At 45.9% G+C, this 71,372-nt stretch overlaps 2 protein-coding genes across 4 annotated transcripts; one reads left to right on the plus strand and one right to left on the minus strand.

Annotated features, from left to right (window-relative positions):
* Positions 1-3,279: 3,279 nt before the first annotated feature.
* TUBB (tubulin beta class I) lies at positions 3,280-32,026 on the plus strand. Its single transcript, XM_081319571.1, has 4 exons — positions 3,280-3,517; positions 27,313-27,421; positions 29,655-29,765; positions 30,894-32,026. The coding sequence occupies exons 1-4, from the start codon at positions 3,461-3,463 to the stop codon at positions 31,949-31,951; spliced, it is 1,335 nt and encodes a 444-aa protein (XP_081175697.1). The 5' UTR covers positions 3,280-3,460; the 3' UTR covers positions 31,952-32,026.
* A 12,142-nt stretch (positions 32,027-44,168) lies between these two features.
* FLOT1 (flotillin 1) lies at positions 44,169-69,337 on the minus strand. 3 transcript variants are annotated; one of them, XM_081320487.1, is made up of 13 exons: positions 69,316-69,337; positions 63,325-63,384; positions 58,233-58,308; positions 57,790-57,880; positions 56,457-56,600; positions 54,916-55,035; positions 53,542-53,637; positions 52,590-52,742; positions 51,465-51,646; positions 48,746-48,791; positions 48,513-48,650; positions 46,616-46,780; positions 44,169-46,083 (listed from the first exon to the last, which is right to left on the minus strand). In XM_081320487.1, exons 2-13 carry the CDS (start codon positions 63,365-63,367, stop codon positions 46,048-46,050), a joined length of 1,290 nt encoding a protein of 429 aa, XP_081176613.1. In that variant the 5' UTR covers positions 63,368-63,384; positions 69,316-69,337; the 3' UTR covers positions 44,169-46,047. The 3 variants fall into 3 exon arrangements, with proteins under 3 accessions (XP_081176613.1, XP_081176614.1, XP_081176612.1); XM_081320488.1 differs by lacking the exon at positions 69,316-69,337 and adding an exon at positions 69,202-69,280 and having other exon boundaries at positions 44,169-46,080; XM_081320486.1 differs by lacking the exon at positions 69,316-69,337 and adding an exon at positions 69,202-69,280.
* Positions 69,338-71,372: the final 2,035 nt, after the last annotated feature.

Here is a 71,372-nt window from a genome sequence, read left to right on the forward strand (position 1 = left end):
CTAACTACAGCTGCAACATCAGCCACTTTAAACCCCTCCAAACCACACAATAAGCAAACTGACACCCACTATAAAAACATGGCACCACCACAAACACGAAGCCGAACAAAAGCAGCACAACTCACCAGCTCAGGTCTAAGGCTGGCAGCTGAGACCAGCCCATCCACTCAAAACACACACCCACCCAATCAGAACACACCCACCATTCAAAACACACTCCCACCCAATCAGAACACACTTACTCCCCCACCCAATCAGAGCACACCTCCACCCACAGAACACACCCCCTCTGGCAGTTTAAAAAAGAGGAACAAACAGCCACATGCTTCTCCCAGAAGAAGGAAGCAGAAGCCACCAGCCTGATGATGACGGATGGGATTCCGTCGAAACGTCGCCCCTACACCTTTAGTTCTACGCGGGGAAAAACCCGAACAACCAAAGATCCACATACGAACACCCGCGAAAACCTCAGAAAACAAATATATATATATATATATATATATATATATATATATATTTATTTATTTATTGATGGGATTTATATCCCGCCCTATCTCCTGAAGGACTCAGGGCGGCTCACAATAAAACATATAATAAGTGCATAAATCAAGATAAATGAAATTGAGAACATCAGTGCAATAAAAAATTAGAGAATTTAAAAATGAATTAAAAATACTAAATATAAATATACTAAATATATATATACTGTGAAAAATAACAGAAAAATCCCTTCACCCAAGAGTGGATAGATGCAATGTAAAAACTTCACATATGGTCACCTGACGCAATGTAACATTTGTATCTAAAAGCTTAAGAGGAATTTTTTAAAAAAAAAAACAACCCAGTAATTTACCAATTAGATAGGTTTGTTGTTGTAGACATGGCTAGTTTCTATTATTATATAAAAGTAAAAAAATGGAGGCTTGATGCTATTATCTTATTCTACTGCACCAAAGGGAGTCGGAAGTCAACGTGCCTTTTCTTTCTTTTTCCCCTGCCCTTTTCCCTCCCTCATTTTGTACTTTTGTTATTTTATATTATAAACTAAGAACCCAGAAATTATACAAAGCCAAGAATAAACAAGCTGTAGAAAATATTAATTCCTAATTTTCTAAGGTAAACCTTAGTGTGTACCCTAGGAAAGTGTACCATTTTAATTTTGCTTACTTCTGAAATGTCTTTTTATTGCCCCCCCCCAGTAGATTTTACTAAAAGGAATAAAGTTTCAGGAGCTACCGTTCACTCCAACACCTTTTAACAAGATTTGTGGGTCTAAAAAGTCATTACCAGTTGTCTCCAGATTTTTGGCTAAGATAGACTAATGTGGCTCTCCTCCTCCAGTTTTCCAACTGTATTTTTTAATCATTTTTGGGAAGAATCATAAATAGGCTTCAATCTGTACATATTGGAATACACTTAACATTAAGGCTGTGAAATATTTTGCCACTCACTCTCAGTGGCACCTAGCTATTATCACACTACCCCAAAACTAATCTCTTAAAACATTTTCTCTGAGGGATCCTTTTCACTTTTAAAGATTATGGATGAGAGCTTTCACTTATAAGGGTTATATTTATAAATATCTACTGTATAAAATTCAAGAAATTAAAAGACGCTTGCTCCTTGGGAGGAAAGCCATGGCAAATCGAGACAGCACACTAAAAAGCAGAGACATCACCCTGTCAACAAAAGTGCGTATAGTCAAGGCTATGGTCTTCCCAGTTGCAATGTATGGCAGTGAAAGTCGGACCATAAGAAAGGCTGAGCGCCAAAGAATTGAGGCCTTTGAACTCTGGTGCTGGAGAAGACTCCTGCGAGTCCCTTGGACTGCAAGGCGATCAAACCGGTCTGTCCTAGAGGAGATCAACCCTGACTGCTCTTTAGAAGGCCAGATCCTGAAGTTGAAACTCAAATACTTTGGCCACCTAATGAGAAGGAAGGACTCACTGGAGAAGAGCCTAATGCTGGGAAAGATTGAGGGCAAGAGAAGAAGGGGACGACAGAGAATGAGGTGGCTGGATGAAGTCACTGAAACAGGAGGCGTGAGCTTAAATGGACTCCAGAAGATGGTAGAGGACAGGAAGGCCTGGAGGAACATTGTCCATAGGGTCGCGATGGGTCGGACACGACTTCGCAACTAACAACAACAACTGTATAAAATTAACATTGACACATCCACAGCCACTATTTGCATCTCAGGATTGTTCAATGGGACTTGAATATATTATTTTTTTCAACATAGCCTGGCAAATAATTTTGATTTTGAGAACCCCTGAGAGGATTTTTTTTTGGGGGGGAGAGGGGGGGGTGTTCCTAGGATCACACTTTAGAAACCACTACTCTACGCTACTTGTATTAAGCCTAATTTTACAGCAGTATTACAAGAGAGCAAATTGCATAAAAAACAAAATTAGGTAAAGCCAGGAACACACAAGATCCTTTGTACAAGACGTTTAACTCCTAATTTCCCATGGAAATCCTTAGCGTTTAACCCAAGGAAAAATGGCATTTTTCCAGGCTAAATAAATTGCCTGGGCGGCGGGAGGTGGGGAGAAGACACCAAACTATATTCTGCCCCCCCCTCCCGGTTTTCAAATGCTGTAAGACCCCCTCCCTATTCCTGATATAATATAATAATAATAATAATAATAATAATAATAATAATAATAATAATAATAATAATAATAATAATAATAATAATAATAATAATTTTATTTATATAAGAAACACGCCACAAAGGAGGGCGTTTTGCCAGCTAGGCATTTTGCTCAGAGACCCTCGGAGCCTTTTAAAAATGAAGTCATTTATAGCAAGCGCGTTTTGCACCCATATACATGCCTGAACTCTTTAAAACAGAGGGCGGCGAGCAGAGCAGGGAAAAAGATTGAAACGTAACACAAAAAGCAGACGAGATCTCCTGGCGTACTGCTTTAAATGCGGAGTAGGCACGACGCCGTTTTTATCTTTTCTCGTCCATTAGACAGCTTCCCAACGCCCCTTCTTCTCATTTTATCCCCGCCGCAAAAGAAAGAAAGAAAGAAAGAAAGAAAGAAAGAAAGAAAGAAAGAAAAAATCGCATTTTTCGCTCCGGCTCCCCCTCTTCTATCCCCTACCACGCCCCAACTCTGCCTTCCCCCCCCTTTTTTAATTTTATTTTTAGCCACGTGATTTTTCCTGCCGCCCCCCCCACCCCTCCGCCCTATCAGCGTGCGCCCCTGATCCCTTTCGACCAATCGGAGCTCGAGCCGACCGCCGGCTTATAAAAGCTTTGTCTCTTGGTTCTCTGCAGGCTGGCTACCTCCTCAGAACGTTTCGGTGTTGGCGCCGCGTTCGGAGAAGAGAATCTTGAGCTCCGCAACGTTCTGTACTTTTTAAAGGAACAGCGGCGTCCGGCTTAAAAGCGCAATCCATCTTCTTGCAAGCAGAAGTGCGGGGCGAGCCATTAAAGGCAAGACAAAAAATGAGGGAAATCGTACACATTCAAGCCGGGCAATGTGGTAACCAGATCGGAGCAAAGGTGAGGCTGGTCAATTTTTTTCCCTCCTCTTTCCACCCCCCCCGCCCGCCCGTCCCCCCCCCGCCGCCCGCCAAGCGCGCCGAGAGTTAAACTTCAAATATAGTCAAGATGAAAAATTAGCGGGAGGCGGGATCGGCTCAAACACTTTGCCCGCTTGCTTTTTCTCCCATTTGCCACGGTGGCGAAACGGAAGCGCTCCAGGGGCGGAGAAGCACGTGGCTGCGTTTAATTTTATTTTATTTTTTGGGAACTATTAAGGGCTGCAGGGAAACTCTTTGTTTAATCGCCGTTGCAAAACCCGGTGCGATCGCTATCAAACCCGGTTACAACGGTGGTTTTGTATATATATATGTATGTGTGTGTGTGTGTGTGTGTATATATATATGTATATATGTATATATATATATATATGTGTATATATATATATATATATATATATATATATATGTATATATATATGTATATGTATATATATATGTATGTATATGTATATATATATGTATATATATATATATGTATGTATATGTATATATATATGTATATATATATATATATGTATATATATATATATGTATATATATATATATATGTGTATATATATATATATGTATATATATATATATGTATATATATATATATATATATATATAGTGTGTGTGTGTGTGTGTGTGTGTGTGTGTGTATATATATAATTTCCATTTATATCCCGCCCTTCTCCGAAGACTCAGGGCGGCTTACAAGCTTAGCAGTAGCCTTCATTCTATGTATATGCCTGCTTATTAGGGCTTTCACACACACCCCAAGCGGCATTATTACAAAGTCAACTTATATGTTAAATCTATATATGTACTTATTATTTATTTATTTAATTTATGGGACTTAGATGCCGCCCTATCTCCCGAAGGACTCAGGGCGGCTCACAACAATAAAACAGCTATAAAAAAACAGTAATGCAAATATTAAAAAAAAAGAATTAAATTACAAAGCCCCATCATTCATTACTAAATGAATTACGGGGCTATAAATCACTATTAATATGAAAGCTATTAATCGGGGGAAAACATTGGGGCTGGGCGGCTAAGCCCTCCTCCCCGCTAAAAAAACCGTCTTAACTGAGGGGAGGGGCCCTTTGCCTTTCTGTCTTGGCACTATTGTTCGTCCTTCTTTTCCTTTTTAATCCCGCGATTTAGAAATGAATGGGATTATTAGACCCTAATGGCAGAGGTCTATCCGTGAACGTCACCCTTTCCTCCCTTAAAGTGATGGGGGGGAGGGGAGGGGTGGTCAAATGCCCGCCAGCTAATCCGGCGTGGCGGGTAAATTCTAGCGCCGCCAAAGCGGCTGCGGAAAGGAAGTGCAATTTCGAAAATGTAGGTGTGAGGAGAACAAAAGCCGCGCTGGTCTTTTTAAGCGCCCGGGATGAGAAAAGGGCGGCTCTGGGGGGTGGGGGTGTAGGTAGCCCGACCTATATGTAGCGAAATGGGTCAGCAGGCTTGAAATGGAACTCAACGCAGCCGGAGAAAAAGACGGGAGGATTCGCACCCAGGGTGTTGACTTTCCTCCTCCCCCACCTCTCCCCGCGCCTAAATCCAACGGCGCCGTATGGGTCGTCTTTTGCGACGAGCGAATCCCGTGGTTTCCTCCGAGCCTGGGATCGTCTCCTTCCACGCGGTCGATCCTTGATATATATATATAGATATTTTCTTTCTTTCTTTCCTTCCTTCCTTCCTTCCTTCCTTCCTTCCTTCCTTCCTTCCTTTCTTTCTTTCTTTCTTTCTTTCTTTCTTTCTTTCTTTCTTTCTTTCTTTTCTTTCTTTCTTTCTTTCATCTCTATCTAATCTATTTTTCATCTTAAATTGTATTTTATTTTAATTCCATTTTAAATTGTATTTTATCAAATTCCATTTTGGATTGCTTTTATCAAGCTTTGGTGACGGTTTGTTGCTGGAACTTTGCACTTTGATATGGCCCAAGGGCTAATCAATAAAGTGGTGTTATCTTATCTATCTATCAATCTAATCTAATCTATCGATATATATTCGAGCCCCACCCCGATTTCCTGATCCGTCTGAGATCGGATCGAGAAAAATGAGAGGATCCGAGGGGGTTTTCCGCCACAGGCGCGGCTCCCTGAGACTTAATTGAACCCCTTTCCTAATCAAGCGCGACGGGGGGGGGGGTGTTTGCAGGCGTGTAATCAGATCCTGGGTAGGCTTACTCTGGAGTAAGTCCCACGAGGCACGCTCCCTTTTTAAAACTTAGCGCCCCCCCCCCGTATGTTTTTAAAGAGGCGCCTTGCACCGGCCTTCTGAAAAGCAATAATTTACCTGGATAAATAAAACTTGCCTTTCAAGATTTCCATAAACGTACAAAAAAGAAGGGGCCCGGAATACTTGGAATATTTTTACAATTATTATTTTTTTTAGAGTTAATAAAACAGCATTCAAGTTCGAGGAAATCTTCTCTTCCCCCCCTTTATTTATTTATTTAGGGGGGGGTCGAGTATCGAGGGGCTCCGTGGCTTCTACGTTCCTATCTGACATTGGATCCCCAGCTTGAAATAAAACCCTCCTTTATTACCTCTAGAGTAATAAACCTCTGATTAGCCCCCCCCCAAAAAAAAAGAGAGAGAAGAAACGCGGCCTCCTGTAATTTTGTTGCAACCCGAGGCTTGAAATGTGGCAGGGAGAGGGAAGGTTCCTTTGGAAAGGGAAATCCTAGCGAAAATCTCCTGTAACCATTTTTCAAACGTCTTGGGCTTCCGCTCTTCTTGAGGGGTGGGGTGGATGATGGGAGCTGGAGTCGAGAGTATTGGTGGGGGGGGCACCAAGTTGGGGAAAGGTGGCTTGCAAAGCTGGATTAATGCAATTTTTTTTAAAAAAATTGACTTCCTCTACTGCAGAACAGATGCCATAATACTGGCGCCAAATGTTCCCCCCCCACCCCACCCCTTTTTTTTTAACCCGCCCACCATTTCCAGCCGCCTTTGTCTGTAGTTGGAGAAGCACATGGCCGCTGGGTGCGCTCCGTGTGTGTGTGTGTGTGTGTCTCTCTCTCTCTCTCTCTCTTACACACACACATTCATTCATTCATTCTTTCCTCCGTTCCCTCCCTCTATCCCATTCCTTGTCTGGCCGAGCCCTCCTGCCTCCTTCCTGCCTGGTGGTTGCCCTTCTGCTCTGCTGCAGCAGCTACGGTAGACAAGGGTTTGTGGGTTTGTGTAATGGCTGCTGCCTGGGTGGGACTCTTAAGGAGAAAGAAAGAAAAACCGCTGGAGAGGGGCGGTGACGCGTTTTCTAGCAGCAGCAACGCAGCAGCAACGTGGTTGAAATGGAGATTATTTCTCAGGAGAGCTGTATTTTACATACCAGATCATATATGATCTGGTATGTAAAATGCAGCTCTCCTGAGAAATAATCTCCACTTCAACCACTTCTGGTATATATATATATATTAATTCAACATACATTCTCCTTTTGGCTGCCTTAAAGCCCCAGAATTGCTTTCCAAGCCGCTGAGCTTGGCCCTGCCACTCTGTTGTGTGTATGCAATCAACTGGCTTGAAATCTTGATTATAGGAAAGCCACCCACCCAGCTGTTGAAAAATCATCCAGTTGCTTGCTCACCTGGATTAGCCTGTAGAAAGGAATAGGTCTGCTTTAAAAGTCAGTGACCCTGCCGGGATGAAACCTTAACTTGCATTGCATTTCAGCTTAAGGGTCTAGAAGATCAGAGCTAGAGACAATGGCAGAATTGTTGGTGCCCGCCCACTCTATTCTCCAACTCCCAGCATAGATGCCCTGCATCTTTGTCTGTGGGACACTCGCAGGATGAACCATCAAAGGGCTTCTGAAGCAGCATAAACACTAAACCCCACCCCATCTTTAAAAAAAAATCCTTGCTTTTTAAAATCAAATCTCTGGACTTGTGAGAAATTCTGATTGTCTGCCTCAGCAGTGGGTTGGACTACAAGACCTCCAAGGTCCCTTTTCAAGTCTATTGTTCTGCTCTACATCCATGTTGAAAGTCAGGAAGAATGCCCAGCCAGGCCTTCAGAGAAAAAGCCTTTGAGAAGTTAAACTTAACTGTTGCAAGGTGCCACAATTCAAAATCCTCTTGGTTACGCACTACCCCGTATCCTTAAGTGAAGCTGGGTTTCTGCAACATGCTGTAAGCCCTCCTTAAAGTTAGGACATTGTATCAAGCAGACGACTGCGGTATCCATTGTGATGGGTCAGTTTCCTCTCCATTGTGCTACTTACATCAAAAGATTGGAGATAATTATTCGCCTGAATCCTCAGAATAGGAGCTAAAATTGGCTTCCTTATCTTGGAGATTATTCTGTCTTGCTCCTATAGACATAACCCACCTTTCTTCCCCCCCCCATCTCCCTTTTTTTTATCCTGACCTCAATCATTCTATAATTTTAGACGTTATGGAATTGACGTGAGCAGTAAAGATAATTTAACACCTGTATAGTGTCTGTGATAAATGATAGGCATACATCGGGAAAGCCGAATCCTGCAGTTTGTAGAATTGGCTGATGCATCTGTATGCTTTGTTCTCTTTCTGGTAAACTCTTCTGTGTTTTGGGGGGGGGGGGAAAGAAAGGAAAGAAAAATCGATACCAACAGGGATCATTGTTCGTTTTCCAAAATGCTGCATTGTTCCTGGAAGGCTGTAGCCTTTAAGATGTATTCCAGGATCCGTGGATGCTAATCCAGTGTCTGCTCCTTCCCAGCTGCCCCACCCTGATCACCTCTACGTGACCTACTTTGCGGTATACGCATCCACTTCGGTATGCGTGAGGGTGTGTCTGCAGGTTTTTGCTGGCATCCGATGAATTAAACAGTATAAAGAAAGCTGCAGGCTTTCTTTATTAGATAATGGGGAGCATCATTAAAAAAGGGGTCCCCACTCACGATCCTTTAGAACAATAACTTCCCACTGGACTTCTATGAAATTCCTAGCTTAGCTTTGGAATCTATGCACATTCCAATAGTGTGCAATGGGGGATTTTTTTGGTCCTGTGTCCTGGCTGCATGCATTTTTTCCCCCTGATTAGATCTGCAGTCAGGGTGGGGCTAGATCCAACTCCCCACCTACCTCCCCACTAGTGTATTTAAAAATTTATGTATCTGCAGTGTCTTGGGTGTGTTTGGCCAGCAAATAGGAGAATCAAGATATTAGGGTGGGTTTTCGGGGTTTTTTGCAAATAGTGCCTGCCTGTAAAAAGATCTGAAACTGAAGTCAAAGTGATTTGCATAGGGGTCCATTGGAAGCAGTAATCTCCTAGGAAGAGAGTTCAACAGTTTTGTGCTGCAGTTTTTCAGGTGTCTTTGCCCACACAATATAAAGAAATCTTAATACTATAGGGAGAATCTTAATATTTGAAGGTTTTATCTATTACTTTTCTTATAAAAATGATGCCATTATTATCTGCCTTGGGGGGAAAAAATGTATCCCTGTGAATGCAAGATTGTACTTTAAAACTACAGCACGCATATTCCTTCCTAACTGAAACCCTTAGGGCTGAATGAGGATTTTTAAAATTGGCATACAACAAATAGAAACCTTTTTAAGAAATTTTATTAATTGAATATAAACAAAGGCTTATAGAAAGTGGGGAAAAACTTAACAAAAGTTAAAAAAAATGCCTACAAGGCATATATTCATAGGTAAATATACGTAATTAAAATGCTAACATAAATATTACAGTGAACAATAGCCATATTTCATTATCCTTAATATGTATGTGTATGTGTGTATATATATAAATGCAGCCGGTAGGCCACGCCCCCTCATTTGTTGCTTGGGTTAGTCACAAGGTTATTATGCTAGAAGCTGGACAACTATAAACGGGCTATTGATTCTGAGATCCACAAGGAAGACATCTGAAGCCAAGTCTGCTTCTTAGGAGTATCTGCTCTGTTCTTCCCACATTGCTATGAAAAGAGCACATTCCTTTTTCGATGGGTTGGAGAACATTGTTCATCATAGTTCAGTCTGCTTTCTTTTTCCACTGCTTTGGAAGTTACTAGACCAGGGGTCTTCAAACTCGGCCCTTTTATGACTCATGGACTTCAACTCCCAGAATTCCTCAGCCAGCATGCCTGGCTGAGAAATTCTGGGAGTTGAAGTCCATGAGTCATAAAAGGGCCGAGTTTGAAGACCCATGAACTAGACCAAAGAAAATCTGAGAAGAACATGGGCAAAGAGTCATGATACCTTTGGCTTCCCCCAACTTTATTATGTACTAAATTTTCCTAGCTCTGGGGGCTACTGGGTGAGATTAGGTTATTGAGTTTGCCTAGCCCAGGGGTAGGTGACCTTGGCTTTTTTTTATGACTCGTGGACTACAACTCCCAGAATTCCTGAGCCAGCCATGCTGAGGGGAAAGGGAGAGGTTTCCAAGCTGAGCCATGCTGCCTCAGAAATTCTGGGAGTTGAAGTCCACGAGTCATGAAAGAGCCAAGGTTGCCTACCCCCGGCCTAGCCCATTGCAACAGAAGGCAAGACAAGAAGCAATGGATGGAAACTAATCGAGGAGAGAAGCAACCTAGAACTAACAATGAGAACAATTAACCAGTGGAGCGGCTTTGCCTTCAGAAGTTGTGGTTGCTCCCATCACTCGAGGCTTTTAAGAAGAGACTGGACAGCCACTTACTTGTCTGGAGTGGTATAGGGCAGGGGTAGGCAACCTCGGCTCTTTTATGACTCATGGACTTCAACTCCCAGAATTCCTGAGTCAGCTGACTCAGGAATTCTGGGAGTTGAAGTCCATGAGTCATAAAAGAGCCGAGGTTGCCTACCCCTGGTATAGGGTCTCCTGCTTGAGCAGGGGGCTGGACTAGAAGACCTCCAAGGTCTCTTCCAACTCTGTCATTCGGTTAACTGATCTGACTTGTCAAACTCCAAATAGGATTTTGAACCTGGAGGACTGTTCACCTAAGTCAGGGGGTGTCAAACTCAATTTCATTGAGGGCCGCATCAGCATTGCGGTTGCCCTCAGGGGGCTGGGTGGGCGTGGCCTACTGGGTGGGCGTGGCTAGAGTGCGTATGGCCTACTGGGTGGGCGTGGCCAGCTCTACATCGTTCGCATCAAGGGTGCCTATGGGGGCCTGGGCAGGAGTGGGACAGATCTGAGGGTCTCTGGCAGAAGGAGGGTCTCTGGGCCAGGGCCAAGGCAGTGGGGGCCGTTCCCTCACTGCTTCTAGGATGGCTTCGTGGGCCACATGAAACCACTTTGCGGGCCGGATCCGGCCCCCGGGCCTTGTGTTTGACATGTCTGACCTAAGTGCTCCCTTTAGTCAGAGTTAGTAGGAACGGAATTTAGATCGGTGTTTCACTTCCTCACAAAGAACTGGAAGCTTTAGGTAAGTGAGGTTTCTGGGCATCTTGAACAAACTTTTGAAAAATTGGTGGCAGTTTTGAGAGTATGAAGTTGAAATAATTTGTTAAATGCTGGGCTAGAAACACAGAGATTCAGGTTCCGATCTCATATAAGCATGGAAGATGGTCCAACTGTTCACTCTTGGCACTCTTTAGTTTTTCAAGGAATTTAAAAACATTTAGATACTAACCTGGATTGGTGGATTTCAATCCCTAATCAATGGAAGACTTCATCTGCAGTGAATTGATTTTGGCCTGATAGCAGTAGACATTGATTTCTCAGCCTTGGCACCTTTGAGACGTGTGGACTTCAACCCCCAGAATCCCTCAGTTCTGGGAATTGGAAGTCCACACATCTTAAAAGGTGGCAAGGCTGAGAATACTAGTAGTGATGATGATTATGACAATAATGGTCACAATGAACATTTTACTCATTTCAGAATTTTCACAATGGATCCCGTCAATACCTCTTTAAAAGAGTAGTGGAGATATTGTGGGTATCTTCCTAATGCTTCAACTGGTACAGGATTGGAAATCTAAAAATGTTCGGTTTTAGTCTGTGTACAGTAATGTAAACTGGAGTGGGAAGATGTAGGATTTGTGGTAAAAGGAAACTTTAGCAGAGGAAGCCCGTAACCTAAAATCCTGATTATTAGAGATGCAAAATTTATTGATCCAAGAAAGGAACGTTCTGGACCTGCAGTTTTTCCCAGACTTCTTCCTGAACTGTACCATTTTGGGAACAGATAAGCAGTTTCCTACAGTAAATTGCTCCTGGTTGGGAACACTTCCTTCTGAAAACCATCAAAATGCACCTGTAACAGAGTGTTCTGGAGGTAAAAAATATTTCTGATTTCTCTGGTTACATTCTTTATTTGGATCCATGAATTTTTCACATCCATACTGAATACTGTCTTGAATTTTGTATCAACTGTCCATGTAGTAGCCACAGTCAACTACATCACTAGCCTTATCCTTCACTGCATGGTAACTGTCTCCAATTGTCTGCTCCCATAGCAACATTATCAATGAAAGAAAGTTATTGTGTCAGAATGAATGGGTTCCCTGGCACAGCTGTAGAATGCTTTAGATTGGATTCCAAAATGGTCCTTTGGAATAAGGGGTGAACTATGAATCCAGCTTCTTTGTGCAGCTCTTTAAAGCAGCTGCATCATTTCCCAGAATCAATCACATAGTCCCAGAAAAACGTGCGGCTATTTTAAAGAATTACTAATGGATGCAACAAACATTTTCCAAATTTATTTCCAAAGTGTGACAGAGGAGCTTTTCACATTACCAAGCTCTCTGTTTTGAGATATAAAGTCTGCTTGAAGGATACATTGTAATTACTTTTTGCAGTTAGAAATTCCTCCGAAAAAGGGCTTTATGGCCTGTAATGCACTTCCAATCATCAGAAAATGTCACACACACAGCATCTTGGCAACCGATTCACATTTACAATGGATTGCAGCATCCCTGTCCCATGACAATTTGTGATGTGTTTTTTTTTGTCAAAAACGCCAATTCAGGAGAATGGGTTCAGACTTACGACTACCTGAATCACTTAACAACTGTTACAAAAAGGGTTGTAATATTGGGGTCTGGTCATTGGTGCCTCAACTTGTCACAAACCTCATGTGGGCACCTCAGCTTAACGATTGTTCTGATTCTCATGAATTTCAAATCAAGTCAAGGACTACCTGCAAACAGCTAGTCATAAACTGAGGACTGTAAAAAATAATAAATTCCATAATTCTAGCCAGAGTTGGTCAACCAGAAGCTCTCCAAATATTGCTAGTAGACATCTCCAACACTTTTGCCTTCCCTACCGAACAGTCAGTGTGATTTTATAGGTAGTCCTCAACTTACGTAGTTTTTTTTTAGTGACTGAAGTTAAACGGTCCTGAGAAAAAGTGACCACCATTTTTTACATTTGCAACCATTGCAGCACCCGTGGTCATATGGACACTTGGAAATTGCCATGTATTTATGATGTTAGCAGTGTCCCAGGGTCATGTGATGACCTTTTGCGACCTCCTATCAAGCAAAGACAGTGGAGAAGCCAGATTCGCTTAACAACTGTGTTACTAACAACAAGTATTGTCATTCACTTAACTGTAGCTAGAAATGTTATAAAATGGGGCAAAAGTCCTTTAACAAGTGTCTTGCTTAGCAGTGGAAATTTTGGGCTCAATTTTTATAAGACTACTTGTGCTCTTCTCATTCCTCCTAAAACTACAATTTTAGTCTAGATTCCCAAATTTTAACATTCTTACTTGTGGGGGAAAAAAGACCATTTTCTGATAATTGTCTCTCCTCTCCCTTGCTCCTCCTTTGGATCAGAGAATTTATGAACCGCTGGGATGAAGTTTTCCAGTTCCAAATAGTTATTGGAAGAATGGATGAAAATTAATTTATAACTCACAGGATAATTGAATTCTCCTGGGAATAAATGTCTACACGCATTGGTAATTTATGTTAACTATTAACCAACATGACATTACTCTAGAGATGATGTGAGTTTCAAGAATTTGGAAGATCCGTGCAATGAAAAAAATAGTTGATTGGATTGTCCCTTGCCTATATTATCTCAAGAATCTAACCTTGCTTGTGTTGGAATATAATCAGTGCTAGAATTGGCGAGAATCCACGGAGTTACTGGTCTGTTGACTAAATTAGAAAGTTGCAAAAAAAACTCAGATGAAGACAATGCAGGTAGTCCTCAACATGTGACCACCTTTGGGACCAGAACTTGTGGTTGTTAAGTGAGTGGCACCTAATTTTATGGACTTCTGCTACAGTCATTAAGCAGATCACATGGTTGTTAAGCAAATTTGGCTTCCACCACTGACTTTGCTTGTCAGATACCTTGGGAAAAGCAATCACATGAACTCAGGATGCTACAGCCATCATAAATACATGCTGGTTGCTTAAGCACCTGAATTGTGATCGTGTAACTGCAGGGATGCTGAAATGGTCATAAGCGTGAGGACCAATTGTAAGTTGCTTTTCTCAGTTGTGTCATAACTTCAAACAGTTCTTAAACGTATGGTCATAAGTCAAAGACTGTAGGAAATACAGAATGACAAAACTACATGGGCATGTTCATAAAACGACCCAAACTCAACTTACCTTGAAGGAAAGTTTTTATTGTTGTGTCCATAGTTAATGGGAGTGGTTTTCCTTAGGCGGGAAAACCTGGTGCAGTTATTGGTTGTTGCATTCTCGGCGGGAGATTCTGGGCCGGGGATTGGTTATGTTTAAAGGCACCTTAGTATATAAGATAGGGCTCCACGGCTGCTAGCCAGTTGACCCATGTGCATTCAATAAACGTTCTCTTGTTCAACCTCGCTGTCTACGCTCGCCATTCCGGACTTAACAGTGGCGACGAGGATGGGATAGACGGCGGAACAGCGAAGGAGCCGCGGAAGCCAGCTGCGCGGAAAGCTGGAAATTGAATCGCAGTCAACCGAACTACTACCGCGACAGAACCCACAGAATGGCGCAAGTCGGATCCCTGAAGGAGTTCGACCCGAACTACCCCGAAGACTGGGAGGAGTACGTCGGCCAAGTCGAGGGGTTCATGCTGGTCAACGGAATAACGGAGGACCGGAAGAAAGCGGCGGCTCTTCTCACCATTAGCAGCACACCGGTTTACCGGGTTGCCGTCGGCCTGTGCCAGCCCTCGCCGGTCTCCAGTGTGTCGTACGCCGACCTGTTGGCCAAGCTAAAGGTCCATTTTACTCCTAAGAGGTCCGAACTGTTTTGGCGGAGAATATTCGAAAAACGGAACCAACGACCAGGCGAGTCAATCACGCAGTTTGTGGCGGCGGTCAGAGAAGCGGCCCTGCGCTGCAAATATGATAACCTTGAAATTCGAATCCGAGACCGAGTAGTTTTGGGGCTGCGAGATGAACACTTACAAAACCGGATAATCGCAAAGCCCACAGGAACCCTGCAAGAAGTCTTAGACGAACTACTCACGTACGAGTCTACAGGCAGACGCGACCCCCCCTACAACAGCATGGCTGCCTCGACGGAAATCAACCTCGAGAGCCATGTGGACGGTGGGGAGGTGGACTACCAATGGGAAGCAGACGGTGCAGAAATCGCCCGAAGGTTCGGGAAGATGGCAGCCAGACCCTCACGCTCCGACAGACCCGACCAAGGGAGAAGACAGCAGCCACCAGCACTACAACGACTCCAGAGGGACAACCAAACCAGGCCTCGCGACCCAGAAGCGAGGTGCGGCAGCTGCGGCGGGAACCACCTCCGAGCAACTTGCAGATTCCGAACCGCGAAATGCCGAGGGTGCGGAAAAACGGGCCACATCCAGGCCATTTGCCGAAGCCGACCGCGCGACAACCGTCTCCACGAGCTCGACGCATGGACCTCAGGTGAGGTAACCCCCGAAGGGAGTGGCTGAGAGACCCCAAGACCTAAGGCACGCACTTCCAACCGCGGGGCGGGGGCGGGGGTCAACCACGTGGGAACCCCTAGAATTAATCACACCCCTAGAATTAATCACATTCTGAGGCCTAAATTAAAAATTTGAGTCCAACTGCAGGGCATTCCCTGCAAGATGGAAGTGGACTCGGGGGCCTCAGTATCTATAATTTCCAGTGACACCCTTAGATACATAGAGAACAAAAGCGGCCGTAGAATTCCCCTAAAACCCACTAAACTGCAGTTAGCCGATTTTCAAAAAAACCCCATTGAACTAAAAGGCGAGGCCACAATTAAAGTAAAGTACAAGGGGTTCAGTGGATTTTTAGACCTCTTAGTTACCGAGGGCCAGAGAACCAGCCTAGTACGCCTCAATTGGTTCCCGGCCCTGGGAATCTGGGTAGGGGGTATTAACACAATTAATAGTAAGACCCTTAAGTCTGTCTGCGATAACTTCGCAGACGTGTTCAATGGGTCGTTAGGGAGATACAAAGGACCCCCCATTACTTTTAATTTAGACCCCGCTGTGAGGCCCATTAGGCTTAAGGCCCGGAGGGTGCCTTTTGCCCTTAAACAAAAAATCGAGGCCGAACTAGATAAGCTAGTAGGCCAGGGCGTACTAGAACCCGTAGAGGGAGGCCTCTGGGAGACACCAATCGTCACACCCCTTAAACCGAACGGGGATGTGAGGATATGTGCTGACTATAAGGCTACCCTAAATTTAGCAATGAAAAAACATGCTTACCCGGTCCCGACGGTGAAGCAGGTCCTCGCGACGATCCAGGACGGCGCCATTTTCGCCAAGCTCGACTTGGCGCAGGCGTACTTGCAACTCACTGTGTCTAAGGAAGCCGCCGAGGCTCAAACGATAGTTACCCACAAGGGGGCGTTCTGCGTTCACAGACTTCAATTTGGCATAGCAGCAGCTCCAGGCATCTTCCAGGAGGTGATGGAGAGGACCTTGAAGGGCATTCTAGGTGTATGCCCTTACTTCGATAATGTCCTAATCGCTGGAAAAACTGAGGAGATCTTAGCAGACAGGCTGGAACAGGTACTGGGTAAATTCAGGGATGCAGGGCTTAAACTAAAAAAGGACAAGTGTTGTACAGTATAGGTGTAAAATCAACTGAATTTTTAGGATTCAGAATTGATGCGCAGGGTATACACCCTACTGAAGGGAAAATTAAGGCAATCAAATTAGCACCTGAACCCAAGAATAAGGCGGAACTACAAGCTTTCCTAGGCTTAATAAATTTCTACCATACCTTCTTGCCTCACAAAGCAGCTATTGCTGAACCTTTACACAGGCTGTTAGATAGGAAGACCCCTTGGCAGTGGCAGGAAAAGCACAGAATCAGTTTCCAAACATTAAAGGACATTTTGTCCAGCAACTCCACAGTCACCCACTTCATTGAAAACAAACCAATTTTCCTAGCATGCGACGCCTCTCCTTATGGAGTAGGGGCAGTCATAAGCCACATGGACGACCAGGGTCAACAGAGGCCTATTGCATACTATTCCAGGACCTTGACTAAAGCGGAACGGAATTATGCACAAATAGACAGGGAAGCGTTGGCCATCGTGGCAGGCGTAAAAAAGTTCCACGATTATCTGTATGGTAGGAACTTTACAATATACACAGACCATAAACCCCTCCTAGGATTATTCACCACAGACAGACACCCCAAATCATGTCCCCTAGGATGCTTAGATGGTCTATTTTCCTTTCAGCATACACGTTCTCTATCAAACACAGACCTGGCAAAGAGATGGGGCATGCAGATGCCCTTAGCAGATTACCCCTAGCAGATACTGGCATTGACCCAGCACCTGTGGGCCAAATCCTGTCTCTACAGGAACTCTCAGAATGCCCACTGACAGCCAAAGACATTGCAGCAGCTACCAAAAAAGACCACATCCTTAGCAGAATAGCAGCGTGGGTACAAGGGGGGTGGCCTAACAAAAATCCTGACCCCAAATTCACGCCTTACTTTAGAAGGAAGGATGAATTGTCATCACACCTGGGATGTATACTGTGGGGAAATAGGGTTGTCATTCCAGAGGGTCATAGGAACACAGTGATTGGGGAACTACATGAGGGGCACCCTGGGATTGTTCGTATGAAAGCCCTAGCGAGGAGTCATTTATGGTGGCCGGGGTTAGACACAGCAATCGAGGACAGAGTAGCCGGGTGCTATCAGTGTCAGCGGTCTAGGCCAGAACAAGCACACACGCCTGTACATAAGTGGGAAGTGGCTAGGAACCCTTGGTCTCGCATTCATATTGATTTCGCAGGCCCATTCCAGGGCCTCACATTCCTAGTTGTTGTGGATAGCTACTCCCGGTGGTTGGAGGTCGTGCCTGTAAAGTCCATGACTTCAGCCAAAACCATACAGGTCTTGCGGGGACTCTTTGCCACCCATGGGTTACCTGACGTAATTGTTTCTGACAACGGGCCCCAATTCACATCCAATGAATTTCAGGACTTCCTCAAGGCCAACTGGATTAGGCACGCAACATCGGCACCCTTCCACCCCTCCTCCAACGGATTGGCTGAACGAAATGTCAGGACAACCAAAGACGCTCTAAGAAGGATCATCCATGGCAATTGGCATCAGAGACTGGCTCAGTTCCTGTTGGCCCAACATACGACACCTTGCACGGCCACAGGGAAAAGCCCAGCTGAAATGAGGTGGGGCAGACGTTTAACTACCAAATTGGACAGACTACACCCTGACAGGCTACCTGTGGAACCTGAACTGGACATTCCGACCCGGTCTCTAAATATTGGTGACTTAGTCTGGGCAAGGAACTATGGACAGGGGGACAAATGGTCACAAGGGGTAGTCATTGACAAAACTGGACCGTTATCTTACTTAATTGAGGGGGAGGGGAATCAGCTGATCAGGAGACACATCGATCAGCTAAGGAAAAGGTCCCCTGAAAGTGTACAGGCCAACAATGATAGGAACATCACTACACCAGACAATGCATTCATTCATGACCAGTTAGGCGTAGCACCAGGGGGTGAGGGGATTGGAATACAAATCAGGGCAGCAGAAGCAATTCCCCAGAGTAGCACAGCAGAAATTGAACTATTTTCCCCGGGCAGCCCAACAGAGTCCCCAGGACAGTCCATTGAACCCCAACAACCCACAAGTGAGGCATTGCCTGAGTCAGTGCCACAAACAACAGGCCCTGAGGCAGAAACAAATAGCGGAACAGTAGGCACCCCAGTTGTCAGCACGGCTAGCAGATACCCAGCCAGGAATCATAAGCCACCAAGTTATCTGAAAGACTATGTCAAATAAATAACATTTATCTGGGGGGGAAGGGGTGTTGTGTCCATAGTTAATGGGAGTGGTTTTCCTTAGGTGGGAAAACCTGGTGCAGTTATTGGTTGTTGCATTCTCGGCGGGAGATTCTGGGCCGGGGATTGGTTATGTTTAAAGGCACCTTAGTATATAAGATAGGGCTCAACGGCTGCTAGCCAGTTGACCCATGTGCATTCAATAAACGTTCTCTTGTTCAACCTCGCTGTCTACGCTCGTCATTCCGGACTTAACATTTATCTTTCATTCTTTAAAAGCGGTTTTGGCTAGCTTGGTTTATTAATTCTCATATTTTAGAGAGAAAGAAGACAGGTGCCATCTCTTTAAGGGGAGGTTGGGACAAGGTTAGAGCTGCATTTGCATGAATCTTATATTTTCCTGAATAAATTAGCGCAGCTTTTACAAAGTCTGGCATTGGGGGATTGAAAGTCTCACTTATCTGAAAAACATTGTGTTGGATCTCTAAAGGAGGATTTTTGATTGTGAGACTACCATATAATTTGTGGGCAGGGAGGAGAGTCACTGGATCTGCTGTGGCTTTTTAAATAGGGTTTTCAGCTTTTGCTTGTCCACTGATTCGCTTCCTGACCAATCCGTGGTTCAAACGTTTGTGGACTTCCTTAAATGCTCCCTTCTTCTTTTACTGTTTGGCTTCATGGATGAAGTGATTTCAGAGAAGGACTGAGCAATTTAATTGAGGAAGAGGAATTTCTGGCCAGAGGGCAAGGCATATCTGAGAACATTTTAGTGCCGATAAATCTTTCTCCTGGTGCCTACATGTTGCCTTCTCCCTAGTTCTGCATTTTTTTGCTCTGGATTCTTTTAGTGAGAAATAATTAGTTGTAAACCAAATGTTTCTGGCACCTTTATTTTCAATCAATTTTGGGATACCACACTGCCCAAAGGCATTCCTAGGAAATAAAAATGTTGGTGGCAACAGTACAATGCAAACATTATGTGCAGGAATGCAGTTGTCTGCCCAGAAATATGCAAAAAAAAGAAGTAAGGAATATGTCCAAGGATTGTGGGGAACAAATCCATCCGTTTGCCTTCTGATAAATGGGTGTTTGGGGACAAAGATGCATGCTATGGCAGCCATTTTGTGAGTAAACAGACACTCTATGGCAGGCATTTTGAGGAAGTAACCATCAACCTGGTTTGAACATTCCAAATTTTCTACAAACCTTAAAGGCACGTGTCTCCAACCTTGGCCACTTTAAGGCTTGTGGACTGCAACTCCCAGAATTCCTCAGTCAGCCATGCTGGCTAGGGAATTCTGGAAGTTGAAGTTCCCAAGTCTTAAAAGTTGCCCAGGTTGGAGATCCCTGCCCTAAGAGGTTTGTGCCCCTTTGTTGACTCTTATAAGGAGGGACGTTCCATGTATTAAGAGTGGAGAAAGTTAGACAGTAGTCTTGGGAAGGTCCCCATAGCGTCCAAAATTACTATCTTTCTCCTTGGAAAAGATTGTCCGGGCAGGCACTTCATTACGAAGCTGGATTTTATACAGGACAACAATTACATGCTAAAACTTATTAGCCATGTTGTTTTCCAAGGTGATGTTAAAGTTTGCCCGAACCCTGTAAGAATGTTTTGGCATCTGATCTGGGCAATTTTAAGTAAGTTTTGCCTTTGAGATGCTGCAAGATTCTTTGCCCTTTCAGTTACAAGAAGCAAAAACAATATCCCCCCAGAAATGGCTTCTTTCCCTCCAAGTCTTCGTAAAATGTTCCTTTGAGGGACATAATGGTGGGGATGAATGGAGGCTGTTCATGGGCCCGTGTCCTGCCGTTTACTAGTTTTAGAAAAATGCTTGGAATGTTTCTTTTCCTCACCACTGATAGTCAGAGCCTAGAGCAGGGGTCTTCAAACTTGACCCTTTTATTACTTGTGGACTTCAACTCCCAGAATTCCTCAGCCCAGGAACACTGGCCAAGGAATTCTGGGAGTTGAAGTCCACAGGTTATAAAAGGTCAAGTTTGAAGACCCCTGGCCTAGAGAGTGATAAAGGGGTTGTTTTCCTGCATCTTCAGATGGATCCTATTGAGGATTTAGAGAAGAAGTCTTGCTTCCTCCCTATTTATCACAAAATAACGGTTAAAGATGCTGAGCTTGTCAGCTGGAAAGCTGACAGCCTGGTTTGAAACCTGAGTGCCTCGCAACTGGGTGAGCTCCTGTTCTGGGCCCAGTTCCTGCTCACCTAGCAGTTGAAAATCATGCAAATGCGAGTAGATAAATAGGTACCACTTCAATGGGAAGGTAACAGCATTCTGTGCACTTTTAGTGTACAGCCATGCTTGGCCACATGATCACGGAAAATGTCTTCAGACAATGCTGTCTTCCTCAGCCAAGAAACAGATGAGCATCGTGCCCTAGAGTTGGACATGACTGGACAGGGAAATGTTTTTAACGATGGATGCAACTTGGATCCGATTGCTTTAGTGTTACCTAAAAGAAAATGTAGAAATGAGGGATCTGGGCTATGCACATACGTGCACATTAGGTAACACCATTTTAGTTGGATAGTGAAATGTCTACAAGGAAACAACCAAGCTCAGGGAACGCCAAGGACCCCACAACTAGCATTGCTGATTGTTTAGCTAATGTGTCATTGCCAACTCTTGCTCTGCACTTTGCCCCAGTAGAGCCAGCTTAGATGAGGTGACTCATCTTCTTTAAATAGATAAGATGGGGCACTTAGGAGAAGTATGAGATGGCCCTTAATCCATGAGTTGATCTATAGATACAGTATAGGAAATAGCACATAAACATGGATCAATTGCACATTAGTACAAATAAGTTGCAATAGCCTGCAAGTTCATTCTAGCATTGGAAAATATCCCAGAACCATAGTTGCCTCTGTATTGTTAGCATTTTTGTCAGCTACGCACCATCTTTGCAACTGATGCTGACTGGTTGCAGAATTAGATTCTCCCTACACTCTTTGGGAAATTGGAACATTAAGACTAGTTTCTCTTCATACTATAATTATAATTAGCAGCCAAAAGAGAGAGACTAAATTGGAAATGAGTGTTTTTAGTTCTTGGCATCTTTAATTATTCCCTATTCTATCAAAGCAGGCATACAGATGTATGTTAGAGACTAAATTCCAAGTCTCTAGAGTAATTTCCCCAATCTTTTTTTCCAAATGTATTGAACTTCAGCTTCTAAAATCCTTAGTCAGCAGACGCCTCTAAAAATATCCTGCCTGGATCCAATTGTAGATTTTTTTATTAGGTATCCTGGTCTATTTTTAAAAAGCTTGCTTGAAGTGAAATAGTGAAAAATCTTCCATCTGCCTTTCATCTCCCCAAGAATGATGATCAGGGTTTGCTTGCTGCTTTGAGTAGCTACAGTGACTTCCCTCAAATGGGAAAGAAGCTATTTGCCCTACACGAAGATGAGCCAGGAACATTAATATGCTTGCTCAGTGCAGAACTTACTATCACAACTGGGACCAGAATTTTGGTTGTAAGTTGAGGCACCCACATGATCGGACCCAGTTTTATGACTTCATGACTATCACTAAGCAAACCACCCAGTTGTAAGTTAGAATCCATATACCTCAGTGTGCATTTTGGTGCCAGAAACTGGCAACTCCACCTTATTAACTCTTTTGAGGTAAACCATTACACACCATTCAATAGAGACAATAAAAAGCTAAGAAAGAAACAAACATACTCTTTAGTGTCCACGCTAAAATAAGCCAGGATTAATACCAGAGAAATAATGAAGCAGAAAACTTTCCTAGTCAAGGAACTGCTAAGGAGATGATCAAGCAGAAAACAATAATCAAGGAGAAGACCACAACGCCACCAGCACTGGCAGAGCAAGCTACAGTCTACAAAGAGGGAGCAAGGCCCATACTCACTAGCACTGATGATGATAATATTACCTAGTTGGGTAAGGAAATGTCTGCAAGTAGACAGCCAAGTTCAGAAAGTGCCAAAGACTGCACAAGCTCTTTAAAGAGGTCTGTGTGACCCTGATGTATTCTTGCAAAATGCAGGTGATGCCAGAATAATAATAATAAGTTGGAAGGGACCTTGGTGGTCATCTAGTCCAACCCCCTGCTCAGGCCGGAAACCTTATACCATTTCAGGCATTTCAGTCTTTGAACATATCAACTTCCCAATTATTTACTTCCAAGGATCTTGGGTCAAGAGCCTGGAGAGGTAGCGGTGGAACAGACACATTAGTGGCCATCAGCTCAATGGTTTCTCCTCAACTTTATTGATGCACTGTCCCTGTGGAAGAGGTTTGTGGAAGCTTTAGGCAAGTTTGCTGTGAGTTCCTGTATTCATTTAACTCTATTTTCAACTTAGTGGACCAATCTGGTGCTGTCTAGGAGCAGATGGGATGTAGTTTTCAGAGGTTGCCTCTCTTAAATTGGAGCTTCTGGCTGTTGGCCTGCTTCAGTCCCATAAGATGCCTCATCACTCTGCTCTTTCTTTCTCTTACTGTGGACCTTGGGGGATTTTGGGTTAATCAAAACATTAACAATGCCTTGTGGAGAATATATCTCCAGAGACCAGATACAAGTTGTCCATGGAATAAAAACTGGTAGGCTAGTGAGAACCATCTCTCTTCTCAATCTCCAAAGAGAGAAGTTATTTAAAGGACATCTTTGCTGCCTGGTTAAAAGGCTCAAGCATGTGTTTATTGTGGGTTTAATGTGCACAAGTAGACTGGCCTCACAAATGGCGCTAAGCCAAAATGTGGTTTGTTTGGGGGTCTTATTTGGAACTGGGCTTGCACAGATCTAACATCTGTTAGATCAGTAACTAGCTAATGAACTAAATTGATAGCTAGCTGGCTTGTAACACCTTTTCCTAAGGATCGAAAAACATATCGCCCATTATGATGGGTGGATGGTTAGTCAACTTAGTTTTATTGATGTACTGTGTTTTCCCCAAAATAAGACCCGGTCTTATTTTTTTATTTTTGTCTCCAAAAGAGACAGCCCCGCCTAGCCGGCGCACTTCGGCCAAAGGAGCAGCCTCATTCTGCAGCTGAGAATGGAGCTCCGGCCTGCATTTCGCTATCAGAGGCCCTTCTGGAAGACTTGTGCAGCTGAGAAGTGAGCTACCATAGCTTGGTTCTCGGCTGCTGTGGCCTTCCGGAAAGGCCTCTGACTGCGAAATGCAGGCCTGAGCTCCATTCTCAGCTGCAGAATGAGGCTGCTCCTTTGGCCGCAGAAGAAGTCGGCTGGTGGGGCAAGGCAAGTGTCGATCCAGGGGAGGCCTGGCTGCAATGGTAAGCTCCGCCCCCACCCTAGCTTGATTTTTAGGCGTGCACCTCGCCCCAAAACTAGGGCTTATATTAGGCCCACCCCCCAAAATCAAGGCAGGACTTATTTTCGGGGTAGGTCTTACTTTTGGAGAAACACGGTACTTGAATTAGTTGGCTGACTCAAATATTGTGTGTGGGTGTTGGTGTATGTTCAAAGGTCTTGGGTGTTGATTTATTTTAATAAGCAGTGAAATCTTGTTTCAGCCAAGGCTGTGGAAAAATGAGAGAGAGTGAGAACCCTGGACTGTTGAGCAGAGCTTATACAATCTTAACCTTGCTTAGGAAAGTCCATACAGTTTCCGAAGGGAGAAGATTACAATTGATGGACAAGCTGCGCTAAGAGACCTTCCCTTCCCTGCAATGTGTCACCTAGGATTGTTTTAAGGTTGGGAACCCCTCTGAAGTCTATGAAGACTTTATCCATCATAACCAGACAAAGAGAACAGGTGTCTATAGTCTAGCACAGGGGTAGGCAACCTTGGCTTTTTTATGACTCGTGGACATCAACTCCCAGAATTCCTGAGCCAGCATGGCTCAGCTTGGAAACCTCTCCCTTTCTCCTCAGCATGGCTGGCTCAGGAATTCTGGGAGTTGAAGTCCACGAGTCATAAAAGAGCCAAGGTTGTCTACCCCTGGTGTAGCAGCTCCTAAGATTCGATCTCTCCCCCGAGAAAGAGGTGAGGTGAAGATAAGCTTAGAACGGATGAAGATGTGATCAAAACACTAAAGCAATACCACCAGTTTATATTGTTTTGTGATGTGACATCATATAAACGGCCGCCATTTTGTGAATACGCAGCTATTTTCTGCCCTCAGAATCCCAAATTTTCCTTCCTAGCATCAGCCAAAGATTCAGGGCCTCTTTTCCAAGGCAAGGTTTAGCAGTCTGGCTTTTGGGTATTTGGAGCTAAATCAGCTTAGATCAGTGATGGCGAACCTTTTAGAGACTGAGTGCCCAAACTGCAACCCAAAACCCACTTATGTATCATCAGGTGCCGGATGGGCGTGGCCCTTTGGGTGGGCGTGGCTGCAGTGGTAGCAGCAGACTGTGTTCAATTAATCAATTCCAACTTTGCAAGAACTTTTTTTTCCCCACGAGAAGTTGAAATTGATTGATTGATTGAACCTATTTTTTTGTACATGGCAGCGGAGGCCTAAAGCGAAAACTTTTTATAAAACCCAGCTGAAAGCCTAGGACTGGGGCGACAGTGCGCGTGCCCACAGAGAGGGCTCTGCATGCTACCTGTGGCACCCGTGCCATAGGTTTGCCACCACGGGCTTAGATCCTCCTGAGGTCTAATGTAAGCTGAGGTGCAAGGTATTGAGAACTTCTGCCCAGAATACCTCCTGCTTGTTAACACTCAAGGCAATTTTCAATCAAGAGAAAGTGGAACAAACGGAATAAATGAAAACAGTTTCTAAGCCTACTTAGGGAAATCCATCCGCTATTGATGACAAAGTACCCTGCAGAAAAGGATAGTCTTCAAGACGTTCTTAAGGACCAAGAGGGGTGTGTGGGTGGTGGTGGTGGGGTCATTCCTGAGCTCATGCTAAGAGTCCATTTCAAACTGAGGGTTAGGAATCTGCAGGTCCCATCAGATCTCCTCCTCCGGTGAATAAGCAAAGGCAGTTGTTTTCTAAAGATGGGATGGTGGGAGATGCAGTCTGCACCTACCAGTAAGATGGACTTGCCTTGGACAAGGGAGGAGAAGGGCCAATAGACAGGATTACACTACAGCTAAGAGCTACTTTAATGAAGCCTGGCCTTCATAAAGAACAAAGCAGAGCTTGTACGGGCTGTTGCAGCTGCTTAGTCAGCTCCTCTGTCCTTTAAGAGGGCGGTTTTGTTGCTGCTTTAAAAGAGGGGGCTGTGATTAATGTGAAGATCATTGGTGCCTTAGGATGACCGGGCCTGTTAAAATAGGCATAAATCCTTCTCACTTGCGTTTGCCTTGTTTTCCCCATAATTGCATGTCCAAGTCTTGGCTGGTTGGGAGTGGAGCCCTGAAGTCTACTTACAATGTCCAGATTCCAGCTTGCAACTGTTAAGGGATAGCATTGAATTCTAAGCATATCTTGAATTCACTCTTTTTGCCATTGAGGTCGGAGAGCTCTTGGCTCAAACATGGAGCAGCCAATTAGGTCTATGCCCTATGCCAGGGGTAGGCAACCTCTGCTCTTTTATGACTCATGGACTTCAAATCCCAGAATTCCTGAGTCAGCATAGCTATGCTGACTCGGGAATTCTGGGAGTTGAAGTCCATGAGTCATAAAAGAGCCAAGGTTGCCTACCCCTGCCCTATGCCGAGGGCCTTCAAACTCGGCAACTTCAAGACTTGTGGACTTCAACTCCCAGAATTTCTCAGCCTGAGGAATTCTGGAAATTGAGGTCCACAAGTCTTAAAGTTGCCATGTTTGAAGACCCCTGCCTTATGCAAATATGTGATTTGAATAAATCTCAGTGTCAGGAAAGAGATTCGTATATTTTCCTCCCACCTTTTCCTCTGCGAAGACTTCTCTTTGGGGATCTTTTCCTCATTTTGTTGTTCTCCAGATGGTTTTATCATACTCAGAATTCCCTGCCGATAGGGCTAGAGATTCCATCACAGCTGTATAGCAGTAGATTAGGGGAGGGTGGTAGTTTCTGGTTAGGATAGATATTTTCTGCACTTTGTTCCTTCTTTCACACTGGGGCTTCTAAATTGGCCTCAGCCACTCTTGCTAAGTGAGAAGGCATTTAGTTGTAGTCTTATCACAGATGGGCACCAAGTGGGGGGGGGAACTTGGCACAGGATATCTACTTGCGACTTTTTAAGGATGTGTCTCACAGTGTTGGGCAGATAAATTTCATGACAGTTCCAAGAACGTACTGTATGTCTCCACCAGAGCCTTGGTGGAGCAGTGGGCTAATGCCTCCTTAAGTAACACCAGCTGCCTGCAATTAGTGCAGGTTCGCATCCCACCAGGCTCAAGGTTGACTCAGCCTTCCATCCTTCTGAGGTAGGTAAAATGAGGACCCAGATTGTTGGGGGCAATAAGCTGACTTTGCAATAATGCCGCTTGGGGGGGGGGCAAAAGCCCTAATAAGCAGGCATATACATAGAATGAAGGCTACTGCTAAAGCACATTGATTTGTGCTTAGAGTGTAAGCCGCCCATAGTCTTCGGAGAAGGGCGGGATATAAATGGGATTAAAAAAAATTGCAATATAATTTGGAAAGGGGGAAGAAAAGATCATTCTTCCTTTTGTAAAATAAGTTGGAATGTGCTGCTGGAATACACGGCGTTTCTTTTTCATCCTAACCCAAATCTTTCTCTTTTTATTTATCCTTGGAAGTTCTGGGAAGTGATCAGCGATGAACATGGAATTGACCCAACTGGAACCTACCATGGTGACAGTGATCTACAACTTGATCGCATCAGTGTTTACTACAATGAGGCCACTGGTAAGCCTTCCTCTCCTCTTCCCCCTCCTCCACTGTATTGGCATGATTTGATCCAAATGTTTTCCAACAAATAAATATGAACATTTGTTGGAATTTCCTCAATGTCTCCTCTAGAATCATTTCCCCCCGTTATGTCCTTGTGTATTAAAATGGAACATGAGAGGAATATAGAAGTAATTATATGGGCAGGAAATTATAGCCTGAGCTTGCTAAGAATCTCAGCATTCATTATGTGAACTTAAAAGTAAGCTTCTAATACAGGGGTCTTCAAACTTGGCCCTTTTATGACTTGCGGACTTCAACTCCCAGAATTCCTCAGCCAGGCATGCCGGCTGAGGAATTCTGGGAGTTGAAGTCCGCAAGTCATAAAAGGGCCAAGTTTGAAGACCCCTTATTTCTTACCTGTAGACCTATGACCAACCCCAAAAAGGGGACTTACGTCCCAGATCCTAAATTCCTAAGATGCCCTCCCTTCCTGTGGTGATGTGACCATCACAGGCACTTGGCAACACGCTGCGTTGGCAACACAGTTGCCTTTAAGACTTTGCAGCATTCCATGGCCATGTGGCTGCATTTTATGACAGTGTCAGACCTGCCTAAACCGTGAACCTTTAAAATGCAAGGACGATCTTTAACTCCATTTGTTGAGAAAGGCATAGTTTACAAAAGGTCAAGTGAATTGCAGTAGAGCAAAGCCAGAACTGAGGTTCGCGTGCCAAAATCCCCCAGTCGACTTTTCCCTTCCTTGGTTGCCTCCCACCACTGGTTCCTCCAAGCCCGATCCAATTTTTTATTTAAAAAAAAAGATGTTTTCAGAATGGTCACTTCAGGGATAGGACTGTAGCTCTGTTCCGTTCCCAGCCATTTAGCCTTGATAACTCTTCTTGGAAAGTTGTTTCCCTTCAAACCTCCCTCCTCTCATCTAGTTCATGGCAGCTGATACCGAATAGTTGTGAAGTGCAAGTATGACGTGGAAGCTGACAGACTGTTTTCCTGAAAACTGGTACTTCTGATTTTTGGCAAAACCACACCCCCGTGGGTTTGCTTAATTTATTTATTTATTTATTTATTTATTTATTAAACTTATATACTGCCCTTCTCCCGTAGGACCCAGGGCGGTTCACAAGGCAATTAAAACAACATTACAATACAAAAATTAATAACAAAATAGATTAAATTTTCCTTAATTAAAATCTAAAACCCTTATAACTCTGATTAAAAACCCAATTACAATAAGTTAAAAAATTTTTAAAATCCTCAGTCCTGGCCGGAAAGCTCAAAGACCCAGGTCTTCAGGTCCCAGCGGAACGAACCAAAATCAGGGGCAGTCCTAAGCTCTATGGGTAATGACCGTGGGATTTGCTTTACGACTGCCAATATACACTTAACAACTGCTGCAAAAGAAAAGTTTGTAAAAATCGGATCTGTCGTGTGAAATAAAACTGTAGTTGTACAACCCTTACAATTGTATGACCATACTGGGCAAGCTCCGTTAACGGTTGTAATTTGAGGACGACCTCTGTTAAATTAAAAAGCCTGGCTCAGGTTTAAACTTCATCTTATCTTACAAACCTAGCCGAATAAATTGGACTGAGAAAGCTGTACGTTAACATGTATTGGGAAAAGGATTGTTTTATAATATTTTTAATAACATATTGAAATGCCTCTTCCCCCCCTCCCTCTTTTTGTGCCTCTGATACCTTCTTCAGTGTTCCTTCCACCCATCCTATATATTGAGGGTCTCCCAAGTTTGGCAACTTTTAAGGCTTGTGGACTTCAACTCCCAGAATTCCTTAGCCATATTATACTGACTGGAGAATTCTGGGAATTGAAGTCCACCATCTTAAAGTTGCCAGGTTTGGAGCCCCCTTGCTATAGATAAGGAATGTCCGACATCCTTTAATTTCATTGACCGACTTACCAACACTTGGCCTTTCCTTTGAAATCTAACAACTAGGCCAGGGGTAAGCAACCTCGGCTCTTTTATGACTCATGGACTTCAACTCCCAGAATTCCTGAGCCAGCCAAGCTGGCTCAGGAATTCTGGGAGTTGAAGTCCATGAGTCATAAAAGAGCCGAGGTTGCCTACCCCTGAACTAAGCAAAAAGCAAGCTACTTGAAAGCGAGGACCCAAATGTAATTTGGGTTTTTCATCAGAGGAAGCTCGGTTTGCTACTGCAATGGACTTAAATCTGTAAAGACCTGGGCATTAAACCTTTGTTTCTTTCTCTAGGTGGCAAATATGTGCCTCGTGCCATCTTGGTTGATTTGGAGCCAGGAACCATGGACTCAGTGCGTTCTGGACCTTTTGGACAGATATTTCGACCAGATAATTTTGTATTTGGTAAGAACCTTGCCTTTTCCCCTGCACCCTTTGCTACTTGTAGCTACATTTGATTGGGGGAAAATATAGAAGGACTATATCTTGTCTTACGTTTGAGCAATGTCTTCCGTCAAATTAGGAATCTGGGTTGATAACTTACGTTGCTATTGAAGGAGGAATTGGAAGAGGTTTTTACAGAGCATTGATACGATGGGAGGGGCAGGCAAAGATAAGTGTTTCTAGGGCAAGCTTGGGTAGATATTTCTGCTGCAATGCTCGGTTTTGCCTTCCAGGTGTTCAATGTCTCCACTGTGTAAACTTCAGTTCCCAAAATTCCTGAGCTGGCACACTAAGGATATTTGCAGGACACTCTAGAGCAGGGGTGTCAAACTCAATTTCATTGAGGGCCACATCAGCATTACGGTTGCCCTCAGGGGGCTGGGTGGGTGTGGCCTACTGGGTGGGCGTGGCTAGAGTGCATATGGCCTACTGGGTGGGCGTGGCCAGCTCTACATCGTTCGCATCAAGGGTGCCTATGGGGGCCTGGGCAGGAGTGGGACAGATCTGTGGGTCTCTGGCAGAAGGAGGGTCTCTGGGCCAGGGCCAAGGCAGTGGGGGCCGTTCCCTCACTGTTTCCAGGATGGCTTTGTGGGCCACATGAAACCACTTCGTGGGCCGGATCCGACCCCCGGGCCTTGTGTTTGACATGTCTGCTCTAGAGAGGACTGTATCCAAGTTGGCCATTCCCACCCCGTAGGCCATACACACACTAGCCACACCCAGCCAGTAGGCCACGCCCACCCTGGCCACACCCACCCGGCCCCCTGAGGGTAACTGCAATGCTGATGCGGCCCTCAATGAAATTGAGTTTGACACCCCTGCCTTAGAAGAAAGGTAAGGGTCAAGGCTCCATTAAAACAGGATCTCAGAACTTGGATTCACACAAAAGTGTATGAGGGTGAAGAGTCTGAAGGTTCTTCCTATGGTGGGCTTGAAGAATAGTGTTGCACGTTCAAGAAGATAATCTCTTACCAATCCGATGGGAAAAGGCCAGGAAAGCAGAAGTAGTTTGCAGTCAAAGGGGAAGGATGGCTGCCTAAACCAACGTAATGATTTATTCCCCATCTTCTTTCTTTTGCACCTTTTCAGGCCAGAGTGGAGCTGGTAACAACTGGGCCAAAGGTCATTATACAGAAGGTGCCGAGTTGGTGGATTCAGTCCTAGATGTTGTGAGGAAGGAAGCCGAGAGTTGTGACTGCCTGCAAGGATTCCAGCTGACCCACTCTCTAGGGGGTGGAACCGGTTCAGGGATGGGCACCTTACTGATCAGCAAGATCCGTGAAGAGTACCCTGACCGCATCATGAATACCTTCAGCGTGGTGCCCTCTCCCAAGGTCTCAGATACCGTGGTGGAGCCTTACAATGCTACCCTCTCAGTCCACCAGCTGGTGGAGAACACAGATGAGACCTACTGTATTGACAACGAAGCTCTCTATGACATCTGCTTCCGTACCCTCAAGCTGACCACTCCAACCTACGGGGATCTTAACCACCTGGTCTCCGCCACCATGAGTGGTGTGACGACCTGCCTCCGCTTTCCCGGACAGCTGAACGCCGATCTCCGCAAGCTTGCTGTAAACATGGTTCCATTCCCCCGGCTCCACTTTTTCATGCCTGGCTTTGCTCCCTTGACCAGCCGTGGCAGCCAACAGTACCGGGCTTTAACAGTCCCAGAGTTAACGCAGCAAGTTTTCGATGCCAAGAACATGATGGCAGCCTGTGATCCCCGCCATGGACGTTACCTGACTGTGGCAGCCGTCTTCCGAGGCCGTATGTCCATGAAGGAGGTGGACGAGCAGATGTTGAATGTGCAGAACAAGAACAGCAGCTACTTCGTCGAATGGATCCCCAACAATGTCAAGACAGCTGTGTGCGACATCCCTCCCCGTGGCTTGAAGATGGCGGTCACCTTCATTGGCAACAGCACAGCCATCCAGGAGCTCTTCAAGCGCATCTCCGAGCAGTTCACAGCCATGTTCCGCCGCAAAGCTTTCCTACACTGGTACACAGGCGAGGGCATGGACGAGATGGAATTCACGGAAGCCGAGAGCAACATGAATGACCTCGTCTCTGAATATCAACAATACCAGGATGCCACGGCTGAGGAAGAGGAGGATTTTGGAGAAGAGGCAGAGGAAGAAGCTTGAGGTTAAATCTCGCGCCTTTTCGTCACCTGTTCAATAAGTCCGCACAAAATTAAAATAAAAAAATTTGCATTTCCACGCTCTGTTTCTTTCTCCTTTTTAGAAATCTAACCTGTCAGCTCACTTTTCAGACTTTTTTTTTATGGGGCAGCCTCTAACAATGGTTTAAGGTTGGCTTGGCTTTTTTTTACATGTATTACTCTTTACTAGAGGCAGGTACCCAGTAAAATCGGGTAAGGGGAGGCTGCATGTAAGACACTGGGAAGAGATGCAGCTCCCTTCCTCGCCCATATTCTTATTGTATTTATTATTCCCCCAACCTTCAATATCTCTATCTCTGTTTACTGAAGTAAAACCTGCAGTCTCAAAGGCCTCCAGCTATGATAAGGAAGTAGACAGTTTGAAGCAGACTTGTTTAGGGGAAAACAGATGTCTTTAAAATGGAAACCACTTTCTTGTTCTCTCAAATGCTCCTTTTTATTTTCTTGGCTTTGCCTTAAAGGCATTCATCCTCTGTATTTGCAATGGGAAAAAAAAATCCTTGTGTGGGCTGGATTTGGCTCTCTTTTTCCTGTCAGTGTTTCATGTCCCATCTGTCCTTCCCTCTCCTGACTTGGGGTTGACATCATTCAAATCTGTGACTAAATCTTAAGGATGTTTTTCCACAGCTTCATATCTTGCCAAAACTAAAGAAAAAAAAATACTAACAGTCCAGCCTCAAAGTACTATCTTGCTCTTTTATAGCGGGCATTTGTTCAAGCTTTAACTTTAAATCTTACTCCTAATCCTAAATTATTAGTTGAAAATTGCTAATTTCAGATATAATCCCATCTACGCTCCAAAGAAGTGTCCCATTTGCAAATGCCCTAAATAAAGATTTTGAGACTTGTTTTAGTAGTAGGCAACCTTGGCTCTTTTATGACTCGTGGACTTCAACTCCCAGAATTCCTGAGCCAGCATGGCTCAGCTTAGAAACCTCTCCCTTTCCCCTCAGCGTGGCTGGCTCAGGAATTCTGGGAGTTGAAGTCCACAGTCATAAAAGAGCCAAGGTTGCCTACCCCTGGGTGGAGAAACTAGGGGTCTATCTAGGGATGAGTGTCAGTTTAGGATCATTATGGTACGTGCATATTTTAAGTATCAATTTTAATATAGTTGGAACAATCCTGGGATGAGTTGCATTACAAGAAAGCACACTTCCACCCTGTTAAAATTCTGTAAAGAAACATCACTCAACTGTTGCATAAAGAAGCAGTTCCATTAAATCAGAAGAAGGGAAGGTGCCATATAAGTGCTAATGATTTAAATTTGTTTCGGGGAGGTGTAGAGGGAATGTGCTGAAGGTATGTCTACTCCAAAAAAATATGAAGTTCAAATGTTCCAGGGTGTGCAAAGGAGCGACGTGTTGATGGGATAGATTTATCTTTACTGGTGATGGTGTTGAAATATTTGCTTCAGGTTTGGTTAATAATATACGACTTCCCATCTTGTTGCAGGCTGCCAGTGTGTTGCTTAAGCAAGCATCAAATAACAGGCCATTTATATGGAGTTAGTGAGGCCTAAGTGGAAGGGCATAAGATGCATTTGCTCTTTGCCCCCAAATACAATTTTTGGCTAGATGGGTCACCCATAGAAGATTACCATATACCAATATTTTGCGACTTCAAGATGCATGAACTCTTTCTTGCCTTTCTCCTGCTTGTTAATCCAGCTTTTCTTCTCACCTGTTCCACTCATTTGCCTTCTTTGCCTTTCCTTCTAAAAAAAATCCCTGTTTGTTCATATTTGAAAAGTCCTGTGAACAAATAAAAGTTGTTTTTTTAAAATGTTCTCTTTGCATTGAGTGAATCTGATCATCCACCTTGTGGGAAGAGCCTCATTCATCCATTAAAAAAACAAAAGTGGGATTTCCTAATACTGGCAGCGTTGTCTTATCTGTCAGGTTGGGTAAAAATTGTTCCCTGAACTCAGAGGAATGGGAAGACTAGCCAGTTGGAATTAAGGAGGAGCATGCTGATTCTGGACTAGGCTGCTTAAGAAGATCTAGAAACCTGATCAGCAAATATTGGCTAGAAAATATGCTACCAGCTACAGTGGTAAATTATGTAGATGAAACAATGCCAGAAAGGATGGGATGGAGAAAACTCAATCCTTTTTACACAAATGGCCACAAAACCCCATATTTTGTCACCCCACCACTGGGGAGACTATTGATGCATTAAACAATGCAGCCTAACTTGTACGTGAAGGAACATGCTATTCTATTACCTTGTTAAATCAGCCTTGTTGGCCAGCCAGGTGAGTCATCATGAGTGGTGGGACTTTCTAGAAGCAAACAGGAGAAGCTGGTTGACGTGATGGGCCTCTGCCCTGAATAACTCCATTGGCATTTAAATGAGCTGTGGGTAGCGCGGTAGTTAGAATGCAGTATTGCAAGCTAACTGCTCACTGTCAACAGTTCGATCCTGACCGGCTCAAGGTTGACAAAGCCTTTCATCCTGAGGGTAAAAGGAGGACCCAGATTGTTTGGGGGCAATATGCTGACTATAAACTGCTTAGAGAGAGCGGTAAAGCACTGCGAAGCAGTATATAAGTCTAAGCACTATTGCTATTTTAGTTAATCTTCATAACTCCATTGGCATTTTAGTTAATCATACATGCGCCCTGAGTCACTGATCTTCTCTCCCCCACCCAGCCCCCTTTGTTGGCAGAAACCTGCATTTCAAAAGAAAAGTCGTTTTTAAAAGATGCATCGGATAGAAAGCCAGGATCAGAGACCACCTACCCAGAAAAGGCTGGCATTTGATCACTGAACTATGGCTCACTTAGGCTCAGATACAGCAAACCTCAGATGCCTAAAACCTGCTGTTCTAAAGGCACAGATTGCTTCAAGTGAAGTTGCCTCCAGATAACTAAATGGGCACATTCATGTCTTAATAGTTATAAAAGATTTCAAGGATTTCAAATTCCCAGTCTGGTGCCCAGCCTCAAGATTTCCTGCTTTCTCCCACCACTACCATGTCCTAAAGAGATCAAATTCGGCTTGAATTGAGGATCAGCCAAGATATATTAGATTTTTATCCCACCTTTATTATTTTATAAGACACCCAAACATACCTAATATTCCTCCTATTTTCCCCAAAACAATGGTGGATTGGGTTCAGAGAGAGTTAACTGGCCCAAACTCACCGAACTGGCTTTTGTGCCTAAAGCAGGACTTGAACTCGCAGCCTCCTTTGTTTCTAAGCCAGCCCCTTTAATCACTACACCAAACTGGCTCTCTGTTCAAATACGATCCTGTCCGAGTGCCCTTTCAAATGTCTCAGGTTGCAATTCCATTTATACCCCAACCATGAAAATTGACAGCCTAGCACATCTGAAGGACATCAATTTAGGTGTCAATGAACAGTGACAGCCCCCTCTCCCGCTCTCAAGATTGGCACGGTGTCAAACGAACTGCCTTCTGTTTTTGCTCAGGGGTATGGTGGGGGGGGGAAACATCCTATTTTTGCCTTCTGGGCCAGGGGTCTTCAAGCGTGGCCCTTTGATGACTTGCGGACTTCAACTCCCAGAATTCCTCAGCCAGCGTGCTTGGCTGAGGAATTCTGGGAGTTGAAGTCCGCAAGTCATAAAAGGGCCAAGTTTGAAGACCCCTGTTTCTGGGCTGTTCTTTTTTTTTTCTCCTCTGTTAACAAAGGCTGCCAAAAGGAGATGGAGGAAGTGCTAAGCAGGGCGCTCCGTGCACATGGCAGACGAGAAAGAGGGAGGGGAGGGAGGGGGGTGGGGGGTTGGGCTCAGCCTTTCTATACATGATAGCAGCCGGACACCAGTGGGTCGCTCTGTGTTGAGCTATCATACTTTCTGCATGCTTCATCAGATTTATGTTCTAACCACACCACTGGAGGGAGGAGGGATCAGCTGTGTTGCTTTGCAGGAGCAATTAATAGGTTGAGCATTGAAAGGAAGGCAAGACAAGAAACGGTGGATGGAAGCTAATCAAGGAGAGAAGCAACCTGGAATTAAGGAGAAACTTCCCGACAGTAAGAACAGTTCGCCAGTGGAACAGCTTTGCCTTCCGAAGTTGTGGGTGCTTCATCACCGGAGATTTTTAAGAAATGACTGGAGAGCTATTTGTCTGAAATGGTATAGGGTCTCTCCTGCTTGAGGAGGGGGTTGGACTAGAAGACCTCCAAGGTCCCTTCCAGCTCTATGACTGGTACTTCTAACTTGCTGAGAAGATGAATGGAATATAGAATAGAAGGGGATGTGTTAGGGGGAGACGAGCTAATCCATATTACTAGCAGGCCAAGGAGTTGAATGTGTAAAGGTGTTTGCAATGAACGGGTTGCATCATATAAAGGTAGCCATAATTATTTCGGGATTAGCAAGCCATTTCATATGCTTCTAGTGTTGAGATGTTGAGACTCGGGAAAGAATGCAGAGAAGAGCGACAAAGATTAGAAGGCTGGAGCTAAAGCATATGAAGAACGGTTGTACGAATTGGGTTTGTCTAGTCTAGTGAAAAGAAGGACTAGGGGTGACACGACAGCAGTGTTTCAATATCTAAAGAGCTGCCACAAAAAAGAGGGGGTCAATCTATTCTCCAAAGCACCTGAAGACAGAATAAGAAGGAATGGATGGAAATTAATCAAGAAGAGAAGCAACTTAGAATTAAGGAGAGATTTCCTGACAGTGAGAACCATAACCCAAGGGAACAGTTTGCCTTCAGAAGTCATGGGTGCACCATCACTGGAGGCTTTTAGGAAGAGATTGGATAACCATTTGTCAGAAATAATAGGGTCTCTTGCTTGAGCAGCAGGTTGGACTAGAAGACCTCCAAGGTCCCTTCCAAATTTGTTATTCTGTTATGTGTTTTTCAACCTTGGCAACTTTTAAGACGGCTGGACTTCAACTTAAATATGGATCTATTTAAGGCACATATCCTGGTCTACATTTTTTTTAACCAAAACGATTAATCAATAGAACCTTTGCATGTGTCATCATTCAAAGGAAGATAAATGGCAAACATCTGTAAGCATGGCAAACATCTTTGTCATTTAAATATTTCACTTTAAACTTGGGGGATTTGATTTTATGCTCTTGGTCCAAGTAGGCTCAGCGTGTTGGAAAATGCAAGCAAAGCTTTATTTTGACACAATTTGGTTAACGAATTGCAGAATCAACTGTGTTGACCCATGCCTTTTTATGCTAGGAAATGCTTTACAATACTTTTGAGTCTGTCTATGGAGATTCTCAGTCATCCAGGTCATGGTTGTCCCAAAGGTGCTTTTCCCAAAAGGCAACTGGGCTATCTTGATTCCCCCCCCCTCCCCGAAAACAAGAAGTTGGCTGGGTGAATTCTCAGAGTTGAAGTCCACGTCTCTTAAACTTGCCAAGTTGAAAAAACACTGTAGATTCATTGTAGATTAATTTTGAATGTATATGAGCCAGAATCAGTTATTTGGGGTTTGGCTGACTTAGTAAACCAGGGGTGTCAAACTCAATTTCATTGAGGGCTGCATCAGCATTGCGGTTTCCCACAGGGGGCCAGGTGGGTGTGGCCAGGGTGGGCGTGGCCTACTGGGTCGGCATGGGTGGAGTGCGTGTGGCCTACTGGGTGGGCATGGCCAGCTCTACATCATTTGTGTCAAGGGTACCTATGGGGGTCTGGGCAGGAGTGGGACAGATCTGAGGGTCTCTGGCAGAAGGAGATGGGACTGGGGCAAGTGCCAAGGCATGGTCCACTGGAGGAGCCTCACTGTTCCTCTCAGGCCATGCAGGGGAGGGGGGCTGGATGGTGGTCCGGAGGTCAAATGCCCAGCCAAGCCCTCAAGCACCCGTGGCACTAAGCCCAGCCCCATTTCCCCAAGGGGGTGCCCAGCTGCACTTACCTCCTCAAGGCTGCTGCTGCTGTGCTTGCTCTCCTTAGCCAGGTTGCCCATGATGGGTACGAGGTCCCTCTCCATGTAAGAAGACCTGGCTTTGTATCCAAAACTTCCTTAGCAATAGGATGGGAGACCCCCCAGGATAGGCCAGGAGGAGGGGGCAAGGGGATGGTGAAAGGGCAGCAGGGAAGGACTAAGGCAGAACTTCCCTCAGACCCTCCCTCTCCTTCCTTCCTTCCTTCCTTCCTCCCTCCCTCCCTCCCTCCCTCCCTCCCTCCCTCCCTCCCTCCCTTCCTTCCTTCCTTCCTTCCTTCCTTCCTTCCTTCCAGTGGTGGGAAAATATTTGAGATGAGGGAGGAAGAAAAACAGGCAAGAAAGGCAGCTGGGGAAGTGTCATCCTTTGTGAGGAATGAAGAAATGCACCATCGCCTGGAAGTGGCCAGCACATGGCCCTCGCCTACTTCACATATCCCGCTTGGTGGGTTCTGGGGGAGGGGGATGCCATGAGCAGCATGAGTCGATGTTACCTGCACAATGCTGCCCAGCCCCCAGCCTCCCCAGTTTTGGCAGGCAGCGGGGTGCTTTCCTCACAGTGCTGAGAGGCTGAGCTGGGTGGCATGAATCTGAAGAGAAGCGCAATGCTGCCCAGCCCCTAGCCTGCCCGAAGTAGGCAGGTCCATCCATGTGCTGGCCACTTCCAGGCAATGGTGCATTTCTTCATTCCTCACAAACGGTGATACCTGCCCAGTGTGTGCTCAGGGGGTGGGGCCAACGCAGCAGGGGCTGGTCCCTTGCTGTTTCCAGATGGCCTTGTGGAGCTAAGACTGAATGTGTTTCAGCATAGATGGCCACCACAAAATTGTACATTGGCTCCCAGCCGGCCTGGGCCAGGGCCAAAGCAGTGGGGGCCGTTCCCTCACTGTTTCCAGGATGGGTTCGCGGGCCACATGAAACCACTTCGCGGGCCGGATCCAGCCCCCGGGCCTTGTGTTTGAAAATCACTATGCTGGTGCATTCACTAGCTTGCATTTTTAACAAAGTATCCTTGGACGTATACAATCATAAAATGCAACATGTAAGGTCCTTTTTGGGAACGGGACATCGGCACATCGTGAAGCTTACGAGGTTGAAAAACACACAGATGGAGGGAAAAATATAAAATCTGACTACAGGTGGTCCTCGACTTACAGCCATTCATTTAGTGGCCATTTGAAGTTACAACGGAACTGAAAAAAGTGACCTAGGGCTGTTTTTTCACACTTATGACCATTGCAGCACCCCTGTGGTCATGTGATCAAAATTGAGGTGCTTGGCAACTGGCATGTATTTATGGCGGTTGCAGTGTCCCGGGGTCACGTGATCCCCCTTTTGCGACCTTCTGACAAGGAAAGTCAATGGGGGAAGCGGGATTCACTTACCGACCATGTTACTAACTTAACAACTGCAGTGATTTACTTAAAAACTGTGGCAAGAAAGGTCGTATAATGGGGCAAAGTTCACTTAACAACTGTCTCGCTTAGTGACAGAAATTTTGGGCTCAGTTGTGGTCGTAAGTCACCTGTATACATTTATGTTAGATAACCTCATATACTGAGATTGTAATTGCTGGGAAATGGAAAAATGTATTTTAGGGAAGAGGGTCCAACTAAATTGAGTCATCTGGCATCATCAGAGCTGCAGGCCTCTACTTCCGTGTTAAAGGGAATACTCTCTAGTTTGTTTGTATCCTACCTTTATTTTTACTAATAACTCAAGGCGGCAGAGATTTATTTATTTGTGTTCCGCATTTCTGAACTACCCTTCTCCCTCATATCCAACACACCCTCCTATTTTCCCCAGAACAACCCTATGAGGTAGGTTGGGCTGAGAGAGAGTGGCTGGCCCAAGGCTGGCTTTGTGCCTAAGGTAGGATTAGAACTCACTGTTTTCCAGCCACTAGATCAAAATGGCTCCAAAAACAATTTCCTTCGAGCCGGAATCGAACCAGCGACCTAAGGATGACTCAAGCAGACTTCTACAGTCCTCCGCTCTACCAGCTGAGCTATCGAAGGAGAGTTGCCAATGCTGAGGTGTCTTTTTTTGGTAGATCCTAATAAGGCATCTGTTAATGCCAACCGTATAATGTGAGCTGGTTTTGCATCTCTTGAAATAGCCTGGAGTGAGTTTTACACAGATGCAATCTCAGAGGCGCTGTGGCTTTTGGGAACTGTGGTTAGACCCAAACTGGGCCAAGTGCCAGATAGCAGCATATGGAAGTAATGGAAACCGACCAGAATTCTGATGATCCTAGATGGGCGGGAACTTAGAAAAATTTACATTCAAGAATGGTTAAAAGGAAGTACACTGCTTTCTAATCTGCTTTCTTTCCTGTTCCCCTCACAGACTAGGGGAAATAATAATAATAATTTCATGCTGGCTAAAGAGCTAACAGCAAGCAGCCTGATGGATTTTCATCCCTTTGCAAGCAGGATGTGTGTGAATTTCATCATTCTGGAGAGGAAACAGCTGTGAGTCATAGGAAGGTGCTCCCAAGCAGACGTTCCTTTTGTTCACTGCTGTTCTTTTGCAACCACACATCTGTCAAGTTGTGTCTTTCAGGGCTGCTGTGAAATCCACTGCCCCTTGCAGCAGCTGCCATCTCATTGTTGTAGTTGTGCTCACACGCAGCTGCACAGCCCCAGACCAGCTCATTTCATTTCTCCAACAAATCAAACACAGGGATTGGAGCTCAGGAACGGCTGCTTAGTCTCTGGATCCAAGAAGCTGAGTGTGGGATTAAAAAAACTGCTGAGTTAAATGGGAAACCTGTTTCAGCTGCCGTGTGTTAAGAGTGGGAAAGGAGGGAATGAAAGCCAAGAGATAATCCTATCCAGAATGAGTCATAAACAGAATACAGAATAACAAGAGTTTGGAAGGGACCTTGGAGATCTTCTGATCTACCCTGCTGCTGAAGCAGGAAACCCAGGGTAGGCAACCTTGGCTCTTTTATGATTCGTGGACTTCAACTCCCAGAATTCCTGAGCTCAGGAATTCTGGGAGTTAAAGTCCACGAGTCATAAAAGAGCCAAGGTTGCCTACCCCTGCATACCATTTCAGACAAATGGTTGCGCAATCTCTTCTTGAACACCTCCAGTGTTGGAGCAACCACAACTTCTGGAGGCAGGTTGTTCCACTGGTTAACTGTCTTCGCTGTCAGGAAATTTCTCCTTAGTTCTAGGTTGGAAGTCTCCTTCATAAGCTTCCATCGGCTACTTCTTGTCTTGCCCTGGAGTGCCTTGGAGAACAGGTTGTCCCCCTCTTCTTTATAATAATAATAATTATTATTATTTGTATTAGTCTCTCAAATATTGGAAGACTGCTATCAGACATGATATCCCTAATACTTACTTCTCTCTTTAGCCTCCAGACCTGCTATCTTTGTTGCTCTTTGCTGCACTTACTTGTGCCTCAACATCTTTTGGGTATCGTGGTGACCAAAACCGGATGCTGTATTCCAAGGGTGGTCTTACTGGTGCAGTATAAAGCAATACTAGCACTTCTTGTGATCTTGATACTATCCCCGTTGAAATAGGATCGCTACATGTGCACCAAACCTATGAGGCAATATTTTGAAAACTTGACCGCTAGTAGACAAACTGTAATCCACTATCTGTGTGTCACATATTGCCAGGCACTGTGAAATCAGACATTATTTGCCAACAAGCCCAGCCTCTTAACCACTGAGCCACTGCCTCGCCCGCTTGTTACAGGGAATACACCTCTGAAATGCAATGAGTCCTGTAATGCAAACCTTTCCCAAGGGGGTGCTCTCCATTGTGTGTGTGTGTGTGTGTGCGCGCGCGTGTGTCTCCAGAACATTCAGTGCCAGCAATTGTGGAAGCTGTTCTGTACCAGCCTGCTACCGGCCCTGCAGAAAAGGCAGGGACAACCCCTTTTACAAGAAGGCAAGAGGCTGGAATTACGCCTGCCAAATTTATTGCTACAAAAACAAATAGAACAAGACACAAACCAAGAAACAGGAGCTTTTCAAGTGGTTGCCTTCAGCAAACCAGCCCTCCCACGCATTCCCCCTTAAATACAGTTCAGGGCGTGGCTTCTCTCTGCCTCCTTCCAAGGAGCCCCATTGCCTTCCTCTGTTTACTCCTGATTGACTGCCTCCTGCGTCGGGCGTCCTTGAACAGGGCCAGCTGTGGGTCATCTTCATCCACGCTGTGAGGCTCACACAGCTGGGTCTGCATCGTGACCAGATGAGAGGGGCCTGGCTGAGGGCTCTCATCAAGCTGTCCAATCCCCTCAGCAAGCTCTTCAACACCCCCCTCCTCCTCCTCCTCTGAGTCGTCCAACCCAACTGCCGAACCCACAGGCTGACCCTGAATCACAACAGAAGCTGTAATCCCAACAAAACTGTTGGGATTACAAAACTATTTTTAGACAGCCAGACTGGACCGAGAATTTAGTTATGTATTCATCAACAGCATGTTTGGGAAGGTGGATGAAGTTGGTAGTCATCCCGTTTGTGTCCAGTGCCTCCAATTTCTATTTAAACCAATCACGCATTCTGAATTTGCATTGGACTCGGAACTGTGCCCTTCTATCTCTTTTTGAGTTACATTTAGCAATAGTACTTACAGCCCTCTCTAAGCCGTTTACAGAGTCAGCATATTGCCCCCAACAATCTGGGTCATTTTACCGACCTCGGGAGGATGGAAGGCTGAGTCAACCTTGAGCTGTTCAAAATGGAACTCCTGGCGGTGAGCAAGCCTGCAATAAGCATTCTAACCACTGCGCCACCACGGCTCTGAGTTAGAATGCAGAAGTACTACAGACTAATCACTGCTCGCTGCCAGGAGTTGGAGTCTCACCAGACTCTAGGTTGACTCAGCCTTCCATCCTTCTGAGATTGGTAAAATGAGGACCCAGATTGTTGGGGGCAATATGTTAACTCTATAAACCACTTAAAGGTAAATGTAAAGGTTCCCCCGCACATGCGTTCTAGTCGTTTCCGACTCTAGGGGCCGGTGCTCATCTCCGTTTCCAAGCTGAAGAGCCAGCGCTTGTCCGAGGACGTCTCCGTAAGTACTACATAAGCACTACATAAGTCTAAGTGCTATTGCCACATTTCCTCTTTGTAGCAAGGTGTAAATGGCCCACTTGCTAGCTAGATGGAGTATTTTTGGCTAAATGGGTTACCCATAGTAGGTTGCTGGGGTATTCTGGGAGTTAAAATTCACACATCTTGAACATTGCCTTATATTAAGCCCAGTTACATTTATTAATCAAAGGCTTCTTTTAATGGCTCAATCTGTATATTTTGCCATACACTCTAATTTACAAACAAGTGACTGCGTTCATACATACTGAACAAAAAACAAATGAAGCCATATTATGGCTTCACAGAATATGTGAAACCATCCACTAAACTAGCTAAATGATCTCTTATTACCCACAGTAAAAATCCCTGACTGCTCAACTTCTCTTTACATAACAGCTTGCATGGCTTTGACACTGAGAGAGATACCACTGTTGTGATTCAGGGTCAGCCTGTGGGTTCGGCAGTTGGGTGGATGACTCAGAGGAGGAGGGGGGTGTTGAAGAGCTTGCTGAGGGGGTTGAAGATCTTGCTGATGAGAGCCTTCAGCCAGGCCCCTCCCACCTGGTCACGACAGAGACCCAGATGTGTGAGCCTGACAGTGTGGATGAAGATGACCCACAGCTGGCCCTGTTCAAGGACGCCCGACGCAGGAGGCAGTCAATCAGGAGTAAACAGAGGAAGGCAATGGGGCACCTCGGAAGGAGGCAGAGAGAAGCCACGCCCTGAACTGTTTAAAAGGGGAATGTGTGGGAGGGCTGGTTTGCTGAAGGCAACCGCTTGATTAGTTCCTGTTTCATAGCTCCTGTTTCATGGTTGGTGTCTTGTTTTGCTCTGTTTTATGTTACTAAATTTGGCAGGCTGAAATTCCAGCCTCTTGCCGTTTGTAAAGGGGTTGTCCCTGCCTTTTCTGCAGTGCCGGTAGCAGGCTGGTACAGAACAACCACTTGGGACTCCTACGTACTCATGGTTAGAGTCGGTTAGATGTAGTAGTTAAGATGCTGGCCTAGAAGCCAGGAAACTATGAGCTTCAATCCTGTCTTAGTCATGAAAGTAGGCTGGGTGACTTTGGGCCAGTCACTTTCTCTCAGCCCACCTCAACCCACCCCAGAGGGTTGTTGTTGTGAAGAATATAAAAAGCAGGAGTATTAGGTATGTTCTCTCCCTTCCCTTGACCATAAATGTATGCTATAATAATAATCTCAAGCACCACTTGACCACCATTGGCATTGACAAAAATCACTACTGGTCAATTGCAAAAGGCAGCTTTACTTGGAACAGTTTACATTCTGTGATGATACCTTTAATATTAAACAACGTATGCCTATCCCAGGTCCTCGGGAAGAACTTGATAGGTGTATAATAATGCCAAGCCCAGTCTAACCATCTGGCTGACTGTGCAACCAACCATAATAATAATAATCACTCCAATTGCAACCCAAAGGAATGTTAAGATTATGCAGACAAAATTCATATATTGCATCTATACTGATAAAGCAGGTTCACATGTAAAAACAGAAGCAGTGCAGTTTCCTCCATGTATTTTCTGTACTCACAGCAAGTATTTGTTAGGTTCAGATATTAAGATTGTGAAAACATGGACCAGAAAAGTGGAAATGGACACACAGAAGGGCTACCACAGGCATCAATCTTGGACTTTATTCTTAGTCAACGATCTCAGTAGCATTAAGGACGGATTGTCCTTCTCTTCAGACGAACATAGGCAAGGCACCATGCTGAGACACACAACACACACAAGCAAGCAGGCCAAACCCGGCATACGTGAATTCAGAAGCACAGGTCCAGGGGTGATATTTAAGCCACTGTAGGAGGGCTACCGTCTGACCAAGTGTGCTTCATGAAGATGTGAGCAGATGGCCCCTGTAACAGTTTGGGACAATGAGCAAAGATGACAGCGTCAGAAGTCAGGGTACAAAACTGAAAAGCTTGGGGGAAAGAGTTCAAAAACTAGGTAACAAGCAGTAAAAATGAGGACCCTTCACCTTTCCCCCCTTTTAGGGAAATGATGATCTATAACTACTCCATTAGTTAAAACAGATATAAGGCACGTTCAGATGATGATTTTTAAGAAGAGATGAACATGCAAGCAGAAGAGACGAGGGATTTCCTGTCGCAGTGTCGATTTGTCTCTCTGGTAGGGAGACCTTTCTGATTGAATACAGGAAAGCTCCTACGGACACAGGCTCCCCCCCAAAAAAGTGAGATTAAGGACTGGGAGTGTCCGGGTGGTGATGATGAGAGGACAGAAGAAAAAAAAGACAAAAGACCAAAAAAGAAGAGGTTTGCTAAGTAGAGGAATCTTAGCTATGCGTAGCACCAAACACTATGGCACAAACGGAGAAAATGTTGATCTATGTATCAAGCAAGTTGGGAAGGTTCAGATCAGGGGTGGGGAACGATGTCCCCTTTACCACTTGTGGACTTCAACTCCCAGAATTCCTGAACTGGCTCAGGAATTCTGGGAGTTGAAATCCACAAGTCGTAAAAGGGCCACCCCTGGTTTAGATAAACAGAAGTGGGAAACCCCACACCTCACTAGGTTTTAATAAGGACTGTAAAACCGAATCCCTCTCTCTACGTAGGTGGCAACCCCTTAAAGAAACTCCTGAACAAAGCCCTTAAATGACTTTACCTTGACAGAAATCCCTGAAACAAAGCCACTGTCCAGCCTTTAAAAAACAAACAAACCAGATCTTGGATTTCACCTTCATCCTTACTCCTTCCTTCCCAGCCTTTTTAGAAGTAGAGCCCGTTAGATGCTTTAGGATAGGTTATTTTTGGGGGGGGGGGGGAAAGAAATATCCAGTGGACAGCAGACTCCAGGCAGCGAAAACAGCGTCCAGGAAAGGAACAAGGGGATCCTGTTTTACAAGGGATGGTGGAAATCAATACATTGCCAGGTCTACACTGTGACATCCCCAGCTGTCAGAGTGGCAACAGCGGAGTGACAAGACCTCAGCATTTGTGGATACTGATCAACATGCAACGATCTTGTCCATAATAAAGGTCTGGCATTCACAGAAGGGTGACGATAGGAGGAACGCTAAATATGGGTGCATATTGATGATGATCTCGGGATGTCCATTCTTTAAGACTTTTCCTTGTCCTCAGTTCATCCGTCCCGGTTTCTTCCGATTCATCTGCTGGAGAGACACACACACACCCACCCACCCAAAAAAAAAAATTAAAATTCAGTCATCACACCCGTGAACGTGGAGCCTTTCCCCACTGAAATATGCATTAGTTGTGTTTCTTTTAAGAGTTGGCTGGGGAATTCTGGGAATTGAAGGGCTCACATCTGCAGGGTGCTCAGATCGGGCAAGGCTGATTGAGATAGAATAGCCACTGCAATGTAGAAGTTCTGCATATGCATAAGCAACCTGTGACATTCCAGATGTTGAAAAACTACAACTCCCAGCATCCCTAGGAAGCACAATCATTAAAGGTGAAATAACACCACCACTTTGGCTAATTAAGGAATGTTTCTTTTGTCTCCAACCGATTATTTTTCCTCCTTCCATACAGCCTGGATTTTGGGTTCTACTTGGTCCACTAAATATGGAATGGAAACCAGGATAGTTAACTACATATTTAATCTAGGTAGCTGCCACCGAGAAGGGCTTTATACTGGCTCCACCCCTTCCTCCCTACAGCTGAGCAATCCTTGAGCGATACCTGAGAGATGCTAATACCGGTCAGTTTCTCAACAGTGTCAGGCAGCTTATTCATGATTTCCAGCACTTCCCCAGTCATCTTCGCGGCACCCACATCTCCGTTTCCACTCGACACCATGGTGATCTTACTCACGGAAGCCAACGGTTTGCTGATCTCTTCAGCTATCTGTGAAGGGAAGGTGAAGACAGAGTGTAGTCCAAGGAATCAGAGAGCAAACTTGGATAGAGATTACGCTTCAAGTCCCCATTTGATCAGGAGAGCAGTGGATGACTTTGGGCTTCTCTCTCTGTCTCTCTTGTAAGGTAAGGTGGTCGGAGTTTAAAAAAAAATTAGGGGAAATTCTAATTTAAGACTTTTCCAGTGCAAAATAGTACATAAAGGCAAAAAAAAAAAAAATAATATCACCATCAAAGGAACCATTTAGACCAGGGGTGTCAATTTCATTGAGGGCCGCATCAGCATTGAGGTTGCCCTCAGGGGGCTGGGTGGGTGTGGCCTGGGTGGGTGTGGCCTACTGGGTGGGCGTGGCTAAAGTGCGTATGGCCTACTGGGTGGGCGTGGCCAGCTCTACATCGTTCCCATCAAGGGTGCCTATGGGGGCCTGGGCTGGAGTGGGACAGATCTGAGGGTCTCTGGCAGAAGGAGGGTCTCTGGGCCAGGGCCAAGGCAGTGGGGGCCGTTCCCTCACTGTTTCCAGGGTGGCTTCGTGGGCCACATGAAACCACTTCACGGGCCGGATCTGGCCCCTGGGCCTTGTGTTTGACATGTCTGATTTAGACTAAGGATAGCTGCAAAAGGTCCACAACCGTATCCACCAGTTTTTCCGAATTGCAGGTAGTCCTCAACTTACATTTAGTGACCATTTGAACTTACGACGCCACTGGAAAAAAAGTGACTTGACTGTTTTTTATGACCACTGAAGCATCCCCAGTCATGTGATCAAAATTCAGATCCTTGGCAACTGGTTCATACTTATGACAGTTGCACTGTCCCAAGGTCATGTGATCACCTTTTGACACCTTCTGACCATCAAAGTCAATGGGGAAGCCAGATTCACTTAACAATCGTGTTGCTAAGTTAACAACTGCAGTGATTCACTTAATGGTGACAAGAAAGGTTGTAAAATGGGAAAAATTCACTTAATAACTATCTTGCTTAGCAACAGAAATTTTGGGCTCAATTGTGATCGCAAGTCGAAGACTATCCTGTACAGATAGTCCTCAGGTTATGACGTCAATTGCAAGCACACATTACTTGACCACATTGCTTAGTAACAGCAATCATGGTTGCTGTTGTAAACCCAAGACACTTCCTGCCTGGTTATTTTGTTGCAAATGTTTCATTACCCAAACTAGGTAACATCCGTCGGTCTGCACAGAAGATGTTACCTAGTTTGGGTAATGAAACGTCTGCAAGAAAACAAGCAAGCTCAGAGAGCACCAAGGTCCCCTCATTTCAACCCTGAGCTACAAATACAAATATTCTCCTTTATCTATACGAGAAATAAGGGGCAGTTTTGTCTAATTAACAAGTCTCACTGTGATTTTGTTCAGATACCGCCTTCCTTCGATAGTACCACTCTTTTATGTCAAAGCCTTCAAGCCTTTGAGGGTGTAGCGGGACAAGGAAAGCACAATTAATGACATAATAGCCAGCCATCAATACCCTAATTAGCAACCAAAAGCTATACACAACCAGGAACCATGTAGAACAGCCCAGTGCACACATTCTGGAGACAGAGAGAGAGAAGTTCCCCGATGATGGGTTCTAGCACGAGCCCAAAATCTTAGAAGAATAAACCTCGGGTCTCAGTGACCAACATTACCCTGGGACCTTCATTCGTCAAAGCCTTCATCTCCCTTCTTTTCTCCTTGGGATTACAGGAGGATGTGCTTACCTCCGGAAGCTTCTCCAGAAGCATGTCCACCAGGGCGACCTCTTGATACTGCTTAAAAGCTTCTGCTTTCTTAGACATCTGCTCAGCATCAGCCCGGGCCTTGGCCTCAACTGCGTAGGCCTGAGCCTCGCCCTTCACCTAAAAACGAAAACGGGATTTCAGGGTGAGCTGACTTCCCATCCACCTCTTTCTGCTCTTTGTCCCATGAGGTAGAGAAGAAGAAATGGGCTCACCCGGATGGCCTCTGCCTCCGCCTCTGCCTGCATGATCAGCTGCATCCTGTTTGGGAAGAAAACAGGGAGACGGTTACCCCTGTGGTCCAGCATCCAACAGCCATTTTTGGCCTTTCAAAATGGAGGGGAGGACCAGTAAGTGAGAGGGTGTGAGAGCAGCTTGAGGTGACAAAACTGGAGCAAGAAAAACAGGCTTATTATTTTAGGGCCCAGCATGGTGGTGGTGGTTGTAGTAGTAGTAGACTTTGTCATTTCAACAATATACAGTACAGTACACAGTGAAACGAAACGACATTTCCCCAGGACCAAGGTGCTACATCAGACGACACGAATGAAAAAAAAAGAACAGAACACAAACTACACATAACTCTAAACTAAAACTTAAAAAAACTACAAATACAAGTATTTATAGTTCCAGTTTCTTCATGTTGAGAATACTAATGGCTTGTAGGAAGAAACTGTTACACAATCTGGATGTCCGTGCCCGAATGCTCCTGTACCTCTTTCCAGATGGCAAAAGAGCGAAGAGTGTGTATGAGGGGTGTGTGTAATCAGCCACAATGTTTCTGGCTTTACGGATGCAACAACGTGTGATCTAAATATCCATGACAGAGGGAAGAGCAACCCCGATGATCTTCTCTGCCATCCTCACTATTCGCTGTAGGGTTTTGCGATCCGAAACGGCGCAGTTTCCAAACCAGGCAGTAATGCAACTGCTCAGGGTGCTCTCAATAGTCCCTCTGTAGAAGATTGTGAGGATGTGTGGTGGAAGCTGTGACTTCCTCAGTTTCCTCAGAAAGTAAAGATGCTGGTGGGCCTTCCTTGTTATGGAACAGGTGTTGAGGGACCAAGTGAGATTCTCCGCCAAGTGAACACCAAGAAATAACCATCCCTGGTTTGCAACTGGAGAGTTAGTTGCAGGAAATCAAAAAGGATTCTATGCATGGAGGCCAGAAGGCTTCTCTGCACCAAACAGCAAAAGAAATGTCTGTGGAGGCAACTGGATTGGTTTTTTTTTTTTTTCCCCTCAGAAACAAACACAACTACCTTCCTCCAGGAAAAAACCAGTGCGGTGGCCTTTTGACTAAGCACCTCTGAAACAAAGGGTGGGAGATGTTATGGGCTGCCAATTGTAGAACGGGACCGAATGGTGTTCTATCTAAAGGATGAAAGTTAGACCTCTTTGAAGTTAGAAAAATTAGCGGCCTAGCGGTGAAGGCGCTCGCCTCCAACTTGGAAGGCTGAGTGTTCAATTCTAGGTAGTGGCATATGTTTATCTCCTAGGGTGCGAAGAAAATGTATTGCTGCGAACTCCACGTGGCATCAGGAAGGGCATCCACCCAGTAAATACTCAGCTCCATTCGGTCACCCTGACTCTATCCCAAACAGGGAGTACAGGATTGTGAAAAGGGAATTTTGAAGTTAGAAAAAGTATCTCAGCAAGAATGCTGTGGTAGCTGTCTTCCTGACACACTGCATTGCTGTGCAGGAATCCTGAGATGTGTGATTGAAAATTAAGCCTTCAGCCATGCAAGCCCTCCTTAAATGAATTCTCAAATGGTACAGTCCCAATTCTCAAATGGTTCAATCCAAGGATGGTTTTGCCATAGATCAGCTCCCTGCATAGCCCAAACACATCAGCACCTTGTATGACGAGATATTTTTGAATTCTACTTTCAGATTATGCACATGTGAATGGGGAGTACAGGTAGTCCTTGTCTTATGACCAGTCGTTTAATGGCCATTTAAAGCTCGGAAGACTTACCTCTGAGGTGCTTACAACCTGGATTTGAAGTACTGACAGTTACCCATCCCCACCCTCCGAATTATGTGACTGTACTTCAGGAGTCCAACAATCAGGCCACATTTATGGTTGTTTGCAGAGTCCTGTGGTCACCTGACTGCATTTTACGACAGTTTTGCCAAAAAGTAAAATTTACTTTGGGCTTTTGGTAAAACTGCACCTGTTGCGAATCACTGGCTTGCTTAATGACCAGGCAGGTTCCATTATGGTCATAACTCGAGGATCATCTGTATTATTTTTGTGGAGATTCATTCCATTATTTAACCCTCCAGCTTTACTCTAAAGAAGGGTTCCCCATCCTGTGGGCCACAGCCTACTACCAGACTGAGGCCTATTGTCCACCGGGCCACGTGAGTGGCTGGTCGAAGCACATGCGCACAGCCCTGTTTGCGTGGCCTCAAGCACTGCGGGCGTTTGTGGCCCCACTCATGCGAGCATTGTGGGTACTTGTGGACCCACTCATGTGAGTGCTCACAGTGCCCACTCATGTGAGTGCTCACAGTGCCCACTCATGTGAGTGCTCACAGTGCCCACTCATGTGAGTGCTCACAGTGCTCACTCATGTGAATACTAACGTCCCCACTTGTTCACGCATTCGTGTCACCATGGGCAGCCCCATTTTGGGAACTCATGTCACCGTATCACGAGCACTTGTGGCCCCACTCACATCAGTACTCACGGCCCCACTCGTGTGAGCAACAGGTGTTCATGTGGGCACATGCATTCACCCCTTCACACACAAAACCGTCCCTTATTTCCCCCTTCCCCCTGCCGCCAACCTCGAAATATTGGGGAACTCTGCTCTAAAGGGGTACAGCCAGTTCCCTCCTTGAAAAGTGCTCTTCTGTGGTGAATAAGAGAAGATTCCAGATAGGAAGGAAAAAGAGGGGAATAGGGGAGCCTTGATGCCCGTGCCTTTCAGCCTCAGCTAATTTCTCCAACCGGTAACGCTCTGCTTCAGCTGGTTTCTTGACCCTCGCCTCCAGCTCACGTTCCTTACGGGTCATCTCCTGTTCCTGGATCTGAATCTGCTGGGTTCGCTCCACCACCAAGACCTGCATCTTCTCCTCTTCAATTTTCTGCTTGGTCTTGGCCACCTGCATGAGGGATAAAGAAGGGTTTGGAAACTCCCTAGTGAAGCTAGTTCATGGCCCAAAATGTCAACATCTGGCAAATTTAGAGCTGATGCTTATGCTGTACAGCAGAGATTCTGGGTGGGGAATTCTGGGAGTTGAAGTCGCCAAGGTTGGACATCTCTGCTCTAAATCAGAGGTCCCCAATCTATGGGCCACGGTCCACTACCGGGCTGTGGTCTCTTGGCCGCGTGAGTAGCTGGGCAGTACGCGAGCAAGTGTGCATGCTCACCCCGCTCGTGCTGTTGCCACAAGTGTGTGGGAGGTGGCAGTTCCGCTACTATTGTGTGGGCGGCAGCACTGCCACGAACCATGCCCTAGGGGCGACAGTGCCGCAATCAGCAGATGGGCGAAGGTGCACTACACGCAGGTGGCAGCATCGACACAAACCTTGTGTGGGCAGCGGCAGGTCTGCTGCAGCATGAGCCTCGCATGGGAACGGCAGTCCAAGCCTCACGCCAGGGCAGTGGCATGAACTTTGTGCCAGGATGGCATCGCTGCGGGCTGTGGCACGATTCTTGTGCCGTGGGCAGCACTGCTGCAGGCTGCAGCGTGATCACTGTGCTTGTGGTAGCATCGCTGCGATCCTGGCGGCTGCCGCGCCACAAGCCTTACACAGGCGCTGTCACTGAGAGCCTTGTGTGCAGGCTCGCAGCCTGTTTGTATGTGCGCACGCACAGGTGGCCACATTCACGTTTGCATGTGAGCATGTAAGGCGCTTGCCCCTCCCTTGGGCCGCCAATCCCAAAAGGTTGGACATCTCTGCTCTAGTCTAGATGAAGGATGTGGACAGGCCCAGGGATAAGAACCACCAATATTTTTCTACGCATGTTTCCTTTGCGAATAAAACAAGCTACAACATATTCCAGCATATTCCCCTTGACTGGCTGAACGGTGAGTGACTCACCTGGAGCTGATAGGCCAAGTCAGATTCTGCTTTCCGTGTGTTCACCTCGATATCGTAAGTAGCCTTCTTCAGCTCGTAATCTCGGTGGGCTTTGGCCATCTCAATATCATTCAAGAACTGAGCAGACAATTTCTCTTGCTTGGCTTTTGCTTCCTAGAGGAGGAAAGATGGAAGAACTCAAGAGGCAAGGCCCGACATGAAGAGAGAGGCAAAAACTTTAGCGGTGGTGCAAAAGCTTTGGTCATCAAAGGAGGTTTGATTAAAAAAAAGTTTCTCAAATTCCGTTTGACTCCTAGTGATTTTATGGGCAAGTCTGTTTCGGATTGTTGATACTATTGGGAAATCATTTGGCAGTTGCTGCCTTCCTTTCTTCAGCTCTGGGGTCCCCCATCCAATTAATACCCAGATCTGAACTTGCTTAGAATCATAGGGCATAAAGGGACCTTGGAGGCAGGAGACCTTATTCCAGACATGTCAAACACAAGGCCCGGGGGCCGGATCCAGCCCGCGAAGTGGTTTCATGCGGCCCGCGAAGCCATCCTGGAAACAGTGAGGGAACAGCCCCCACTGCCTTGGCCCTGGCCCAGAGACCCTCTTTCTGCCAGAGACCCTCAGATCTGTCCCACTCCTGCCCAGGCCCCCATAGGCACCCTTGATGCGAACGATGTAGAGCTGGCCATGCCCACCCAGTAGGCCATACGCACTCTAGCCACGCCCATCCAGTAGGCCACGCCCGCCCTGGCCACACCCACCTGCCCCCCTGAGGGCAATCGCAATGCTGATGCGGCTCTCAATGAAATTGAGTTTGACACCCCTGCCTTATTCCATGCTGGACAAATGGGGCTATCCAATCTGTTCTTAAAAACCTCCAGCCATCTCTAAAACAAGGTAGATGACCACACAGGCAGAGTCCATCTCAACTCTGTCCTTCCACAGTGGCCTGAGAGTTCACCTTGATGCCAGAATCCCTCTTGGCTTCAGCTTCTCCAATCCTGGCATCCTTCTGTACCTGAGCAGTTCGGGCTTTCCCCAGAGAATGAAGATAATCCTACAATTGACAAGAAGGGGGGGATGGTCAAGAAAAGCAATCCAAAAACCTAGCATCAAGAAAATGCCCGTTTTGGAAACAAAATCTGATAATGTTGAATTCTGATTTTTCTTCTTCTTCTTCTTGAGTTATTGAACAGTTGCAGAACGGACCGACTCTAGGCAGTGGGGAGACCCGGGTTGTAATCCTCCCTCAAACATGGAAATTCCCTGAACTAATCGTTCTCTCTCGGCCCAACCTACCAATACGTATGCTACCTTGATTTTCTGAAGCGGAAAACAAATGTGGAAATGATGGTTGCAGCAACAAAAACCTATGTTAAGCCCAGGAAACCAAGAAAACAACTCAAATTTGGCTCCATCTTATTTCACTATAGCAGTGATGGTGAACCTTTTAGAGACCGAGGGCCCAAACTGCAACCCAAAACCCACTTATGTATCGTCGAGTGCTGGGTAGGTGTGGCCCGTTGGGTGGGTGTGGCTGTGTTGGGAATGGCAGACTGCGTGAGACTAAAAAGTTAAATCAATTCCAACTTTGCGAGATCTTTTTTTTCCCTGCGAGAAGTTGAAATTGATTGATTGAACCTTTTTTTTTTTTTGCACACGGCGGCGGGGGCCTAAAGTGAAAAGGTTTTATAAAACCCAGCTGAAGGCCTAGGACTGGGGCGACGGTGCGCGTGCCCACAGAGAGGGCTCTGTGTGCCACCTGTGGCATGCGGGCCAATAGGTTTGCCACCATGGCACTATAGGAAAGGAAAACTTTCAAGATTTTGTTACTATAGCTCAGGGGTCTTCAAACTTGGTCCTTTTATGACTTGCGGACTTCAACTCCCAGAATTCCTCAGCCAGGCACGCTGGCTGAGGAATTCTGGGAGTTGAAGTCCACAAGTCATAAAAGGGCCAAGTTTGAAGACCCCTGCTGTAGCCTTTACCATAAACTAGACTTCCAGTCAAACGTATAGAAATGTATTTCTTCACCTGACCAACCTTGGAGAAGTGACAGATATAAATCCAATTGGTCAATAAATGTGCTCAGCCCCAAACTTGGTTGTTAGGAACTCTATGTCATCTTTTCATTAACAAGAGGGGAAAAAAAAGTGGATCAAGCAATTCCATCTGGCGATGGGACAAGCTGACGATGATGGTCTTCTGTTTCTATTGTTGAAAGATTGTGAATCGGACTTCCTTAGCCATCTCCTGCCTAAGGTATCCCTACGATCAGGCGTTCTCAGCGATATGGGACAGTAATTTGCTTCAACACAAGACAGCACATGTGCACCTGGTCATCGTGGATATCCTTGAGGGTATAACTGACCACACTGATCCCCATGTTGACTAGGTCCGACGAGGCCACCTTGAAGACTTGCTCTGAAAACTTCTGACGGTCCTTGTAGATCTCCTGTTTAACAAAGGGACGTAACCACGTCAGGACCAAGCAGAGACTCTGACCACCAGTTTTTAAGCCCATAAGCAAAGTAGCGTTTTTATCTTATACCCCGGGGTTGTGTCTTTGTTTGTGAACTCTCAAAGCAGCCTTTCTTCACTGAACCCTCTCCATGGGGGTTGGGCTCCCAAGGCCCCACTGTCCCATGGCTAATGGAAATCATAATTTAGTGCAGGATTGTCTACAGCAGGGATCTTCAAACTTCGCCCTTTGATGACTTGCGGACTTCAACTCCCAGAATTCCTCAGCCAGTGTCCCTGGCTGAGGAATTCTGGGAGTTGAAGTTCGCAAGTCATCAAAGGGCCACGTTTGAAGACCCCTGGTCTACAGGGAGGGGAACAAAACAGACAAGAGGAGGGTCACAACCATGCTATCAAAAGCCCATCCCTTGTGTCTTGTGAAAAAGGGGTGAGGTTATAATCACATGGTCGTGGTTGCCACAACTTTTTTGGCACCCTCTTTCGGATAGGTAAAGGTAAAGGTTCCCCCGCACATGTGTGCTAGTCGTTTCCAACTCTAGGGGCCGGTGCTCATCTCCGTTTCAAAGCCGAAGAGCCAGCGCTTGTCCGAGGACGTCTCCGTGGTCATGTGGCCGGCACGACTAGATGCCAAAGGCGCACGGAACGCTGTTACCTTCCCACCGGAGTGGTCCCTATTTTTCTACTTGCATTTTTATGTGCTTTCGAACTGCTAGGTTGGCAGAAGCTGGGACAAGTAACAGGCGCTCACTCTGTTATGCGGCACTCGGGATTCGACACGCCAAACTGCCGACCTTCTGATCGACAAGCTCAGCATCCTAACCCACTGAGCCACCGCGTCCCTTTACTTTCGGATATCCCTGATTTAATTCAATTGGATACCGAACTGTTGAAAAGCTAGATTAAACTAACAGCCCAGTGTACACAACTGGAGACAAAACATCCTAAGCTTTTAAGAATAACAGAGTTGGAAGGGACCTTGAAGGTCTTCTAACCCAACCCCCTGCTCAAGCAAGAAAGCCTATACCAGGGGTAGGCAACCTTGGCTCTTTTATGACTCGTGGACTTCAACTCCCAGAATTGCTGGGAGTTGAAGTCCTGCTGGCTCAGGAATTCTGGGAGTTGAAGTCCACGAGTCATAAAAGAGCCAAGGTTGCCTACCCCTGGCCTATACCATTTTAGGCAAATGGCTGTCTAATCTCTTGTTAAAAATCTCTTAGAGATGGAGCACCCACAACTTCTGGAGGCAAGCCATTCCACTGATTTAATTGTTTTCACTTTCACGAAATGTCTCCTCAGTTCTAGATTGCTTCTCTCCTTGATTAGTTTCCACCTCACCTCACCCATTCTTCAACCAGCGGCGACATCACACACCCACACTCCCACAAGCAACCTTACCTCCACTGTCATATGGGCCATGATGGCTCTCTGATGCCCCTCCAGGGTCTCCAGAGCAATGTGGGTAATTTCTGATTCAGTCTTGCCCAGGAACATTTGGCAAGCGGCTGCCAGCATCTCCTTGTTCTGGCCCTGGATCTTCACCTAGGTGAGAAAGATGGTGTAGAAAGTGAAAGCAGGAAGGATGGGAAGCAGCCCCTGCTTATATCTCACCCTCGACATGGGGTTTGTCAGACTAAGAGGGAGTTTCTCTTCCGAGCAGTTGGTGATGGTCCTCTCCGTCCCAGAAGAGAGTTCCATCAAATCAAATCAAGTAACTGCTAAGTTTGTAAAGCCGCCCTGAGTCTTCGGAGAAGGGCGGGATATAAATGGAATTAAAATAAATAAATAAAATAAATAACTGTTGATTTGTCTGGCATGGGGATTCTGCCCTGGGCAGAATGTTGAAGACCTTTGAGAGACCCCAACCTTTTGGGCACCAGGGACTGGTTCCATGGAGAAAGACCAGTGGTTTGCAGGCTGCCTGCATCTCACCAATGGGGCTTCGCTTGTTTGCCTGGCCCAGTTTCCGACATGCCCTAGATCGGTGCCAGTCCACAGACCAGGGGTTAGGAACCCCTGCTCTAAGGTCCCTCCGACTTTATGCAGGTACTCCTCAGCTTATGTCCAGTTATTTAATGACTAGTCAAAATTAAGACAGAGCTCCCTGTGGGAACTTAGGACCTGGATTCAAAATTCCCAGGGATTTGTGACCACACTTTAGGCATTCAGCGATCAGGCTGTTTGTAGCGTCTTGTGGTTACATGGCCGCATTTTACAAATTTTGCCCAAAACTGGCATTTACGGTACTTCCAGTTTTTGGCAAAACCAGACCATAGCAAATCTCTGGTTCACTTAATGTCCGCTGCAAAAAAAAAAGTTGCAAAATCAAGTCGTTCATGTGAGCAATCTGATTTACAACTGTCCTGAGTTATGACTGTGATGGGAAGGTTCCTTCACAGTCGTTAACTCAAGGGCTACCTATATTGTGTGATTACAGGTCCTACAGGAGAAGGGCGGTATATAAGTCCAATAAATAAATAAATGAATGAATGAATGAATGAATGAATGAATGTTGGGCACAAATGATGCACCGTTGGATGCATTTTGCACAAGGTAGCAAAGTGGAAGGTAATAAATCATTTCGGGAATGGCCGAAAAGTTAACTGCAAGCCACCAAAGGAATAAAAAAATAAAATAAAATGAATGCAGTTGGGATTGTAATCCTGCTTTTCCCCAGCAGTAGGTTGCTTTATACAATATCCTTCAGTGTATTGCTGGGAAAAAAAATCACCTGTGCGATGCCAGTGACTGAAATGGGGACTCCATGTCGGGTGTATACTTTCTCACTCTTCACATTTAGGGTCAGGGTGTTAAGTGAGATCCTATAATAGCAGGAAGAAAAGGGTTAATGCACACATAAGCTACACATCCATCAGCTTCTAACAAAAATGTCACCCTGTACTTCTATCAGTCAACTCAACAGGGCAAATAGAGCAATCTTCTATTCCGTTTGAAACCCAGTAAGGTTATTGTTTGAAGGACACCAACGTGGCTGAACGGCTCAGTATCTTTCCAATCCTGGCTGATCTCAGAAGCTAAGGGCCAGCCCTGGTTACGATTTGGATGGGCAACTGAAATGACACTCAAGGGGATACCTTTGCTCAGTTAAAAGAGTGGCCAAGCCTTGGTGAGATCCTGGGTGCTTTTAAATATAGCCTCTGCAGAAAGATTTACCTCTGGATCTTTTGTATGCACGGTACCACAAACACACGGCCACCAGCAATCATCACTGGGGGGCTGCGGCAAAAACCTAGAGAAAGTAATAAAACAGTGCAGAATCTGCCCAGGCCAATCAGATCCCTCAGTCAGCCCGGTCGATCAGATTGCCGGGTCAAATGTTCATTATATTATCATCATCATCACCACCATCATCATTATTAATCGCACAGTCGGCCAGATGTTCAGCCTGGATTTGGCATTTTTGTCTACCTATTGAGTCCTTACCAAGGACCTGGGATAGGCAGATGTGGATGTTTGATGGTATTACAGATATCGTCAGAGGATGGAAGCTGTTCCTAGTAAGGCCGCCTTTTGCAATTGACTAATGGTGAATTTCTCAATGCCAGTGGTGTTCAAGTGGTGCTCCAGTTGTTTTGGGATTGCACCTAAGGCGCCTATTACTATTGGTACTACCCTTGCTTGCCTTTGCCATAGTCTTTCTATTTCTATATTGTTATTGTAATAATAATAATAATAACAATAACAATAATATATATATATATATATATATATACACACTGTATATATATATAATATATTTATATACCGCTCTTCTCCCGAAGGACTCAGGGCGGTGAACAGGGCAGATATATAAAAAATACAAAAATACAAAAATTAAAAGAAAATTAAACATATGCCCAACTAAAAACAATAAATACATATATTAAAATGACAATAAAAAACCCAACCCATCCCCCATCAGGCCAGGCCGGCTTGTTCAAATAAGAGTGTCTTCAGATCGCGACGGAAGGAGCGAAGGTCGGGCGCCATCCGGAGCTCAACCGGCAACCGATTCCATAGCTCCGTGGCGCCCACAGAGAAGGACCTCCCCCTGGGGGCCACCAATCGACATTCTCTGATCAGTGGCACCCTGAGAAGGCCCTCTCTGTGGGAACGCACAGGGCGGAGGGAAGTTGATGCCGGCAGCAGGTGCTCCCTAAGGTACTCCGGACCCATGCCATGTAGGGCCTTAAACACCATTACCAGTACCTTGAATCTCACCCGGAAGACAACTGGTAACCAATGCAGCTCACGGAGCAGAGGTGTAACATGGGAGTATCGGGAAACTCCCAACACAACTCTCACGACTGCATTCTGTACCAGTTGGAGCCTCCGAGTGGTCCTCAAGGGCAGCCCCATGTAGAGAGCGTTGCAGTAGTCCAGACGAGAGGTCACGAGCGCATGAGTGACCATACATAAGGCATCCCGGTCTAGATAGGGCCGCAACTGGCGCACCAGGCGAACCTGGGCGAAGGCCCCCCTAGTCACAGCTACTATATGGTCTTCCAGAGTGAGCCGTGAATCTAGGAGGACTCCCAAGTTGCGAGCCCTATCTACGGGGGGCAATAGTTCACCCCCCATGGAAAGAGATGGAATGTTCTGAATATCCCGGGATGCTGGTATGCACAGCCACTCAGTCTTGTCGGGGTTGAGTTGAAGTCTGTTCCTCTCCATCCAGACCCGAACCGCCTCCAGGCAACGGGACATCACGTCGAGGGCATCACTAGGGTGGTTTGGGGTCGAAATAAAAAGCTGGGTATCATCGGCATACTGATGATACCCAACTCCAAAACCACGAATGATCTCACCCAGCGGTTTCATGTAGATGTTGAACAGGAGAGACGAGAGGACCGACCCCTGAGGGACTCCACAAACGAGAGACCTCGAGGTCGACCTCTGCCCCCCTGCCAACACCAACTGCGAACGTCCCAGGAGATAGGAGGAGAACCACTGCAAAACCGTGCCTCCCACTCCCAATCCCCTGAGACGCCGCAGCAGGATACCATGGTCGATGGTATCGAACGCCGCTGAGAGGTCTAATAGGACTAGGACAGAGGAATGTCCCCTGTCCCGAGCCCTCCAGAGATCATTCACCAGAGCGACCAATGCCGTCTCCGTGCTGTACCCGGGCCTGAAACCCGATTGGTACGGGTCTAGATAATCCGCTTCATCCAGGACCAGAGGGAGCTGATGCGCCACCACACTCTCAACAACCTTCGCAAGAAAGCGAAGGTTGGAGATCGGACGAAAGTTATTCAACACAGCTGGGTCCAAGGCAGGCTTCTTGAGGAGGGGTCTCACCACATCTTTCAAGACGGCGGGGAAACTACCCTCACTCAAAGAGGCTGATATAACCGCCTGGAACCAGCCTCGTGTCCCCTCCCGGGCAGCGTAAACCAGCCAGGAAGGGCACGGGTCCAATAAACATGTGGTGGAGCTCAGCCTCCCCATAATCCTGTCCACTTCCTCCGGAGTCACAGAATCAAACTCCTCCCAGGTAATATCGACAAGACCACCCGTGTCCTGATCGTCAGACTCTGCCCAGTCAGAGTCCAGACCGGTCCGAATCTGAGCGATTTTGTCCGACAGATGTTGGTTAAACTCCTCGGCACGACCCTGCAAGGGTTCCACCCTCACCTCCTGATTAAGGAGGGAGCGGGTCACCCTAAACAGGGCGGCCGGGCGATTATCTGCGGACGCGATAAGGGTAGCGAAGTGATTAGACCTCGCTGCCCTTATCGCAGCGAGATAAGACCTAATGTAGGTTCTTAGTCGCAATCGGCCGGATTCGGATCAGCTGGATCTCCAACAGCTCTCTAGGCCCCGTCTCCGACGCTTCATCTCCCGAAGCTCCGCGGAAAACCATGGAGCTCGATGGGATCTGCGCCGGGCCAGGGGCCGCAAGGGTACAACTCAGTCAAGAGCCTCCGTGGCTGCCCTTTCCCAGGCTTCCACTAAGGCATCCGCCGAGTTGTGAGCGAAGGAGGCAGGTGGGGACCCCAGTGCTGCCTGGAACCTCTCAGGGTCCATTAAGCGCCTGGGGCGGTACCATCTAGTTGGTTCCACACACCCACGGTGGGGAGTGGCAAAACGGAAGACCAGCCGCAGGAGATGATGATCAGTCCATGACAGGGGCATAACAATTGGGGAGCCCCCACCAAGATCATCTAACCACCGTCCAGATAAGAAAATCAGGTCAAGGGTGTGGCCTCCCACATGAGTCGGTCCAGAAATTACTTGCGTCAGGTCCATGGCCGTCATGGAAGCCATGAACGCCCGAGCTAACTCAGATGATCCTCCCAAGGATAGTAGATTGAAGTCACCCAAAACTATAAGTTTGGGGAACTCAATCACCAACCCAGAGAGGATATCGAGAAGCTCAGGCAGGGCTGCTGCTGCGTGACTAGGTGAAAGGTACATCAGCAGCAAGCCCAACTGCGCACCAGGGCCACATCTCAAGAAGAGAGACTCACACTCGACTATCTGGGGAACGGTGGCCTCCCGCGGACACAAGGTCTCCCTCATGACAACCGCCACTCCCCCGCCCCTACCCTGAGCCCGAGGCCGGTGTAGCACCCGGAAACCTGGTGGGCAAAGATCGACCAGAGGAATACCACCCTCTGGGCCCAACCAAGTCTCCGTGATGCAAGCCAGGTCCGCATGCTCACCCTCGACCAGATCCCGGACAAGGGGAGCCTTATTAACAACAGACCTGGCGTTCAAGTACACCAACCAGAGCTCAGGTGGCTGCACATCCTCGCTCCCAGGACCTCGGGGCAGAAACAGAGGGTCGGAGTGCCTCACCGCTTGTAAGCAGCGGAGAGGCCTTCCCAGAGGTCGATACGGCCCTCTGTTCATACACCTGCTGCCATTCCCTAATGTCGTGGGAATAGGTAATCCCACGACCCGCTCTGGAGCCCCGGAGGCAACCGACCCCCGCTCCCCCCCCCACGATCAATCCCAGACCTGGCCTGAACAACGGTTGCTGGACTACCCCCCATTTCCAAACAACCAAGAGATTCCCACCCCCCTCCCTAACCCCACCAAAAAATTTAGCTAAAAAACTTACCAGGGGCCTCTTATTAAATTTATATTGGAGGCCCCTCCCCCTGGGGGCCACCAGTCGACATTCTTTGACCGGTGGCACCCTGAGGAGATGATAGATGATTGGTCCTCACAATAACAACCATTGCAGCATCTCCGTGGTCATGTGATCAAAATGCAGGCATTTTGTAAAAGGCTGGTATATGACAGTTGCAGCACCCCGGAGTCATGTGATCAACACTTACCACCTTCCCAAGCGATTTATAACAAGCAATAACCATGATTTACTTAATGACTGCACGACTCACTTAACAATCGCAGTGGTTTGCTTAATAACTGTGGCAAAAAGGTCGTGAAAACTTGGCACGACTCACTTAAGAACCACCCTGCTTAGCAATTGTTGCTGTAAGTTGAGGACTACCTGTATACTAAAAAGACTGCTGAGCAAGAGCATCCAATAGTACAGGATTTTTTTTTAATAGATCCCCTGTGAAATGCTTTGGCTTCTGTTCCAAAAATCTGCTTTAGAAAGTGTAGGGTCATGATCCTACCACTCTTCTGTAAACTCTTTAAAGCAGCTACGTCTTTTCCTGCACATCCCTATAACAAGCTTGAGTCTGTGCTCTAATGCAGCAGCCCCCAAAGCTTTTGGGCAACAGGGACCGCTTCCGTGGAGAGAGGCTTTTCCGTGGACCGGACCGGATGGGGCTTCATTTATTTGCGTGGACCGGTTTCTGGCGTGCTGCGGACCGAGATGCCGGTACATGAACTGGGGGTTGGGGGACTCCTGCTCTAATGGCTGTGCAGCCAAAATATAATTGTTGGGAAACAATTTGCTAAGCACATTGATTTGTGCTTTAGATTGTAAGCCGCCCTGAGTCTTCGGAGAAGGGCGGGATATAAATGGGATTAAAAACAACAACAACAGGAAGCAGGCACAGTCAAGGGGAAAGCCCGTGCTGGAGTTTTTAATTGCGAAAATCAAAACACAGAATGCCTAAAAGAAAGTGAGGAGAAAACAATATCTCCAAATGAAGTCCTAAAGCACAAACTTCACCTGAACAGCCCAAAGGTGGTTGAATGTGCAAAGTGATCCATGCATTCTGTATCGTGGCTAGTTTGAGCAAAGGCACACTGCCACATTTTCTTGCCGCTCTGAAGGCTGATCTGATCAGATTAAAACAAAAAGCTAAGAAAGAGGAACAGAAATTGCAGCACTTACCTGAGACAACCATGGCTTCATTGGGGCCACAGGTAAAGAACATCTTGGCGCTTAGGGAGTCTGGAGAAGGAACACGAAACGGAGGTTTTCAGAATAGCAGAACCTTGGAGGTCTTCTAGTCCAACCCCCTTGCTCAAGCAGCAGACCCTATAGCAGTGATGGCGAACCTTTTAGAGACCGAGTGCCCAAACTACAACCCAAAACCCACTTATGTATCGTCGGGTGCCAGGTGGGCATGGCTGCGATGATAAGGGCAGACTGGTTGGGACTAAAAAGTTCAATCAATCGATTAATTCCAACTTTGCGAGATCTTTTTTTTTTCCTGTGAGAAGTTGAAATTGATTGATTGATTGAATCTTTTTTTTTTTTTGCACACGGCGGTGGAGGCCTAAAGCAAAAAAGGTTTTATAAAACCCAGCTGAAGGCCTAGGACGACGGTGCGCGTGCCCACAGAAAGGGCTCTGCGTGCCTGCCACCTTTGGCACGTGTGCCATAGGTTCGCCACCACGGCCCTGTACCATTTCAGACAAATGGCTCTCCAATCTCTTCTTAAGAACCTCTGCTGATGGAGCACCCACAACATCCGGAGCCTCTACTGATTGTTTTAACTTGCCAGGAAATTTCCCCGTTTTTTCTAGGTTGGTTGTCTCCTTCCATTGCTTTTTGTCCCGCCTTCAGGTGCTCTGGAGAATGGGTTGACTCCCCCTTCTTTGAGGCAGCCCCTCAAATATTGGAAAGCTGCTATGACCTCACCCTCCAGTCCTTCTTTTCATTAAGCTACACATACCCAGTTCCAGCAAACGTCCTTCATATGTTTTAGCCTTCAGTCCCCTAAATCCTCTTTGCTGCTCATATTTCATGTCTTATCTCGTATCTGGCCTGTTTCCCCTGTTGTGATGCATCTTGCTTGCATCAGGGTGGGGCAATATGAAGCCCTCCAGATGTTGCTGAATTCCCAGATGTCCAATAGTGGGAGATACAAGTCACTCCGGACTAGAAGTTTTTTTTTCATCCTCATCCAGAATTAAAATACACTACACCCCTTTGAGCAGGGTCTGCAAGATTGTCTGGGACACAACACATCCTTTTCAAGACCTGTTTTTCTTGTTACCTTCTGGGAGGAGGCTTCGTGGTATCCGAAGCAGAACATCCAGATTCAGTCACAGTTTCGTTTCCTACAGTATTAACCTTGTGAAATCTAAAACTTCCTCTTTCCGTTATGTATTCAGGATGGACAGTGATTCATATTTATATCTTATTTATACATAAGGGTGTAGGTATGTACGTATGCTGTACATAGCATGTTATATGTGTGTTAGGTATGTCTACACTTTGAGAGCAAGCAACTAAATTTCATTTTTAATGTGTGCCAATGTTCCCAGAGTAAAAAATGACAATAAAGGCTATCTATCTATCTATTCACACACACACACACACACACACACACACACACACACACACACTCTCACCATTAATCTTCCCTAGTCAAATTAAGCAGATTCAGTCCAAGGAATCAATGAACTACCCAATGGTTAAATCTGCAGGCAAGCTTGCAAGGCAAATAGAGTCCTTAAAATCCAACTCAGCTTTGGACTCAGAAGAGGGGACAACTACGGCTCGATACTAGAACACCAACTTTGCACGCAGAAAGTCTCACAACCATTTCCAACATCTCCAGTTAGAGTATGAAAAGATCCTTGCAGGAAACACCAAAGAGTTCTTACGAATGAAGAATTCTTGATAATCTACTGAAGGTGATGAAGCCACCAATGCCAACAAAGCTGGTCACTGAGCTTGATGATCTAGCCCAGGCATTTCGACAACTTCCAAATATATAGATTCCAACTCCCAGAATGTTGCACAATCCACACATCTGGAAGTTGTCAAGAATTGGGAAATCCTGGTGTAGCCGAAACTGCTTGTTTCTGTGAAGATTCACATAGCACCTTCCTCAACCAGGTGCCCTCTAGATGTGCTAAGTCCACCCTCTCATTTTCCATTTGAACTGTAACTGTAACACAAACACACCTGAAGGGCACCTGACTGAAAGAATCTCCTTTAAAGATCAGATTGCAAATCTGGCAATCAAAACAAAACCTTGCTTGAATGAGAGTTTGTCCATTGCTGCTGAACTTGTACTGCAGGGATCTCCAAACTTGGCAACTTTTAAAACCTGTGGACTTCAACTCCCAGAATTCCTTAACCCGCCACGCTGGCTGAGGAATTCTGAGAGTTGGTCTACATGCTGGCTGAGGAATTCTGGGACTTGAAGTCCACAAATCTTAAAGTTGCCACGTTTGGAGAGCCCTGTTCTATTGCAATGCATATAGCCAGAGACGAGTTATGGGTTTCTCTTTGTGTCGGTCCATTATTATTTCTGACCCGAGAACCTTTTTCAATCTGCAGGAGATTGGGATCATACATTATAGTAACCCAACAGATGGCTGGTTTGTTCTTAGCTTACATTTGATGGCTGAGCTATGCAATTTTGTATGAACTAGGACAGGGGTAGGCAACCTTGGCTCTTTTATGGCTGATGGACTTCAACTCCCAGAATTCCTGAGCTAGCATGGCTGAGCTTGGAAACCTCTCCCTTTCTCCTCAGCATGGCTGGCTCAGGAATTCTGGGAGTTGAAGTCCATGAGTCATAAAAGAGCCAAGGTTGCCTACCCCTGAACTAGGACATCATGGTTTTCTCAGGAAGCCATGGTTAAAATTCTGGTTTATATTTATGTGTACATTGAGCCAAAATGAAAAGACATCCTTACATTCAAAAAGCTTGAAAAGACACATATATAAACAGCAAAAGACGCTCAGAAGAACTTTATCTCTTTAACTCCAGAGGAAATTAGTCAGAAATTGTTTGGACCCCACCTTTCCAAGTCTGGTTCCATTTATTAGCTTTAAAGTCTATCAAAACTATCAAAAAACTAATAACATATTAAAATGCAGTTTTATCTGAGGTGGAAAAAAATATTGTGTTCCAGGGTGGTCTTCTCTAATACACCTAGTCTTCCACTTACAAGAGTTCATTTAGTGACTGTTCGAACTTACAATGGCAATCAAAAAAGTGACTTATTACTGTTTTTCACACCTATGACCATTGCAGCATCCTCATGGTCATGCGATCAAAATTTGGATGCTTGGCAACTGGTTCATATATATGAGGGTTGCAGTGTCCCAGAGTCATGTGATCCCCTTTTGGGACCTTCCGACAATCAAAGTCAACACTTAGCAACCGTGTTACTAATGTAACAAATGCAGTCATTCACTTCACAACTGTGGAAAGGAAGTTCATAAAATGGGGCAAAATTAACCATTGTCTTGCTTAGCGACAGAAACTTTGGGCCCCACTGTTGTTCAAGTCGAGGACTACTTATATTCCTTCAATCAGAAGAAATGAGATGCGATCAGTGGTGGGATTCAAATATGTGAACAACTGGTTCTCTGTGTGGATGCCGCTTCCGGAAGTCCATTCTGTGCCTGGGCAACAAAAAATTAGCTACCGGTTCTACCAAACTGGTGCGAACTGGCTGAATCCCACCACTGGATGCGATGCGATCACCACTATCAAGATCTCATGTTTCCATAGTTACCAAACCTTTCAACATGATGGAGATGCTTGGAACTGGACTTTGGATTGGCCAGTATGAAAAGGGGCAAAATATACAAATTCCAAGCCTTAAAAAAAGCTTTGAAGTTCATGACTGACTTTTGGATTCATCTCCAAGACAGGGTAAGGAAATTATCTCCACACCCAAGTCTAGTTAGCTCAGCTTGCGTTTGAGTTTATCTAAACCTTCCAGAACTCTTTTGAAGGCAATCCTGCCTTACAATGGATCCTGAAAAGAAACTGTGTCAAAAGTGGTTGGATGAAGAACACCATTCTACAAGAACACTTGTTAAATGTCAGTGCAATAGATATTCATTTCTAACACATCCTATGAGCGGTGTTTCTTAAGCTTTAAAATGTTGTTGTTTTTTAACTCCCAGAAATCCCCAGCCAGCATGGGCTGGCTGAAGAATTCTGGGAGTTGAAGTCCACAAATCTTAAAAGTCACTAAGGTTCAGAAACCGTGACCTAGAGCAGAGGTAGGCAACCTTGGCTCTTTTATGACTCGTGGACTTCAACTCCCAGAATTCCTGAGCCAGCATGGCTCAGCTTGGAAACCTCTCCCTTTCCCCTCAGCATGGCTGGCTCAGGTATTCTGGGAGTTGAAGTCCACGAGTCATAAAAGAGCCAAGGTTGCCTACCCCTGACCTAGAATTTTAGTGTTTTGAAGGTTAGGTTATTTTACAATGTTGGATGGTTATAGAATGTTGAATGTTACATAAAATACAGGTAGTCCTTGACTTATAACAATTCATTTAGCACCTGTCTGAAGTTACAGTCGCACAGTATGAACAGTTTTCACACTTTATGACCACTGCATGGTCATATGATCAAAATTTGGGTGCTTGGCAACTGCCATGTATTTATGATATCCCGTGGTCATGTGATCACCACTTGTACCCTTCCCATATGGCTTCTGACAAGCAAAGTCAATGGGGGAAGCCAGATTCGCTTAATGACCGCATGGTTCAATTAACAAATAGAGTGAGTCACTTAACAACTGTGGCAATAAAGGTTGTAAAATGGGGCACATATAACCACCTTGCTTAGCAACCAAAATTTTGGGCTCAATTATGGTTGTAAGTTGAGGTCTACCTGCAGTGCTTTTTTTGTAAAAGAAAAAGGTGCCAGAACTCACACATGTCATACAACCCACCTTGCCTACTCTACAAGGTTCCATCCAAAAAAGGTGCCGGAACTCCGTTCTGAGCGTTCTATGACAAAAAAAGCCCTGTCTACCTGTAATGTGCATCGCCCAGAACTTTTTGCAGTGGGTGAAATATGCATTTATACATAAAGTGGAAGGGATCAGAGAGGTCACCTAGTCCAACCCCCTTCTCAGGACCAGATTCTCTGAAAGGAAACCATCCAGCACCGTTATTCTAAGCAGAGCATTTCAATGCTCAATAGCTCTAATTCCTCCTAATTCCCCAGATTCCCATGCCTTTTAATTGCCATCCACCACCGCTCCCCATCCTGCGTTGCTTTTCGACGTATATTTTTTTCTAAGTACGCCAATCACGGCAGAGGCTATTCCTCCCACCCACCCACCCACCCCTGGCAAATCCCATCCAACAACCTGGAGCCATTTTCCAAAGGAAAATGTAAATTTAGCCGCGGGCTGTTTAGATGAAAACCAGAGCTGTGAGCTTTTCTAAGGCGGGCAGATCACGAAGACTAGCTAAGTTAATTCAAAAAGACAAGAAGAGGAAGATGATCCAGGGCATTTCCACCCTACGGGATGACGGCAACTTCCACACCCTGTGTAGTGTGGAATTTTTCACTGGCAACGTGAAGCTTTTTTCTATGGCAACCTGGAAGCGTTTCTTTCCTAGGGGACGCACTGGCCTCCCGGCGGCTTAATGATGCATTATAGTCCAGGGGTCTTCAAACTTGGCCCTTTTATGACTTGTGGACTTCAACTCCCAGAATTCCTCAGCCAGCTTTGCTGGCTGAGGAATTCTGGGAGTTGAAGTCCACAAGTCATAAAAGGGCCAAGTTTGAAGACCCCTCCCTGCATTATACATTCGCTGAGGACGCAGCCCGAGCAAAACCCCTCCTCTCCGGAAAAAAAGGCAGAAGCAGGCCTCTTATTTATGTGCATTTCGCAAGGAGAGCGAGTAGGAAACCCCCTCCCTCCCCCGCAAAACAACAACAACAACAACCCGGGGGTTGCGTGCTATCCTGAACACGGCGCCCGCTTTTTCCCTCCCTTGCACGCTTGCTGGTTCGTGCAATCCCTTTCCCGGCTTCCCGGGCCCTACCTGCCTTCCCAGGACCCGCGCCCGCTCGCCTTCTGCTCCAAACAGGCGCCCTCCCCACCCCCGCGCTTCCTTCCGACGCCGCGCCTTTCCCGGCAGCCCTCGCTGGCGGCTCACTTTCGTTTTTCCACCAGCGCAGCGCCTGCTGGAGGCGTCCGCGCGTCGGAAGCGCCGCTGATCGCTGGAGGGGAGCGAAGGCGACGCCCCGCCCGCCCGCCCGCCCGCCCTCGCTCGCCTTCCTCTGGCTGGCAGGCCGGCCGCTGAGTCCTCCGCTGGGCGGAACGGCGCAGATCCACACCTGGACTACGGCATCCAGTTTTGGTCACCACCATGTAAAAAAAGATGTCGAGACTCTAGAAAGGGTGCAGAGAGAAGAGCAACAAAGAGGATTGGGGGGACTGGAGGGTAACACATATTGCTGGAATTGGGGATGTGTAGTTTAACGAAGAGAAGGGCGAGGGGTGACATGATAGCGGTGTTCCAATATCTCAGGGGCTGCCACAAAGAAGAGGGAGTCAAGCGATTCTCCAAAGCACCTGAAGGCAGGACAAGAAGCAACGGATGGAAACTAGTCAAGGAGAGAAGCAACCTAGAACTAAGGAGAAACTTCCTGACAGTTAGAACAATTAACCAGTGGAATAACCTGCCTCCAGAATAACCAGTGGAATAACCTGCCTCTAACACTGGAAGTTTTTAGGAAGAGACTGGACAGCCATTTGTCCAAAATGGTATAGGGTTTCCTGCCTGAGCAGGGGTTTGGACTAGATGACCTCCAAGGTCCCTTCCAACTTCTTCTTCTTCTTCTTCTTCTTCTTCTTCTTCTTCTTCTTCTTCTTCTTCTTCTTCTTCTTCTTCTTCTTCTTCTTCTTCTTCTTCTTCTTCTTCTTCTTCTTCTTCTTCTTCTTCTTCTTCTTCCTCTTCCTCTTCCTCTTCCTCTTCGTCTTCCTCCTCCTCCTCCTTATTATTATTATTATTATTATTATTATTATTATTATTATTATTCTCCGCACCTGGTGGCCACTAAGAATATGGGAAATTGAGGCTGAAAGTGGGTGGGGAGGGGAAGGCAGAATGGGAAAGAACTAAAGAACTAAAGGAGGGAGAGAGGGGGGAAGGAAAGAAAGAAGGAAGAAAAGGAAAGAAGGAAGGCAGAAGATGAAGGAAAGAAGAGGGAGGAAGGAAGGAAGGAGGGAGGGAGGGAAGGCAGGATGGGAAAGAACTAAAGGAGGGAGGGAGGGAGGAAGGAAGGAAAAAGAAGAGGTGGAGGAGGAAGTATGGAAAAGAGAAAATAGCTGGAGTGGGAAGGGAGTGAAGGAGATGGAGGAGGAAAGAGGGAGAGAGAGAGGAGAAGGGAAAAGAGATGAGGAAAGGAGGGGAAAAGGCAGGAGGGGGAAAGAGGTGAAGGAGGAAGAGGGAAAAGAATTGGAGAAGGAAGGGAGGGAGGGAGAGGGAGAGGGAAGGCAAGGCAGGAGGAAGGGTAAGAAAAGGGAAGAGAAAGGGACGAATGAAGAAATAATGAAAAAAAAGGAAAGATGTAATCAATTGGAATGCAGAGAAGTTCATCTTGTACAGTTGAATGAACGTGGGGAAGTGAGGTGTGTCAGAAAGTGTGAACTGATGTCCCCTCACTTATTGTGGGTGAGCATAAAAGTAGGAATCTATAGGTTGGGAAAAGTTGCACGCTAAGTAATGATTGATTGATTGAGTTAAGATATGTAGATGGTTGTCCATCTTTCGTGCCATAACTCTGGGTGGCTCATACCAACAGCAATAAAAACATAAAGGTAAAGGTTCCGCCCGCACATGCGTGCTAGTCGTTTCCGACTCTAGGGGCCGGTGCTCATCTCCGTTTCATAGCTGAAGAGCCAGCGCTTGTCCGAGGACGTCTCCGTGGTCATGTGGCCGGCATGACTAGACGCCAAAGGCTCACGGAACGCTGTTACCTTCCCACCGTAGTGGTCCCTATTTTTCTACTTTCATTTTTACGTGCTTTCGAACTGCTAGGTTGGCAGAAGCTGGGACGAGTAACAGGCGCTCAATCTGCTACGCGGCACTCGGGTTTTGACCCGCCAGACTGCCGACCTTCCGATCAACAAGCTCAGCGTCCTAACCCACTGAGCCACCGCGTCCCTAGAGGAAGTGATAAAAACCAAAATCCAAGCAAAAGAAATCTG

This window comes from Vipera berus (genome assembly GCF_964194415.1).
Source record: "Vipera berus genome assembly, chromosome: 2".
NCBI lineage: Eukaryota > Metazoa > Chordata > Lepidosauria > Squamata > Viperidae > Vipera > Vipera berus.

Bases quoted from the DNA above. Each gene is read 5' to 3' on its own strand.
- TUBB (XM_081319571.1), top strand. From the start codon at position 3,461: ATGAGGGAAATCGTACACATTCAAGCCGGGCAATGTGGTAACCAGATC. The intron at 3,518-27,312 runs GTGAGGCTGGTC...TATCCTTGGAAG, and splicing joins GTAACCAGATCGGAGCAAAG to TTCTGGGAAGTGATCAGCGA. The intron at 29,766-30,893 runs GTAAGAACCTTG...GCACCTTTTCAG, and splicing joins ACCAGATAATTTTGTATTTG to GCCAGAGTGGAGCTGGTAAC.
- FLOT1 (XM_081320487.1), bottom strand. From the start codon at position 63,367: ATGTTCTTTACCTGTGGCCCCAATGAAGCCATGGTTGTCTCAG. The intron at 57,881-58,232 runs GTAAATCTTTCT...CTGCTATTATAG, and splicing joins TGCATACAAAAGATCCAGAG to GATCTCACTTAACACCCTGA. The intron at 53,638-54,915 runs GTGCACATGTGC...TGTCAATTGTAG, and splicing joins AGGATATCCACGATGACCAG to GATTATCTTCATTCTCTGGG.